At 40.1% G+C, this 60,948-nt stretch overlaps 2 protein-coding genes across 5 annotated transcripts; one reads left to right on the forward strand and one right to left on the reverse strand.

The window, feature by feature from the left end:
- Nucleotides 1-51,381: 51,381 nt before the first annotated feature.
- On the reverse strand, nt 51,382-58,910 carry LOC123774380 (glutathione S-transferase 1). 4 transcript variants are annotated; one of them, XM_045768592.2, is made up of 4 exons: nt 58,763-58,910; nt 56,642-56,887; nt 54,834-54,975; nt 51,382-52,053 (listed from the first exon to the last, which is right to left on the reverse strand). In XM_045768592.2, the coding sequence occupies exons 2-4, from the start codon at nt 56,839-56,841 to the stop codon at nt 51,736-51,738; spliced, it is 660 nt and encodes a 219-aa protein (XP_045624548.1). In that variant the 5' UTR covers nt 56,842-56,887; nt 58,763-58,910; the 3' UTR covers nt 51,382-51,735. The 4 variants fall into 4 exon arrangements, with proteins under 4 accessions (XP_045624548.1, XP_069163900.1, XP_069163901.1 ...); XM_069307799.1 differs by having other exon boundaries at nt 58,786-58,875; XM_069307800.1 differs by lacking the exon at nt 58,763-58,910 and adding an exon at nt 58,572-58,689.
- LOC138354118 (mucin-21-like) lies at nt 56,870-58,321 on the forward strand. The gene is made up of 2 exons (XM_069307983.1): nt 56,870-56,874; nt 57,721-58,321. Exons 1-2 carry the CDS (start codon nt 56,870-56,872, stop codon nt 58,319-58,321), a joined length of 606 nt encoding a protein of 201 aa, XP_069164084.1.
- Nucleotides 58,911-60,948: the final 2,038 nt, after the last annotated feature.

Here is a 60,948-nt window from a genome sequence, read left to right on the forward strand (position 1 = left end):
GAGAGAGTCCTGCCTGAATAAGGATGTTGCATGTCCACTAGAGAGATTCCTGCCTGGATCATGATGCCAGATGTCCACTATAAGGAATTTGCCCTCATTATTTTAATCATATTGGATATCTCAGGATGATAGACATCCTACAATATAATCAGGGTGTAGATTACCCGCGGAAGAATCCGGCGGCTGTAACAAGTAAATAGGAGTCCCACTGAGGCACAACATACCAGAATTATATCAAAGGAAAGCAGATATCCATAGATGCAATGCCTTCTATAATATTCAGAGTGCAGGATATCAACAGCTCTCAGATATGCTTTCATTGTTGTCAGGATCAAGGATATCCAAAAGAATAATTGAGTCTCCCTCTAGTGGATATATAACATCCTAATTCAGGCAGGACTCTCTCCAGTGGACATCCAACATCCTGTTTCAGGCAGGACTCTCCAGTGGACGTCCAACATCCTGATTCAAGTAGGACTCTCTCCAGTGGACGTCCAATATCCTGATTCAACCAGGACTTTCCCCAGTGGACATCTAACAGCCTGATTCTGTCAGGACTTTCTTCAGTGGATATTGAAATCCTGATTCAGGCAGGACTCTCCTGTGGATATCCAACATCCTGGTTCAGGCAGGCCTTGCTGTAGTGGATATCCAACATCCTGGTTGAGGCAGGACTCACTCTAGTAGATATCCAACATTCTGATGACATTGTAGACAGAGAAATTTTCTACACAGTGATTGTAGGTTGTTATAGGCTTGAAGATATGAAAAAAGTATCTACATAAATGAGGAAGAAATAAATTCATAATTTTTTAATATCCATTTATTATTAGACTCATTATAATTATTATTACTTGCTCATCAACTCATTTTTCTTAATAATATGTTGATAAAACATGATGATATGTTTGATATTTGAATTGGCTGTATCTCGGTAAATATATGTGTAAAAGGCTTAATTTTGCAAATTAGCAAAGAAAGAGTTAACAGAAAGAAACGTCCAGAGGTGCGGTAATTCTAATGGTAGCATTTTGAAAACGATTCTATGGCTGGTTTTGATTTTGAGTTTTGTGAAAAATGACGATTTCGCCGAGGTGGCGATTTTTCCGTGGCAGCTCCGCTTTGCGCCATCTTGACGGCCACACAGCTCAGCGGTCAGTTAAATCAGTAAATAATTGTCAAAAGATGGCGCAAAGCAGAGCTGCCACGGAAAAATCGCCACCTCGGCGAAATCGTCATTTTTCACAAAACTCAAAATCAAAACCAGCCATAGAATCGTTTTCAAAATGCTACCATTAGAATTACCGCACCTCTGGACGTTTCTTTCTGTTAACTCTTTCTTTGCTAATTTGCAAAATTAAGCCTTTTACACATATATTTACCGAGATACAGCCAGTTCAAATATCAAACATATCATCATGTTTTCTCAACATATTATTAAGCAAAATGAGTTGATGTGCAAGTAATAATAATTATAATGAACCTAATAATAAATGGATATTAAAAAATTATGAATTTCTTTCTTCGTCATTTATGTAGATACTTTTTTATATCTTCAAGCCTATAACAGCCTACAATCAATGTGTAGAAAATTTCTCTGTCTACAATGTCATCAGGATGTTGGATATCCACTAGAGTGAGTCCTGCTTCAACTAGGATGTTGGATATTCAAAAGAGAGTCCTGACAGAATCGGGATGTTGGATATCCACTGGAGAGAGTCCTGGTTGAATCTGGATATTCGATATCCACTGGAGAGAGTCCTGCCTGAATCAGGTTGTTGGACGTCCACTAAAGAGAGTTCTGCCTGAAACAGGATGTTGGATGTCCACTGAAGAGAGTCCTGCCAGAATCAGGATGTTGGATATCCACTGGAGAGAGAGTCCTGGTTGAATATGGATGTTGGATATCAACTGGAGAGAGTTCTGCCTCAATCAGGATGCTGAATCTCCACTGGAATTAAAGAGTCCTGCCAGAATCAGGATGTTTAATGTTCACTGAAGAGAGTCCTGCCTGAATCAGGATGTTGGATGTCCAGTGGAGAGAGTCCTGCCTGAATAAGGATGTTGCATGTCCACTAGAGAGATTCCTGCCTGGATCATGATGCCAGATGTCCACTATAAGGAATTTGCCCTCATTATTTTAATCATATTGGATATCTCAGGATGATAGACATCCTACAATATAATCAGGGTGTAGATTACCCGCGGAGGAATCCGGCGGCTGTAACAAGTAAATAGGAGTCCCACTGAGGCACAACATACCAGAATTATATCAAAGGAAAGCAGATATCCATAGATGCAATGCCTTCTATAATATTCAGAGTGCAGGATATCAACAGCTCTCAGATATGCTTTCATTGTTGTCAGGATCAAGGATATCCAAAAGAATAATTGAGTCTCCCTCTAGTGGATATATAACATCCTAATTCAGGCAGGACTCTCTCCAGTGGACATCCAACATCCTGTTTCAGGCAGGACTCTCCAGTGGACGTCCAACATCCTGATTCAAGTAGGACTCTCTCCAGTGGACGTCCAATATCCTGATTCAACCAGGACTTTCCCCAGTGGACATCTAACAGCCTGATTCTGTCAGGACTTTCTTCAGTGGATATTGAAAATCCTGATTCAGGCAGGACTCTCCTGTGGATATCCAACATCCTGGTTCAGGCAGGCCTTGCTGTAGTGGATATCCAACATCCTGGTTGAGGCAGGACTCACTCTAGTAGATATCCAACATTCTGATGACATTGTAGACAGAGAAATTTTCTACACAGTGATTGTAGGTTGTTATAGGCTTGAAGATATGAAAAAAGTATCTACATAAATGAGGAAGAAATAAATTCATAATTTTTTAATATCCATTTATTATTAGGCTCATTATAATTATTATTACTTGCTCATCAACTCATTTTTCTTAATAATATGTTGATAAAACATGATGATATGTTTGATATTTGAATTGGCTGTATCTCGGTAAATATATGTGTAAAAGGCTTAATTTTGCAAATTAGCAAAGAAAGAGTTAACAGAAAGAAACGTCCAGAGGTGCGGTAATTCTAATGGTAGCATTTTGAAAACGATTCTATGGCTGGTTTTGATTTTGAGTTTTGTGAAAAATGACGATTTCGCCGAGGTGGCGATTTTTCCGTGGCAGCTCCGCTTTGCGCCATCTTGACGGCCACACAGCTCAGCGGTCAGTTAAATCAGTAAATAATTGTCAAAAGATGGCGCAAAGCAGAGCTGCCACGGAAAAATCGCCACCTCGGCGAAATCGTCATTTTTCACAAAACTCAAAATCAAAACCAGCCATAGAATCGTTTTCAAAATGCTACCATTAGAATTACCGCACCTCTGGACGTTTCTTTCTGTTAACTCTTTCTTTGCTAATTTGCAAAATTAAGCCTTTTACACATATATTTACCGAGATACAGCCAGTTCAAATATCAAACATATCATCATGTTTTCTCAACATATTATTAAGCAAAATGAGTTGATGTGCAAGTAATAATAATTATAATGAACCTAATAATAAATGGATATTAAAAAATTATGAATTTCTTTCTTCGTCATTTATGTAGATACTTTTTTATATCTTCAAGCCTATAACAGCCTACAATCACTGTGTAGAAAATTTCTCTGTCTACAATGTCATCAGGATGTTGGATATCCACTAGAGTGAGTCCTGCTTCAACCAGGATGTTGGATATTCAAAAGAGAGTCCTGACAGAATCGGGATGTTGGATATCCACTGGAGAGAGTCCTGGTTGAATCTGGATATTTGATATCCACTGGAGAGAGTCCTGCCTGAATCAGGTTGTTGGACGTCCACTAAAGAGAGTTCTGCCTGAAACAGGATGTTGGATGTCCACTGAAGAGAGTCCTGCCAGAATCAGGATGTTGGATATCCACTGGAGAGAGAGTCCTGGTTGAATATGGATGTTGGATATCAACTGGAGAGAGTTCTGCCTCAATCAGGATGCTGAATCTCCACTGGAATTAAAGAGTCCTGCCAGAATCAGGATGTTTAATGTTCACTGAAGAGAGTCCTGCCTGAATCAGGATGTTGGATGTCCAGTGGAGAGAGTCCTGCCTGAATAAGGATGTTGCATGTCCACTAGAGAGATTCCTGCCTGGATCATGATGCCAGATGTCCACTATAAGGAATTTGCCCTCATTATTTTAATCATATTGGATATCTCAGGATGATAGACATCCTACAATATAATCAGGGTGTAGATTACCCGCGGAGGAATCCGGCGGCTGTAACAAGTAAATAGGAGTCCCACTGAGGCACAACATACCAGAATTATATCAAAGGAAAGCAGATATCCATAGATGCAATGCCTTCTATAATATTCAGAGTGCAGGATATCAACAGCTCTCAGATATGCTTTCATTGTTGTCAGGATCAAGGATATCCAAAAGAATAATTGAGTCTCCCTCTAGTGGATATATAACATCCTAATTCAGGCAGGACTCTCTCCAGTGGACATCCAACATCCTGTTTCAGGCAGGACTCTCCAGTGGACGTCCAACATCCTGATTCAAGTAGGACTCTCTCCAGTGGACGTCCAATATCCTGATTCAACCAGGACTTTCCCCAGTGGACATCTAACAGCCTGATTCTGTCAGGACTTTCTTCAGTGGATATTGAAAATCCTGATTCAGGCAGGACTCTCCTGTGGATATCCAACATCCTGGTTCAGGCAGGCCTTGCTGTAGTGGATATCCAACATCCTGGTTGAGGCAGGACTCACTCTAGTAGATATCCAACATTCTGATGACATTGTAGACAGAGAAATTTTCTACACAGTGATTGTAGGTTGTTATAGGCTTGAAGATATGAAAAAAGTATCTACATAAATGAGGAAGAAATAAATTCATAATTTTTTAATATCCATTTATTATTAGGCTCATTATAATTATTATTACTTGCTCATCAACTCATTTTTCTTAATAATATGTTGATAAAACATGATGATATGTTTGATATTTGAATTGGCTGTATCTCGGTAAATATATGTGTAAAAGGCTTAATTTTGCAAATTAGCAAAGAAAGAGTTAACAGAAAGAAACGTCCAGAGGTGCGGTAATTCTAATGGTAGCATTTTGAAAACGATTCTATGGCTGGTTTTGATTTTGAGTTTTGTGAAAAATGACGATTTCGCCGAGGTGGCGATTTTTCCGTGGCAGCTCCGCTTTGCGCCATCTTGACGGCCACACAGCTCAGCGGTCAGTTAAATCAGTAAATAATTGTCAAAAGATGGCGCAAAGCAGAGCTGCCACGGAAAAATCGCCACCTCGGCGAAATCGTCATTTTTCACAAAACTCAAAATCAAAACCAGCCATAGAATCGTTTTCAAAATGCTACCATTAGAATTACCGCACCTCTGGACGTTTCTTTCTGTTAACTCTTTCTTTGCTAATTTGCAAAATTAAGCCTTTTACACATATATTTACCGAGATACAGCCAGTTCAAATATCAAACATATCATCATGTTTTCTCAACATATTATTAAGCAAAATGAGTTGATGTGCAAGTAATAATAATTATAATGAACCTAATAATAAATGGATATTAAAAAATTATGAATTTCTTTCTTCGTCATTTATGTAGATACTTTTTTATATCTTCAAGCCTATAACAGCCTACAATCACTGTGTAGAAAATTTCTCTGTCTACAATGTCATCAGGATGTTGGATATCCACTAGAGTGAGTCCTGCTTCAACTAGGATGTTGGATATTCAAAAGAGAGTCCTGACAGAATCGGGATGTTGGATATCCACTGGAGAGAGTCCTGGTTGAATCTGGATATTCGATATCCACTGGAGAGAGTCCTGCCTGAATCAGGTTGTTGGACGTCCACTAAAGAGAGTTCTGCCTGAAACAGGATGTTGGATGTCCACTGAAGAGAGTCCTGCCAGAATCAGGATGTTGGATATCCACTGGAGAGAGAGTCCTGGTTGAATATGGATGTTGGATATCAACTGGAGAGAGTTCTGCCTCAATCAGGATGCTGAATCTCCACTGGAATTAAAGAGTCCTGCCAGAATCAGGATGTTTAATGTTCACTGAAGAGAGTCCTGCCTGAATCAGGATGTTGGATGTCCAGTGGAGAGAGTCCTGCCTGAATAAGGATGTTGCATGTCCACTAGAGAGATTCCTGCCTGGATCATGATGCCAGATGTCCACTATAAGGAATTTGCCCTCATTATTTTAATCATATTGGATATCTCAGGATGATAGACATCCTACAATATAATCAGGGTGTAGATTACCTGCGGAGGAATCCGGCGGCTGTAACAAGTAAATAGGAGTCCCACTGAGGCACAACATACCAGAATTATATCAAAGGAAAGCAGATATCCATAGATGCAATGCCTTCTATAATATTCAGAGTGCAGGATATCAACAGCTCTCAGATATGCTTTCATTGTTGTCAGGATCAAGGATATCCAAAAGAATAATTGAGTCTCCCTCTAGTGGATATATAACATCCTAATTCAGGCAGGACTCTCTCCAGTGGACATCCAACATCCTGTTTCAGGCAGGACTCTCCAGTGGACGTCCAACATCCTGATTCAAGTAGGACTCTCTCCAGTGGACGTCCAATATCCTGATTCAACCAGGACTTTCCCCAGTGGACATCTAACAGCCTGATTCTGTCAGGACTTTCTTCAGTGGATATTGAAAATCCTGATTCAGGCAGGACTCTCCTGTGGATATCCAACATCCTGGTTCAGGCAGGCCTTGCTGTAGTGGATATCCAACATCCTGGTTGAGGCAGGACTCACTCTAGTAGATATCCAACATTCTGATGACATTGTAGACAGAGAAATTTTCTACACAGTGATTGTAGGTTGTTATAGGCTTGAAGATATGAAAAAAGTATCTACATAAATGAGGAAGAAATAAATTCATAATTTTTTAATATCCATTTATTATTAGGCTCATTATAATTATTATTACTTGCTCATCAACTCATTTTTCTTAATAATATGTTGATAAAACATGATGATATGTTTGATATTTGAATTGGCTGTATCTCGGTAAATATATGTGTAAAAGGCTTAATTTTGCAAATTAGCAAAGAAAGAGTTAAGAGAAAGAAACGTCCAGAGGTGCGGTAATTCTAATGGTAGCATTTTGAAAACGATTCTATGGCTGGTTTTGATTTTGAGTTTTGTGAAAAATGACGATTTCGCCGAGGTGGCGATTTTTCCGTGGCAGCTCCGCTTTGCGCCATCTTGACGGCCACACAGCTCAGCGGTCAGTTAAATCAGTAAATAATTGTCAAAAGATGGCGCAAAGCAGAGCTGCCACGGAAAAATCGCCACCTCGGCGAAATCGTCATTTTTCACAAAACTCAAAATCAAAACCAGCCATAGAATCGTTTTCAAAATGCTACCATTAGAATTACCGCACCTCTGGACGTTTCTTTCTGTTAACTCTTTCTTTGCTAATTTGCAAAATTAAGCCTTTTACACATATATTTACCGAGATACAGCCAGTTCAAATATCAAACATATCATCATGTTTTCTCAACATATTATTAAGCAAAATGAGTTGATGTGCAAGTAATAATAATTATAATGAACCTAATAATAAATGGATATTAAAAAATTATGAATTTCTTTCTTCGTCATTTATGTAGATACTTTTTTATATCTTCAAGCCTATAACAGCCTACAATCACTGTGTAGAAAATTTCTCTGTCTACAATGTCATCAGGATGTTGGATATCCACTAGAGTGAGTCCTGCTTCAACTAGGATGTTGGATATTCAAAAGAGAGTCCTGACAGAATCGGGATGTTGGATATCCACTGGAGAGAGTCCTGGTTGAATCTGGATATTCGATATCCACTGGAGAGAGTCCTGCCTGAATCAGGTTGTTGGACGTCCACTAAAGAGAGTTCTGCCTGAAACAGGATGTTGGATGTCCACTGAAGAGAGTCCTGCCAGAATCAGGATGTTGGATATCCACTGGAGAGAGAGTCCTGGTTGAATATGGATGTTGGATATCAACTGGAGAGAGTTCTGCCTCAATCAGGATGCTGAATCTCCACTGGAATTAAAGAGTCCTGCCAGAATCAGGATGTTTAATGTTCACTGAAGAGAGTCCTGCCTGAATCAGGATGTTGGATGTCCAGTGGAGAGAGTCCTGCCTGAATAAGGATGTTGCATGTCCACTAGAGAGATTCCTGCCTGGATCATGATGCCAGATGTCCACTATGAGGAATTTGCCCTCATTATTTTAATCATATTGGATATCTCAGGATGATAGACATCCTACAATATAATCAGGGTGTAGATTACCCGCGGAGGAATCCGGCGGCTGTAACAAGTAAATAGGAGTCCCACTGAGGCACAACATACCAGAATTATATCAAAGGAAAGCAGATATCCATAGATGCAATGCCTTCTATAATATTCAGAGTGCAGGATATCAACAGCTCTCAGATATGCTTTCATTGTTGTCAGGATCAAGGATATCCAAAAGAATAATTGAGTCTCCCTCTAGTGGATATATAACATCCTAATTCAGGCAGGACTCTCTCCAGTGGACATCCAACATCCTGTTTCAGGCAGGACTCTCCAGTGGACGTCCAACATCCTGATTCAAGTAGGACTCTCTCCAGTGGACGTCCAATATCCTGATTCAACCAGGACTTTCCCCAGTGGACATCTAACAGCCTGATTCTGTCAGGACTTTCTTCAGTGGATATTGAAAATCCTGATTCAGGCAGGACTCTCCTGTGGATATCCAACATCCTGGTTCAGGCAGGCCTTGCTGTAGTGGATATCCAACATCCTGGTTGAGGCAGGACTCACTCTAGTAGATATCCAACATTCTGATGACATTGTAGACAGAGAAATTTTCTACACAGTGATTGTAGGTTGTTATAGGCTTGAAGATATGAAAAAAGTATCTACATAAATGAGGAAGAAATAAATTCATAATTTTTTAATATCCATTTATTATTAGGCTCATTATAATTATTATTACTTGCTCATCAACTCATTTTTCTTAATAATATGTTGATAAAACATGATGATATGTTTGATATTTGAATTGGCTGTATCTCGGTAAATATATGTGTAAAAGGCTTAATTTTGCAAATTAGCAAAGAAAGAGTTAACAGAAAGAAACGTCCAGAGGTGCGGTAATTCTAATGGTAGCATTTTGAAAACGATTCTATGGCTGGTTTTGATTTTGAGTTTTGTGAAAAATGACGATTTCGCCGAGGTGGCGATTTTTCCGTGGCAGCTCCGCTTTGCGCCATCTTGACGGCCACACAGCTCAGCGGTCAGTTAAATCAGTAAATAATTGTCAAAAGATGGCGCAAAGCAGAGCTGCCACGGAAAAATCGCCACCTCGGCGAAATCGTCATTTTTCACAAAACTCAAAATCAAAACCAGCCATAGAATCGTTTTCAAAATGCTACCATTAGAATTACCGCACCTCTGGACGTTTCTTTCTGTTAACTCTTTCTTTGCTAATTTGCAAAATTAAGCCTTTTACACATATATTTACCGAGATACAGCCAGTTCAAATATCAAACATATCATCATGTTTTCTCAACATATTATTAAGCAAAATGAGTTGATGTGCAAGTAATAATAATTATAATGAACCTAATAATAAATGGATATTAAAAAATTATGAATTTCTTTCTTCGTCATTTATGTAGATACTTTTTTATATCTTCAAGCCTATAACAGCCTACAATCACTGTGTAGAAAATTTCTCTGTCTACAATGTCATCAGGATGTTGGATATCCACTAGAGTGAGTCCTGCTTCAACTAGGATGTTGGATATTCAAAAGAGAGTCCTGACAGAATCGGGATGTTGGATATCCACTGGAGAGAGTCCTGGTTGAATCTGGATATTCGATATCCACTGGAGAGAGTCCTGCCTGAATCAGGTTGTTGGACGTCCACTAAAGAGAGTTCTGCCTGAAACAGGATGTTGGATGTCCACTGAAGAGAGTCCTGCCAGAATCAGGATGTTGGATATCCACTGGAGAGAGAGTCCTGGTTGAATATGGATGTTGGATATCAACTGGAGAGAGTTCTGCCTCAATCAGGATGCTGAATCTCCACTGGAATTAAAGAGTCCTGCCAGAATCAGGATGTTTAATGTTCACTGAAGAGAGTCCTGCCTGAATCAGGATGTTGGATGTCCAGTGGAGAGAGTCCTGCCTGAATAAGGATGTTGCATGTCCACTAGAGAGATTCCTGCCTGGATCATGATGCCAGATGTCCACTATAAGGAATTTGCCCTCATTATTTTAATCATATTGGATATCTCAGGATGATAGACATCCTACAATATAATCAGGGTGTAGATTACCCGCGGAGGAATCCGGCGGCTGTAACAAGTAAATAGGAGTCCCACTGAGGCACAACATACCAGAATTATATCAAAGGAAAGCAGATATCCATAGATGCAATGCCTTCTATAATATTCAGAGTGCAGGATATCAACAGCTCTCAGATATGCTTTCATTGTTGTCAGGATCAAGGATATCCAAAAGAATAATTGAGTCTCCCTCTAGTGGATATATAACATCCTAATTCAGGCAGGACTCTCTCCAGTGGACATCCAACATCCTGTTTCAGGCAGGACTCTCCAGTGGACGTCCAACATCCTGATTCAAGTAGGACTCTCTCCAGTGGACGTCCAATATCCTGATTCAACCAGGACTTTCCCCAGTGGACATCTAACAGCCTGATTCTGTCAGGACTTTCTTCAGTGGATATTGAAAATCCTGATTCAGGCAGGACTCTCCTGTGGATATCCAACATCCTGGTTCAGGCAGGCCTTGCTGTAGTGGATATCCAACATCCTGGTTGAGGCAGGACTCACTCTAGTAGATATCCAACATTCTGATGGCATTGTAGACAGAAATTTTCTACACAGTGATTGTAGGTTGTTATAGGCTTGAAGATATGAAAAAAGTATCTACATAAATGAGGAAGAAATAAATTCATAATTTTTTAATATCCATTTATTATTAGGCTCATTATAATTATTATTACTTGCTCATCAACTCATTTTTCTTAATAATATGTTGATAAAACATGATGATATGTTTGATATTTGAATTGGCTGTATCTCGGTAAATATATGTGTAAAAGGCTTAATTTTGCAAATTAGCAAAGAAAGAGTTAACAGAAAGAAACGTCCAGAGGTGCGGTAATTCTAATGGTAGCATTTTGAAAACGATTCTATGGCTGGTTTTGATTTTGAGTTTTGTGAAAAATGACGATTTCGCCGAGGTGGCGATTTTTCCGTGGCAGCTCCGCTTTGCGCCATCTTGACGGCCACACAGCTCAGCGGTCAGTTAAATCAGTAAATAATTGTCAAAAGATGGCGCAAAGCAGAGCTGCCACGGAAAAATCGCCACCTCGGCGAAATCGTCATTTTTCACAAAACTCAAAATCAAAACCAGCCATAGAATCGTTTTCAAAATGCTACCATTAGAATTACCGCACCTCTGGACGTTTCTTTCTGTTAACTCTTTCTTTGCTAATTTGCAAAATTAAGCCTTTTACACATATATTTACCGAGATACAGCCAGTTCAAATATCAAACATATCATCATGTTTTCTCAACATATTATTAAGCAAAATGAGTTGATGTGCAAGTAATAATAATTATAATGAACCTAATAATAAATGGATATTAAAAAATTATGAATTTCTTTCTTCGTCATTTATGTAGATACTTTTTTATATCTTCAAGCCTATAACAGCCTACAATCACTGTGTAGAAAATTTCTCTGTCTACAATGTCATCAGGATGTTGGATATCCACTAGAGTGAGTCCTGCTTCAACTAGGATGTTGGATATTCAAAAGAGAGTCCTGACAGAATCGGGATGTTGGATATCCACTGGAGAGAGTCCTGGTTGAATCTGGATATTCGATATCCACTGGAGAGAGTCCTGCCTGAATCAGGTTGTTGGACGTCCACTAAAGAGAGTTCTGCCTGAAACAGGATGTTGGATGTCCACTGAAGAGAGTCCTGCCAGAATCAGGATGTTGGATATCCACTGGAGAGAGAGTCCTGGTTGAATATGGATGTTGGATATCAACTGGAGAGAGTTCTGCCTCAATCAGGATGCTGAATCTCCACTGGAATTAAAGAGTCCTGCCAGAATCAGGATGTTTAATGTTCACTGAAGAGAGTCCTGCCTGAATCAGGATGTTGGATGTCCAGTGGAGAGAGTCCTGCCTGAATAAGGATGTTGCATGTCCACTAGAGAGATTCCTGCCTGGATCATGATGCCAGATGTCCACTATAAGGAATTTGCCCTCATTATTTTAATCATATTGGATATCTCAGGATGATAGACATCCTACAATATAATCAGGGTGTAGATTACCCGCGGAGGAATCCGGCGGCTGTAACAAGTAAATAGGAGTCCCACTGAGGCACAACATACCAGAATTATATCAAAGGAAAGCAGATATCCATAGATGCAATGCCTTCTATAATATTCAGAGTGCAGGATATCAACAGCTCTCAGATATGCTTTCATTGTTGTCAGGATCAAGGATATCCAAAAGAATAATTGAGTCTCCCTCTAGTGGATATATAACATCCTAATTCAGGCAGGACTCTCTCCAGTGGACATCCAACATCCTGTTTCAGGCAGGACTCTCCAGTGGACGTCCAACATCCTGATTCAAGTAGGACTCTCTCCAGTGGACGTCCAATATCCTGATTCAACCAGGACTTTCCCCAGTGGACATCTAACAGCCTGATTCTGTCAGGACTTTCTTCAGTGGATATTGAAAATCCTGATTCAGGCAGGACTCTCCTGTGGATATCCAACATCCTGGTTCAGGCAGGCCTTGCTGTAGTGGATATCCAACATCCTGGTTGAGGCAGGACTCACTCTAGTAGATATCCAACATTCTGATGGCATTGTAGACAGAGAAATTTTCTACACAGTGATTGTAGGTTGTTATAGGCTTGAAGATATGAAAAAAGTATCTACATAAATGAGGAAGAAATAAATTCATAATTTTTTAATATCCATTTATTATTAGGCTCATTATAATTATTATTACTTGCTCATCAACTCATTTTTCTTAATAATATGTTGATAAAACATGATGATATGTTTGATATTTGAATTGGCTGTATCTCGGTAAATATATGTGTAAAAGGCTTAATTTTGCAAATTAGCAAAGAAAGAGTTAACAGAAAGAAACGTCCAGAGGTGCGGTAATTCTAATGGTAGCATTTTGAAAACGATTCTATGGCTGGTTTTGATTTTGAGTTTTGTGAAAAATGACGATTTCGCCGAGGTGGCGATTTTTCCGTGGCAGCTCCGCTTTGCGCCATCTTGACGGCCACACAGCTCAGCGGTCAGTTAAATCAGTAAATAATTGTCAAAAGATGGCGCAAAGCAGAGCTGCCACGGAAAAATCGCCACCTCGGCGAAATCGTCATTTTTCACAAAACTCAAAATCAAAACCAGCCATAGAATCGTTTTCAAAATGCTACCATTAGAATTACCGCACCTCTGGACGTTTCTTTCTGTTAACTCTTTCTTTGCTAATTTGCAAAATTAAGCCTTTTACACATATATTTACCGAGATACAGCCAGTTCAAATATCAAACATATCATCATGTTTTCTCAACATATTATTAAGCAAAATGAGTTGATGTGCAAGTAATAATAATTATAATGAACCTAATAATAAATGGATATTAAAAAATTATGAATTTCTTTCTTCGTCATTTATGTAGATACTTTTTTATATCTTCAAGCCTATAACAGCCTACAATCACTGTGTAGAAAATTTCTCTGTCTACAATGTCATCAGGATGTTGGATATCCACTAGAGTGAGTCCTGCTTCAACCAGGATGTTGGATATTCAAAAGAGAGTCCTGACAGAATCGGGATGTTGGATATCCACTGGAGAGAGTCCTGGTTGAATCTGGATATTTGATATCCACTGGAGAGAGTCCTGCCTGAATCAGGTTGTTGGACGTCCACTAAAGAGAGTTCTGCCTGAAACAGGATGTTGGATGTCCACTGAAGAGAGTCCTGCCAGAATCAGGATGTTGGATATCCACTGGAGAGAGAGTCCTGGTTGAATATGGATGTTGGATATCAACTGGAGAGAGTTCTGCCTCAATCAGGATGCTGAATCTCCACTGGAATTAAAGAGTCCTGCCAGAATCAGGATGTTTAATGTTCACTGAAGAGAGTCCTGCCTGAATCGGGATGTTGGATGTCCAGTGGAGAGAGTCCTGCCTGAATAAGGATGTTGCATGTCCACTAGAGAGATTCCTGCCTGGATCATGATGCCAGATGTCCACTATAAGGAATTTGCCCTCATTATTTTAATCATATTGGATATCTCAGGATGATAGACATCCTACAATATAATCAGGGTGTAGATTACCCGCGGAAGAATCCGGCGGCTGTAACAAGTAAATAGGAGTCCCACTGAGGCACAACATACCAGAATTATATCAAAGGAAAGCAGATATCCATAGATGCAATGCCTTCTATAATATTCAGAGTGCAGGATATCAACAGCTCTCAGATATGCTTTCATTGTTGTCAGGATCAAGGATATCCAAAAGAATAATTGAGTCTCCCTCTAGTGGATATATAACATCCTAATTCAGGCAGGACTCTCTCCAGTGGACATCCAACATCCTGTTTCAGGCAGGACTCTCCAGTGGACGTCCAACATCCTGATTCAAGTAGGACTCTCTCCAGTGGACGTCCAATATCCTGATTCAACCAGGACTTTCCCCAGTGGACATCTAACAGCCTGATTCTGTCAGGACTTTCTTCAGTGGATATTGAAAATCCTGATTCAGGCAGGACTCTCCTGTGGATATCCAACATCCTGGTTCAGCCAGGCCTTGCTGTAGTGGATATCCAACATCCTGGTTGAGGCAGGACTCACTCTAGTAGATATCCAACATTCTGATGGCATTGTAGACAGAGAAATTTTCTACACAGTGATTGTAGGTTGTTATAGGCTTGAAGATATGAAAAAAGTATCTACATAAATGAGGAAGAAATAAATTCATAATTTTTTAATATCCATTTATTATTAGGCTCATTATAATTATTATTACTTGCTCATCAACTCATTTTTCTTAATAATATGTTGATAAAACATGATGATATGTTTGATATTTGAATTGGCTGTATCTCGGTAAATATATGTGTAAAAGGCTTAATTTTGCAAATTAGCAAAGAAAGAGTTAACAGAAAGAAACGTCCAGAGGTGCGGTAATTCTAATGGTAGCATTTTGAAAACGATTCTATGGCTGGTTTTGATTTTGAGTTTTGTGAAAAATGACGATTTCGCCGAGGTGGCGATTTTTCCGTGGCAGCTCCGCTTTGCGCCATCTTGACGGCCACACAGCTCAGCGGTCAGTTAAATCAGTAAATAATTGTCAAAAGATGGCGCAAAGCAGAGCTGCCACGGAAAAATCGCCACCTCGGCGAAATCGTCATTTTTCACAAAACTCAAAATCAAAACCAGCCATAGAATCGTTTTCAAAATGCTACCATTAGAATTACCGCACCTCTGGACGTTTCTTTCTGTTAACTCTTTCTTTGCTAATTTGCAAAATTAAGCCTTTTACACATATATTTACCGAGATACAGCCAGTTCAAATATCAAACATATCATCATGTTTTCTCAACATATTATTAAGCAAAATGAGTTGATGTGCAAGTAATAATAATTATAATGAACCTAATAATAAATGGATATTAAAAAATTATGAATTTCTTTCTTCGTCATTTATGTAGATACTTTTTTATATCTTCAAGCCTATAACAGCCAACAATCACTGTGTAGAAAATTTCTCTGTCTACAATGTCATCAGGATGTTGGATATCCACTAGAGTGAGTCCTGCTTCAACTAGGATGTTGGATATTCAAAAGAGAGTCCTGACAGAATCGGGATGTTGGATATCCACTGGAGAGAGTCCTGGTTGAATCTGGATATTCGATATCCACTGGAGAGAGTCCTGCCTGAATCAGGTTGTTGGACGTCCACTAAAGAGAGTTCTGCCTGAAACAGGATGTTGGATGTCCACTGAAGAGAGTCCTGCCAGAATCAGGATGTTGGATATCCACTGGAGAGAGAGTCCTGGTTGAATATGGATGTTGGATATCAACTGGAGAGAGTTCTGCCTCAATCAGGATGCTGAATCTCCACTGGAATTAAAGAGTCCTGCCAGAATCAGGATGTTTAATGTTCACTGAAGAGAGTCCTGCCTGAATCAGGATGTTGGATGTCCAGTGGAGAGAGTCCTGCCTGAATAAGGATGTTGCATGTCCACTAGAGAGATTCCTGCCTGGATCATGATGCCAGATGTCCACTATGAGGAATTTGCCCTCATTATTTTAATCATATTGGATATCTCAGGATGATAGACATCCTACAATATAATCAGGGTGTAGATTACCCGCGGAGGAATCCGGCGGCTGTAACAAGTAAATAGGAGTCCCACTGAGGCACAACATACCAGAATTATATCAAAGGAAAGCAGATATCCATAGATGCAATACCTTCTACAATATTCAGAGTGCAGGATATCAACAGCTCTCAGATATGCTTTCATTGTCGTCAGGATCAAGGATATCCAAAAGAATAATTGAGTCTCCCTCTAGTGGATATATAACATCCTAATTCAGGCAGGACTCTCTCCAGTGGACATCCAACATCCTGTTTCAGGCAGGACTCTCTCCAGTGGACGTCCAACATCCTGATTCAAGTAGGACTCTCTCCAGTGGACGTCCAACTTCCTGATTCAGGCAGGACTCTCTCCAGTGGATATGGAATATCCTGATTCAACCAGGACTTTCCCCAGTGGATATCCAACAGCCTGATTCTGTCAGGACTTTCTTCAGTGGATACTGAAAATCCTGATTCAGGCAGGACTCTCCAGTGGATATCCAACATCCTAATTCAGGCAGGACTTACTCTAGTGGATATCCAACATCCTGATGACATTGTAGACAGAAATTTTCTACACAGTGATTGTAGGCTGTTGTAGGCTTGAAGATATGAAAAAAGTATCTACATAAATGACGAAGAAATAAATTCATAATTTTTTAATATCCATTTATTATTAGGCTCATTATAATTATTATTACTTGCTCATCAACTCATTTTTCTTAATAATATGTTGAGAAAACATGATGATATGTTTGATATTTGAATTGGCTGTATCTCGGTAAATATATGTGTAAAAGGCTTAATTTTGCAAATTAGCAAAGAAAGAGTTAACAGAAAGAAACGTCCAGCGATGCGGTAATTCTAATGGTAGCATTTTGAAAACGATTCTATGGCTGGTTTTGATTTTGAGTTTTGCGAAAAATGACGATTTCGCCGAGGTGGCGATTTTTCCGTGGCAGTTCCGCTTTGCGCCATCTTGACGGCCACACAGCTCAGCGGTCAGTTAAATCAGTAAATAATTGTCAAAAGATGGCGCAAAGCGGAGCTGCTACGGAAAAATCGCCACCTCGGCGAAATCGTCATTTTTCGCAAAACTCAAAATCAAAACCAGCCATAGAATCGTTTTCAAAATGCTACCATTAGAATTACCGCACCTCTGGACGTTTCTTTCTGTTAACTCTTTCTTTGCTAATTTGCAAAATTAAGCCTTTTACACATATATTTACCGAGATACAGCCAATTCAAATATCCAACATATCATCATGTTTTCTCAACATATTATTAAGACAAATGAGTTGATGAGCATGTATTAATAATTATAATGAGCCTAATAATAAATGGATATTAAAAAATTATGAATTTATTTCTTCGTCATTTATGTAGATACTTTTTTTATATCTTCAAGCCTATAACAGCCTACAATCACTGTAGAAAATTTCTGTCTACATTGTCATTAGGATGTTGGATATCCACTGGAGAGAGTCCTGTCTGAATCAGGATGTTGGATGTCCAGTGGAGAGAGTCCTGCCTGAATCTGGATGGTGGATGTCCACTGGAGAGAGTCCTGCCTGAATCAGGATGTTGGATATCCACTGTAGAGAGTCCTGCCTGAATCAGGATGTTGGATATCCACTGTAGAGAGAGTCCTGGTTGAATATGGATGTTGGATATCAACTGGAGAGAGTTCTGCCTCAATTAGGATGTTGAATCTCCACTGGAGACAGTCCTGCCAGAATCAGGATATTTAATGTCCACTGGAGAGAGTCCTGCCTTGATCATGATGCTAGATGTCCACTATGAGGAATTTGCCCTCATTATTTTAATCATATTGGATATCTCAGGATGATGGACATCCTACAATATAATCAGGATGTAGAATACCCGCGGAGGAATCCGGCGACTGTAACGAGTATATAGGAGTCCCACTGAGGCACAACATACCATAATTATATCAAAGGAAAGCAGATATCCATAGATGCGATGCCTTCTACAATATTCAGAGTGCAGGATATCAACAGCTCTCAGATATGCTTTCATTGTCGTCAGGATCAAGGATATCCAAAAGAATAATTGAGGCTCCCTCTAGTGGATATCTAACATCCTAATTCAGGCAGGACTCTCTCCAGTGGACATCCAACATCCTGTTTCAGGCAGGACTCTCTCCAGTGGACGTCCAACATCCTGATTCAAGTAGGACTCTCTCCAGTGGACGTCCAACTTCTTGATTCAGGCAGGACTCTCTCCAGTGGATATGGAATATCCTGATTCAACCAGGACTTTCCTCAGTGGATATCCAACAGCCTGATTCTGTCAGGACTTTCTTCATTGGATATTGAAAATCCTGATTCAGGCAGGACTCTCCAGTGGATATCCAACATCCTGATTCAGGCAGGACTTACTCTAGTGGATATCCAACATCCTGATGTCATTGTAGACAGAGAAATTTTCTACACAGTGATTGTAGGCTGTTATAGGCTTGAAGATATGAAAAAAGTGTCTACATAAATGACGAAGAAATAAATTCATAATTTTTTAATATCCATTTATTATTAGGCTCATTATAATTATTAATACTTGCTCATCAACTCATTTTTCTTAATAATATGTTGAGAAAACATGATGATATGTTTGATATTTGAATTGGCTGTATCTCGGTAAATATATGTGTAAAAGGCTTAATTTTGCAAATTAGCAAAGAAAGAGTTAACAGAAAAAAACGTCCAGAGGTGCGGTAATTCTAATGGTAGCATTTTGAAAACGATTCTATGGCTGGTTTTGATTTTGAGTTTTGTGAAAAATGACGATTTCGCCGAGGTGGCGATTTTTCCGTGGCAGCTCCGCTTTGCGCCATCTTGACGGCCACACAGCTCAGCGGTCAGTTAAATCAGTAAATAATTGTCAAAAGATGGCGCAAAGCAGAGCTGCCACGGAAAAATCGCCACCTCGGCGAAATCGTCATTTTTCACAAAACTCAAAATCAAAACCAGCCATAGAATCGTTTTCAAAATGCTACCATTAGAATTACCGCACCTCTGGACGTTTCTTTCTGTTAACTCTTTCTTTGCTAATTTGCAAAATTAAGCCTTTTACACATATATTTACCGAGATACAGCCAGTTCAAATATCAAACATATCATCATGTTTTCTCAACATATTATTAAGCAAAATGAGTTGATGTGCAAGTAATAATAATTATAATGAACCTAATAATAAATGGATATTAAAAAATTATGAATTTCTTTCTTCGTCATTTATGTAGATACTTTTTTATATCTTCAAGCCTATAACAGCCAACAATCACTGTGTAGAAAATTTCTCTGTCTACAATGTCATCAGGATGTTGGATATCCACTAGAGTGAGTCCTGCTTCAACTAGGATGTTGGATATTCAAAAGAGAGTCCTGACAGAATCGGGATGTTGGATATCCACTGGAGAGAGTCCTGGTTGAATCTGGATATTCGATATCCACTGGAGAGAGTCCTGCCTGAATCAGGTTGTTGGACGTCCACTAAAGAGAGTTCTGCCTGAAACAGGATGTTGGATGTCCACTGAAGAGAGTCCTGCCAGAATCAGGATGTTGGATATCCACTGGAGAGAGAGTCCTGGTTGAATATGGATGTTGGATATCAACTGGAGAGAGTTCTGCCTCAATCAGGATGCTGAATCTCCACTGGAATTAAAGAGTCCTGCCAGAATCAGGATGTTTAATGTTCACTGAAGAGAGTCCTGCCTGAATCAGGATGTTGGATGTCCAGTGGAGAGAGTCCTGCCTGAATAAGGATGTTGCATGTCCACTAGAGAGATTCCTGCCTGGATCATGATGCCAGATGTCCACTATAAGGAATTTGCCCTCATTATTTTAATCATATTGGATATCTCAGGATGATAGACATCCTACAATATAATCAGGGTGTAGATTACCCGCGGAGGAATCCGGCGGCTGTAACAAGTAAATAGGAGTCCCACTGAGGCACAACATACCAGAATTATATCAAAGGAAAGCAGATATCCATAGATGCAATGCCTTCTATAATATTCAGAGTGCAGGATATCAACAGCTCTCAGATATGCTTTCATTGTTGTCAGGATCAAGGATATCCAAAAGAATAATTGAGTCTCCCTCTAGTGGATATATAACATCCTAATTCAGGCAGGACTCTCTCCAGTGGACATCCAACATCCTGTTTCAGGCAGGACTCTCCAGTGGACGTCCAACATCCTGATTCAAGTAGGACTCTCTCCAGTGGACGTCCAATATCCTGATTCAACCAGGACTTTCCCCAGTGGACATCTAACAGCCTGATTCTGTCAGGACTTTCTTCAGTGGATATTGAAAATCCTGATTCAGGCAGGACTCTCCTGTGGATATCCAACATCCTGGTTCAGGCAGGCCTTGCTGTAGTGGATATCCAACATCCTGGTTGAGGCAGGACTCACTCTAGTAGATATCCAACATTCTGATGGCATTGTAGACAGAGAAATTTTCTACACAGTGATTGTAGGTTGTTATAGGCTTGAAGATATGAAAAAAGTATCTACATAAATGAGGAAGAAATAAATTCATAATTTTTTAATATCCATTTATTATTAGGCTCATTATAATTATTATTACTTGCTCATCAACTCATTTTTCTTAATAATATGTTGATAAAACATGATGATATGTTTGATATTTGAATTGGCTGTATCTCGGTAAATATATGTGTAAAAGGCTTAATTTTGCAAATTAGCAAAGAAAGAGTTAACAGAAAGAAACGTCCAGAGGTGCGGTAATTCTAATGGTAGCATTTTGAAAACGATTCTATGGCTGGTTTTGATTTTGAGTTTTGTGAAAAATGACGATTTCGCCGAGGTGGCGATTTTTCCGTGGCAGCTCCGCTTTGCGCCATCTTGACGGCCACACAGCTCAGCGGTCAGTTAAATCAGTAAATAATTGTCAAAAGATGGCGCAAAGCAGAGCTGCCACGGAAAAATCGCCACCTCGGCGAAATCGTCATTTTTCACAAAACTCAAAATCAAAACCAGCCATAGAATCGTTTTCAAAATGCTACCATTAGAATTACCGCACCTCTGGACGTTTCTTTCTGTTAACTCTTTCTTTGCTAATTTGCAAAATTAAGCCTTTTACACATATATTTACCGAGATACAGCCAGTTCAAATATCAAACATATCATCATGTTTTCTCAACATATTATTAAGCAAAATGAGTTGATGTGCAAGTAATAATAATTATAATGAACCTAATAATAAATGGATATTAAAAAATTATGAATTTCTTTCTTCGTCATTTATGTAGATACTTTTTTATATCTTCAAGCCTATAACAGCCTACAATCACTGTGTAGAAAATTTCTCTGTCTACAATGTCATCAGGATGTTGGATATCCACTAGAGTGAGTCCTGCTTCAACCAGGATGTTGGATATTCAAAAGAGAGTCCTGACAGAATCGGGATGTTGGATATCCACTGGAGAGAGTCCTGGTTGAATCTGGATATTTGATATCCACTGGAGAGAGTCCTGCCTGAATCAGGTTGTTGGACGTCCACTAAAGAGAGTTCTGCCTGAAACAGGATGTTGGATGTCCACTGAAGAGAGTCCTGCCAGAATCAGGATGTTGGATATCCACTGGAGAGAGAGTCCTGGTTGAATATGGATGTTGGATATCAACTGGAGAGAGTTCTGCCTCAATCAGGATGCTGAATCTCCACTGGAATTAAAGAGTCCTGCCAGAATCAGGATGTTTAATGTTCACTGAAGAGAGTCCTGCCTGAATCGGGATGTTGGATGTCCAGTGGAGAGAGTCCTGCCTGAATAAGGATGTTGCATGTCCACTAGAGAGATTCCTGCCTGGATCATGATGCCAGATGTCCACTATAAGGAATTTGCCCTCATTATTTTAATCATATTGGATATCTCAGGATGATAGACATCCTACAATATAATCAGGGTGTAGATTACCCGCGGAAGAATCCGGCGGCTGTAACAAGTAAATAGGAGTCCCACTGAGGCACAACATACCAGAATTATATCAAAGGAAAGCAGATATCCATAGATGCAATGCCTTCTATAATATTCAGAGTGCAGGATATCAACAGCTCTCAGATATGCTTTCATTGTTGTCAGGATCAAGGATATCCAAAAGAATAATTGAGTCTCCCTCTAGTGGATATATAACATCCTAATTCAGGCAGGACTCTCTCCAGTGGACATCCAACATCCTGTTTCAGGCAGGACTCTCCAGTGGACGTCCAACATCCTGATTCAAGTAGGACTCTCTCCAGTGGACGTCCAATATCCTGATTCAACCAGGACTTTCCCCAGTGGACATCTAACAGCCTGATTCTGTCAGGACTTTCTTCAGTGGATATTGAAAATCCTGATTCAGGCAGGACTCTCCTGTGGATATCCAACATCCTGGTTCAGGCAGGCCTTGCTGTAGTGGATATCCAACATCCTGGTTGAGGCAGGACTCACTCTAGTAGATATCCAACATTCTGATGACATTGTAGACAGAGAAATTTTCTACACAGTGATTGTAGGTTGTTATAGGCTTGAAGATATGAAAAAAGTATCTACATAAATGAGGAAGAAATAAATTCATAATTTTTTAATATCCATTTATTATTAGACTCATTATAATTATTATTACTTGCTCATCAACTCATTTTTCTTAATAATATGTTGATAAAACATGATGATATGTTTGATATTTGAATTGGCTGTATCTCGGTAAATATATGTGTAAAAGGCTTAATTTTGCAAATTAGCAAAGAAAGAGTTAAGAGAAAGAAACGTCCAGAGGTGCGGTAATTCTAATGGTAGCATTTTGAAAACGATTCTATGGCTGGTTTTGATTTTGAGTTTTGTGAAAAATGACGATTTCGCCGAGGTGGCGATTTTTCCGTGGCAGCTCCGCTTTGCGCCATCTTGACGGCCACACAGCTCAGCGGTCAGTTAAATCAGTAAATAATTGTCAAAAGATGGCGCAAAGCAGAGCTGCCACGGAAAAATCGCCACCTCGGCGAAATCGTCATTTTTCACAAAACTCAAAATCAAAACCAGCCATAGAATCGTTTTCAAAATGCTACCATTAGAATTACCGCACCTCTGGACGTTTCTTTCTGTTAACTCTTTCTTTGCTAATTTGCAAAATTAAGCCTTTTACACATATATTTACCGAGATACAGCCAGTTCAAATATCAAACATATCATCATGTTTTCTCAACATATTATTAAGCAAAATGAGTTGATGTGCAAGTAATAATAATTATAATGAACCTAATAATAAATGGATATTAAAAAATTATGAATTTCTTTCTTCGTCATTTATGTAGATACTTTTTTATATCTTCAAGCCTATAACAGCCTACAATCACTGTGTAGAAAATTTCTCTGTCTACAATGTCATCAGGATGTTGGATATCCACTAGAGTGAGTCCTGCTTCAACCAGGATGTTGGATATTCAAAAGAGAGTCCTGACAGAATCGGGATGTTGGATATCCACTGGAGAGAGTCCTGGTTGAATCTGGATATTTGATATCCACTGGAGAGAGTCCTGCCTGAATCAGGTTGTTGGACGTCCACTAAAGAGAGTTCTGCCTGAAACAGGATGTTGGATGTCCACTGAAGAGAGTCCTGCCAGAATCAGGATGTTGGATATCCACTGGAGAGAGAGTCCTGGTTGAATATGGATGTTGGATATCAACTGGAGAGAGTTCTGCCTCAATCAGGATGCTGAATCTCCACTGGAATTAAAGAGTCCTGCCAGAATCAGGATGTTTAATGTTCACTGAAGAGAGTCCTGCCTGAATCGGGATGTTGGATGTCCAGTGGAGAGAGTCCTGCCTGAATAAGGATGTTGCATGTCCACTAGAGAGATTCCTGCCTGGATCATGATGCCAGATGTCCACTATAAGGAATTTGCCCTCATTATTTTAATCATATTGGATATCTCAGGATGATAGACATCCTACAATATAATCAGGGTGTAGATTACCCGCGGAGGAATCCGGCGGCTGTAACAAGTAAATAGGAGTCCCACTGAGGCACAACATACCAGAATTATATCAAAGGAAAGCAGATATCCATAGATGCAATGCCTTCTATAATATTCAGAGTGCAGGATATCAACAGCTCTCAGATATGCTTTCATTGTTGTCAGGATCAAGGATATCCAAAAGAATAATTGAGTCTCCCTCTAGTGGATATATAACATCCTAATTCAGGCAGGACTCTCTCCAGTGGACATCCAACATCCTGTTTCAGGCAGGACTCTCCAGTGGACGTCCAACATCCTGATTCAAGTAGGACTCTCTCCAGTGGACGTCCAATATCCTGATTCAACCAGGACTTTCCCCAGTGGACATCTAACAGCCTGATTCTGTCAGGACTTTCTTCAGTGGATATTGAAAATCCTGATTCAGGCAGGACTCTCCTGTGGATATCCAACATCCTGGTTCAGGCAGGCCTTGCTGTAGTGGATATCCAACATCCTGGTTGAGGCAGGACTCACTCTAGTAGATATCCAACATTCTGATGACATTGTAGACAGAGAAATTTTCTACACAGTGATTGTAGGTTGTTATAGGCTTGAAGATATGAAAAAAGTATCTACATAAATGAGGAAGAAATAAATTCATAATTTTTTAATATCCATTTATTATTAGACTCATTATAATTATTATTACTTGCTCATCAACTCATTTTTCTTAATAATATGTTGATAAAACATGATGATATGTTTGATATTTGAATTGGCTGTATCTCGGTAAATATATGTGTAAAAGGCTTAATTTTGCAAATTAGCAAAGAAAGAGTTAACAGAAAGAAACGTCCAGAGGTGCGGTAATTCTAATGGTAGCATTTTGAAAACGATTCTATGGCTGGTTTTGATTTTGAGTTTTGTGAAAAATGACGATTTCGCCGAGGTGGCGATTTTTCCGTGGCAGCTCCGCTTTGCGCCATCTTGACGGCCACACAGCTCAGCGGTCAGTTAAATCAGTAAATAATTGTCAAAAGATGGCGCAAAGCAGAGCTGCCACGGAAAAATCGCCACCTCGGCGAAATCGTCATTTTTCACAAAACTCAAAATCAAAACCAGCCATAGAATCGTTTTCAAAATGCTACCATTAGAATTACCGCACCTCTGGACGTTTCTTTCTGTTAACTCTTTCTTTGCTAATTTGCAAAATTAAGCCTTTTACACATATATTTACCGAGATACAGCCAGTTCAAATATCAAACATATCATCATGTTTTCTCAACATATTATTAAGCAAAATGAGTTGATGTGCAAGTAATAATAATTATAATGAACCTAATAATAAATGGATATTAAAAAATTATGAATTTCTTTCTTCGTCATTTATGTAGATACTTTTTTATATCTTCAAGCCTATAACAGCCTACAATCACTGTGTAGAAAATTTCTCTGTCTACAATGTCATCAGGATGTTGGATATCCACTAGAGTGAGTCCTGCTTCAACCAGGATGTTGGATATTCAAAAGAGAGTCCTGACAGAATCGGGATGTTGGATATCCACTGGAGAGAGTCCTGGTTGAATCTGGATATTTGATATCCACTGGAGAGAGTCCTGCCTGAATCAGGTTGTTGGACGTCCACTAAAGAGAGTTCTGCCTGAAACAGGATGTTGGATGTCCACTGAAGAGAGTCCTGCCAGAATCAGGATGTTGGATATCCACTGGAGAGAGAGTCCTGGTTGAATATGGATGTTGGATATCAACTGGAGAGAGTTCTGCCTCAATCAGGATGCTGAATCTCCACTGGAATTAAAGAGTCCTGCCAGAATCAGGATGTTTAATGTTCACTGAAGAGAGTCCTGCCTGAATCGGGATGTTGGATGTCCAGTGGAGAGAGTCCTGCCTGAATAAGGATGTTGCATGTCCACTAGAGAGATTCCTGCCTGGATCATGATGCCAGATGTCCACTATAAGGAATTTGCCCTCATTATTTTAATCATATTGGATATCTCAGGATGATAGACATCCTACAATATAATCAGGGTGTAGATTACCCGCGGAAGAATCCGGCGGCTGTAACAAGTAAATAGGAGTCCCACTGAGGCACAACATACCAGAATTATATCAAAGGAAAGCAGATATCCATAGATGCAATGCCTTCTATAATATTCAGAGTGCAGGATATCAACAGCTCTCAGATATGCTTTCATTGTTGTCAGGATCAAGGATATCCAAAAGAATAATTGAGTCTCCCTCTAGTGGATATATAACATCCTAATTCAGGCAGGACTCTCTCCAGTGGACATCCAACATCCTGTTTCAGGCAGGACTCTCCAGTGGACGTCCAACATCCTGATTCAAGTAGGACTCTCTCCAGTGGACGTCCAATATCCTGATTCAACCAGGACTTTCCCCAGTGGACATCTAACAGCCTGATTCTGTCAGGACTTTCTTCAGTGGATATTGAAAATCCTGATTCAGGCAGGACTCTCCTGTGGATATCCAACATCCTGGTTCAGGCAGGCCTTGCTGTAGTGGATATCCAACATCCTGGTTGAGGCAGGACTCACTCTAGTAGATATCCAACATTCTGATGACATTGTAGACAGAGAAATTTTCTACACAGTGATTGTAGGTTGTTATAGGCTTGAAGATATGAAAAAAGTATCTACATAAATGAGGAAGAAATAAATTCATAATTTTTTAATATCCATTTATTATTAGACTCATTATAATTATTATTACTTGCTCATCAACTCATTTTTCTTAATAATATGTTGATAAAACATGATGATATGTTTGATATTTGAATTGGCTGTATCTCGGTAAATATATGTGTAAAAGGCTTAATTTTGCAAATTAGCAAAGAAAGAGTTAACAGAAAGAAACGTCCAGAGGTGCGGTAATTCTAATGGTAGCATTTTGAAAACGATTCTATGGCTGGTTTTGATTTTGAGTTTTGTGAAAAATGACGATTTCGCCGAGGTGGCGATTTTTCCGTGGCAGCTCCGCTTTGCGCCATCTTGACGGCCACACAGCTCAGCGGTCAGTTAAATCAGTAAATAATTGTCAAAAGATGGCGCAAAGCAGAGCTGCCACGGAAAAATCGCCACCTCGGCGAAATCGTCATTTTTCACAAAACTCAAAATCAAAACCAGCCATAGAATCGTTTTCAAAATGCTACCATTAGAATTACCGCACCTCTGGACGTTTCTTTCTGTTAACTCTTTCTTTGCTAATTTGCAAAATTAAGCCTTTTACACATATATTTACCGAGATACAGCCAGTTCAAATATCAAACATATCATCATGTTTTCTCAACATATTATTAAGCAAAATGAGTTGATGTGCAAGTAATAATAATTATAATGAACCTAAAAATAAATGGATATTAAAAAATTATGAATTTCTTTCTTCGTCATTTATGTAGATACTTTTTTATATCTTCAAGCCTATAACAGCCTACAATCACTGTGTAGAAAATTTCTCTGTCTACAATGTCATCAGGATGTTGGATATCCACTAGAGTGAGTCCTGCTTCAACTAGGATGTTGGATATTCAAAAGAGAGTCCTGACAGAATCGGGATGTTGGATATCCACTGGAGAGAGTCCTGGTTGAATCTGGATATTCGATATCCACTGGAGAGAGTCCTGCCTGAATCAGGTTGTTGGACGTCCACTAAAGAGAGTTCTGCCTGAAACAGGATGTTGGATGTCCACTGAAGAGAGTCCTGCCAGAATCAGGATGTTGGATATCCACTGGAGAGAGAGTCCTGGTTGAATATGGATGTTGGATATCAACTGGAGAGAGTTCTGCCTCAATCAGGATGCTGAATCTCCACTGGAATTAAAGAGTCCTGCCAGAATCAGGATGTTTAATGTTCACTGAAGAGAGTCCTGCCTGAATCAGGATGTTGGATGTCCAGTGGAGAGAGTCCTGCCTGAATAAGGATGTTGCATGTCCACTAGAGAGATTCCTGCCTGGATCATGATGCCAGATGTCCACTATGAGGAATTTGCCCTCATTATTTTAATCATATTGGATATCTCAGGATGATAGACATCCTACAATATAATCAGGGTGTAGATTACCCGCGGAGGAATCCGGCGGCTGTAACAAGTAAATAGGAGTCCCACTGAGGCACAACATACCAGAATTATATCAAAGGAAAGCAGATATCCATAGATGCAATACCTTCTACAATATTCAGAGTGCAGGATATCAACAGCTCTCAGATATGCTTTCATTGTCGTCAGGATCAAGGATATCCAAAAGAATAATTGAGTCTCCCTCTAGTGGATATATAACATCCTAATTCAGGCAGGACTCTCTCCAGTGGACATCCAACATCCTGTTTCAGGCAGGACTCTCTCCAGTGGACGTCCAACATCCTGATTCAAGTAGGACTCTCTCCAGTGGACGTCCAACTTCCTGATTCAGGCAGGACTCTCTCCAGTGGATATGGAATATCCTGATTCAACCAGGACTTTCCCCAGTGGATATCCAACAGCCTGATTCTGTCAGGACTTTCTTCAGTGGATACTGAAAATCCTGATTCAGGCAGGACTCTCCAGTGGATATCCAACATCCTAATTCAGGCAGGACTTACTCTAGTGGATATCCAACATCCTGATGACATTGTAGACAGAAATTTTCTACACAGTGATTGTAGGCTGTTGTAGGCTTGAAGATATGAAAAAAGTATCTACATAAATGACGAAGAAATAAATTCATAATTTTTTAATATCCATTTATTATTAGGCTCATTATAATTATTATTACTTGCTCATCAACTCATTTTTCTTAATAATATGTTGAGAAAACATGATGATATGTTTGATATTTGAATTGGCTGTATCTCGGTAAATATATGTGTAAAAGGCTTAATTTTGCAAATTAGCAAAGAAAGAGTTAACAGAAAGAAACGTCCAGCGATGCGGTAATTCTAATGGTAGCATTTTGAAAACGATTCTATGGCTGGTTTTGATTTTGAGTTTTGCGAAAAATGACGATTTCGCCGAGGTGGCGATTTTTCCGTGGCAGTTCCGCTTTGCGCCATCTTGACGGCCACACAGCTCAGCGGTCAGTTAAATCAGTAAATAATTGTCAAAAGATGGCGCAAAGCGGAGCTGCTACGGAAAAATCGCCACCTCGGCGAAATCGTCATTTTTCGCAAAACTCAAAATCAAAACCAGCCATAGAATCGTTTTCAAAATGCTACCATTAGAATTACCGCACCTCTGGACGTTTCTTTCTGTTAACTCTTTCTTTGCTAATTTGCAAAATTAAGCCTTTTACACATATATTTACCGAGATACAGCCAATTCAAATATCAAACATATCATCATGTTTTATCAACATACTATTAAGAAAAATGAGTTGATGAGCAAGTAATAATAATTATAATGAGCCTAATAATAAATGGATATTAAAAAATTATGAATTTCTTTCTTCGTCATTTATGTAGATACTTTTTTATATCTTCAAGCCTATAACAGCCTACAATCACTGTGTAGAAAATTTCTCTGTCTACAATGTCATCAGGATGTTGGATATCCACTAGAGTGAGTCCTGCTTCAACCAGGATGTTGGATATTCAAAAGAGAGTCCTGACAGAATCGGGATGTTGGATATCCACTGGAGAGAGTCCTGGTTGAATCTGGATATTTGATATCCACTGGAGAGAGTCCTGCCTGAATCAGGTTGTTGGACGTCCACTAAAGAGAGTTCTGCCTGAAACAGGATGTTGGATGTCCACTGAAGAGAGTCCTGCCAGAATCAGGATGTTGGATATCCACTGGAGAGAGAGTTCTGGTTGAATATGGATGTTGGATATCAACTGGAGAGAGTTCTGCCTCAATCAGGATGCTGAATCTCCACTGGAATTAAAGAGTCCTGCCAGAATCAGGATGTTTAATGTTCACTGAAGAGAGTCCTGCCTGAATCGGGATGTTGGATGTCCAGTGGAGAGAGTCCTGCCTGAATAAGGATGTTGCATGTCCACTAGAGAGATTCCTGCCTGGATCATGATGCCAGATGTCCACTATAAGGAATTTGCCCTCATTATTTTAATCATATTGGATATCTCAGGATGATAGACATCCTACAATATAATCAGGGTGTAGATTACCCGCGGAAGAATCCGGCGGCTGTAACAAGTAAATAGGAGTCCCACTGAGGCACAACATACCAGAATTATATCAAAGGAAAGCAGATATCCATAGATGCAATGCCTTCTATAATATTCAGAGTGCAGGATATCAACAGCTCTCAGATATGCTTTCATTGTTGTCAGGATCAAGGATATCCAAAAGAATAATTGAGTCTCCCTCTAGTGGATATATAACATCCTAATTCAGGCAGGACTCTCTCCAGTGGACATCCAACATCCTGTTTCAGGCAGGACTCTCCAGTGGACGTCCAACATCCTGATTCAAGTAGGACTCTCTCCAGTGGACGTCCAATATCCTGATTCAACCAGGACTTTCCCCAGTGGACATCTAACAGCCTGATTCTGTCAGGACTTTCTTCAGTGGATATTGAAAATCCTGATTCAGGCAGGACTCTCCTGTGGATATCCAACATCCTGGTTCAGGCAGGCCTTGCTGTAGTGGATATCCAACATCCTGGTTGAGGCAGGACTCACTCTAGTAGATATCCAACATTCTGATGACATTGTAGACAGAGAAATTTTCTACACAGTGATTGTAGGTTGTTATAGGCTTGAAGATATGAAAAAAGTATCTACATAAATGAGGAAGAAATAAATTCATAATTTTTTAATATCCATTTATTATTAGACTCATTATAATTATTATTACTTGCTCATCAACTCATTTTTCTTAATAATATGTTGATAAAACATGATGATATGTTTGATATTTGAATTAGCTGTATCTCGGTAAATATATGTGTAAAAGGCTTAATTTTGCAAATTAGCAAAGAAAGAGTTAACAGAAAGAAACGTCCAGAGGTGCGGTAATTCTAATGGTAGCATTTTGAAAACGATTCTATGGCTGGTTTTGATTTTGAGTTTTGTGAAAAATGACGATTTCGCCGAGGTGGCGATTTTTCCGTGGCAGCTCCGCTTTGCGCCATCTTGACGGCCACACAGCTCAGCGGTCAGTTAAATCAGTAAATAATTGTCAAAAGATGGCGCAAAGCAGAGCTGCCACGGAAAAATCGCCACCTCGGCGAAATCGTCATTTTTCACAAAACTCAAAATCAAAACCAGCCATAGAATCGTTTTCAAAATGCTACCATTAGAATTACCGCACCTCTGGACGTTTCTTTCTGTTAACTCTTTCTTTGCTAATTTGCAAAATTAAGCCTTTTACACATATATTTACCGAGATACAGCCAGTTCAAATATCAAACATATCATCATGTTTTCTCAACATATTATTAAGCAAAATGAGTTGATGTGCAAGTAATAATAATTATAATGAACCTAATAATAAATGGATATTAAAAAATTATGAATTTCTTTCTTCGTCATTTATGTAGATACTTTTTTATATCTTCAAGCCTATAACAGCCTACAATCACTGTGTAGAAAATTTCTCTGTCTACAATGTCATCAGGATGTTGGATATCCACTAGAGTGAGTCCTGCTTCAACTAGGATGTTGGATATTCAAAAGAGAGTCCTGACAGAATCGGGATGTTGGATATCCACTGGAGAGAGTCCTGGTTGAATCTGGATATTCGATATCCACTGGAGAGAGTCCTGCCTGAATCAGGTTGTTGGACGTCCACTAAAGAGAGTTCTGCCTGAAACAGGATGTTGGATGTCCACTGAAGAGAGTCCTGCCAGAATCAGGATGTTGGATATCCACTGGAGAGAGAGTCCTGGTTGAATATGGATGTTGGATATCAACTGGAGAGAGTTCTGCCTCAATCAGGATGCTGAATCTCCACTGGAATTAAAGAGTCCTGCCAGAATCAGGATGTTTAATGTTCACTGAAGAGAGTCCTGCCTGAATCAGGATGTTGGATGTCCAGTGGAGAGAGTCCTGCCTGAATAAGGATGTTGCATGTCCACTAGAGAGATTCCTGCCTGGATCATGATGCCAGATGTCCACTATAAGGAATTTGCCCTCATTATTTTAATCATATTGGATATCTCAGGATGATAGACATCCTACAATATAATCAGGGTGTAGATTACCCGCGGAGGAATCCGGCGGCTGTAACAAGTAAATAGGAGTCCCACTGAGGCACAACATACCAGAATTATATCAAAGGAAAGCAGATATCCATAGATGCAATGCCTTCTATAATATTCAGAGTGCAGGATATCAACAGCTCTCAGATATGCTTTCATTGTTGTCAGGATCAAGGATATCCAAAAGAATAATTGAGTCTCCCTCTAGTGGATATATAACATCCTAATTCAGGCAGGACTCTCTCCAGTGGACATCCAACATCCTGTTTCAGGCAGGACTCTCCAGTGGACGTCCAACATCCTGATTCAAGTAGGACTCTCTCCAGTGGACGTCCAATATCCTGATTCAACCAGGACTTTCCCCAGTGGACATCTAACAGCCTGATTCTGTCAGGACTTTCTTCAGTGGATATTGAAAATCCTGATTCAGGCAGGACTCTCCTGTGGATATCCAACATCCTGGTTCAGGCAGGCCTTGCTGTAGTGGATATCCAACATCCTGGTTGAGGCAGGACTCACTCTAGTAGATATCCAACATTCTGATGACATTGTAGACAGAGAAATTTTCTACACAGTGATTGTAGGTTGTTATAGGCTTGAAGATATGAAAAAAGTATCTACATAAATGAGGAAGAAATAAATTCATAATTTTTTAATATCCATTTATTATTAGGCTCATTATAATTATTATTACTTGCTCATCAACTCATTTTTCTTAATAATATGTTGATAAAACATGATGATATGTTTGATATTTGAATTGGCTGTATCTCGGTAAATATATGTGTAAAAGGCTTAATTTTGCAAATTAGCAAAGAAAGAGTTAACAGAAAGAAACGTCCAGAGGTGCGGTAATTCTAATGGTAGCATTTTGAAAACGATTCTATGGCTGGTTTTGATTTTGAGTTTTGTGAAAAATGACGATTTCGCCGAGGTGGCGATTTTTCCGTGGCAGCTCCGCTTTGCGCCATCTTGACGGCCACACAGCTCAGCGGTCAGTTAAATCAGTAAATAATTGTCAAAAGATGGCGCAAAGCAGAGCTGCCACGGAAAAATCGCCACCTCGGCGAAATCGTCATTTTTCACAAAACTCAAAATCAAAACCAGCCATAGAATCGTTTTCAAAATGCTACCATTAGAATTACCGCACCTCTGGACGTTTCTTTCTGTTAACTCTTTCTTTGCTAATTTGCAAAATTAAGCCTTTTACACATATATTTACCGAGATACAGCCAGTTCAAATATCAAACATATCATCATGTTTTCTCAACATATTATTAAGCAAAATGAGTTGATGTGCAAGTAATAATAATTATAATGAACCTAATAATAAATGGATATTAAAAAATTATGAATTTCTTTCTTCGTCATTTATGTAGATACTTTTTTATATCTTCAAGCCTATAACAGCCTACAATCACTGTGTAGAAAATTTCTCTGTCTACAATGTCATCAGGATGTTGGATATCCACTAGAGTGAGTCCTGCTTCAACTAGGATGTTGGATATTCAAAAGAGAGTCCTGACAGAATCGGGATGTTGGATATCCACTGGAGAGAGTCCTGGTTGAATCTGGATATTCGATATCCACTGGAGAGAGTCCTGCCTGAATCAGGTTGTTGGACGTCCACTAAAGAGAGTTCTGCCTGAAACAGGATGTTGGATGTCCACTGAAGAGAGTCCTGCCAGAATCAGGATGTTGGATATCCACTGGAGAGAGAGTCCTGGTTGAATATGGATGTTGGATATCAACTGGAGAGAGTTCTGCCTCAATCAGGATGCTGAATCTCCACTGGAATTAAAGAGTCCTGCCAGAATCAGGATGTTTAATGTTCACTGAAGAGAGTCCTGCCTGAATCAGGATGTTGGATGTCCAGTGGAGAGAGTCCTGCCTGAATAAGGATGTTGCATGTCCACTAGAGAGATTCCTGCCTGGATCATGATGCCAGATGTCCACTATAAGGAATTTGCCCTCATTATTTTAATCATATTGGATATTTCAGGATGATGGACATCCTACAATATAATCAGGGTGTAGATTACCCGCGGAGGAATCCGGCGGCTGTAACAAGTAAATAGGACTCCCACTGAGGCACAACATACCAGAATTATATCAAAGGAAAGCAGATATCCATAGATGCAATGCCTTCTATAATATTCAGAGTGCAGGATATCAACAGCTCTCAGATATGCTTTCATTGTTGTCAGGATCAAGGATATCCAAAAGAATAATTGAGTCTCCCTCTAGTGGATATATAACATCCTAATTCAGGCAGGACTCTCTCCAGTGGACATCCAACATCCTGTTTCAGGCAGGACTCTCTCCAGTGGACGTCCAACATCCTGATTCAAGTAGGACTCTCTCCAGTGGACGTCCAACTTCCTGATTCAGGCAGGACTCTCTCCAGTGGATATGGAATATCCTGATTCAACCAGGACTTTCCCCAGTGGATATCCAACAGCCTGATTCTGTCAGGACTTTCTTCAGTGGATACTGAAAATCCTGATTCAGGCAGGACTCTCCAGTGGATATCCAACATCCTAATTCAGGCAGGACTTACTCTAGTGGATATCCAACATCCTGATGACATTGTAGACAGAAATTTTCTACACAGTGATTGTAGGCTGTTGTAGGCTTGAAGATATGAAAAAAGTATCTACATAAATGACGAAGAAATAAATTCATAATTTTTTAATATCCATTTATTATTAGGCTCATTATAATTATTATTACTTGCTCATCAACTCATTTTTCTTAATAATATGTTGAGAAAACATGATGATATGTTTGATATTTGAATTGGCTGTATCTCGGTAAATATATGTGTAAAAGGCTTAATTTTGCAAATTAGCAAAGAAAGAGTTAACAGAAAGAAACGTCCAGAGGTGCGGTAATTCTAATGGTAGCATTTTGAAAACGATTCTATGGCTGGTTTTGATTTTGAGTTTTGTGAAAAATGACGATTTCGCCGAGGTGGCGATTTTTCCGTGGCAGCTCCGCTTTGCGCCATCTTGACGGCCACACAGCTCAGCGGTCAGTTAAATCAGTAAATAATTGTCAAAAGATGGCGCAAAGCAGAGCTGCCACGGAAAAATCGCCACCTCGGCGAAATCGTCATTTTTCACAAAACTCAAAATCAAAACCAGCCATAGAATCGTTTTCAAAATGCTACCATTAGAATTACCGCACCTCTGGACGTTTCTTTCTGTTAACTCTTTCTTTGCTAATTTGCAAAATTAAGCCTTTTACACATATATTTACCGAGATACAGCCAGTTCAAATATCAAACATATCATCATGTTTTCTCAACATATTATTAAGCAAAATGAGTTGATGTGCAAGTAATAATAATTATAATGAACCTAATAATAAATGGATATTAAAAAATTATGAATTTCTTTCTTCGTCATTTATGTAGATACTTTTTTATATCTTCAAGCCTATAACAGCCTACAATCACTGTGTAGAAAATTTCTCTGTCTACAATGTCATCAGGATGTTGGATATCCACTAGAGTGAGTCCTGCTTCAACTAGGATGTTGGATATTCAAAAGAGAGTCCTGACAGAATCGGGATGTTGGATATCCACTGGAGAGAGTCCTGGTTGAATCTGGATATTCGATATCCACTGGAGAGAGTCCTGCCTGAATCAGGTTGTTGGACGTCCACTAAAGAGAGTTCTGCCTGAAACAGGATGTTGGATGTCCACTGAAGAGAGTCCTGCCAGAATCAGGATGTTGGATATCCACTGGAGAGAGAGTCCTGGTTGAATATGGATGTTGGATATCAACTGGAGAGAGTTCTGCCTCAATCAGGATGCTGAATCTCCACTGGAATTAAAGAGTCCTGCCAGAATCAGGATGTTTAATGTTCACTGAAGAGAGTCCTGCCTGAATCAGGATGTTGGATGTCCAGTGGAGAGAGTCCTGCCTGAATAAGGATGTTGCATGTCCACTAGAGAGATTCCTGCCTGGATCATGATGCCAGATGTCCACTATAAGGAATTTGCCCTCATTATTTTAATCATATTGGATATTTCAGGATGATGGACATCCTACAATATAATCAGGGTGTAGATTACCCGCGGAGGAATCCGGCGGCTGTAACAAGTAAATAGGACTCCCACTGAGGCACAACATACCAGAATTATATCAAAGGAAAGCAGATATCCATAGATGCAATGCCTTCTATAATATTCAGAGTGCAGGATATCAACAGCTCTCAGATATGCTTTCATTGTTGTCAGGATCAAGGATATCCAAAAGAATAATTGAGTCTCCCTCTAGTGGATATATAACATCCTAATTCAGGCAGGACTCTCTCCAGTGGACATCCAACATCCTGTTTCAGGCAGGACTCTCTCCAGTGGACGTCCAACATCCTGATTCAAGTAGGACTCTCTCCAGTGGACGTCCAACTTCCTGATTCAGGCAGGACTCTCTCCAGTGGATATGGAATATCCTGATTCAACCAGGACTTTCCCCAGTGGATATCCAACAGCCTGATTCTGTCAGGACTTTCTTCAGTGGATACTGAAAATCCTGATTCAGGCAGGACTCTCCAGTGGATATCCAACATCCTAATTCAGGCAGGACTTACTCTAGTGGATATCCAACATCCTGATGACATTGTAGACAGAAATTTTCTACACAGTGATTGTAGGCTGTTGTAGGCTTGAAGATATGAAAAAAGTATCTACATAAATGACGAAGAAATAAATTCATAATTTTTTAATATCCATTTATTATTAGGCTCATTATAATTATTATTACTTGCTCATCAACTCATTTTTCTTAATAATATGTTGAGAAAACATGATGATATGTTTGATATTTGAATTGGCTGTATCTCGGTAAATATATGTGTAAAAGGCTTAATTTTGCAAATTAGCAAAGAAAGAGTTAACAGAAAGAAACGTCCAGAGGTGCGGTAATTCTAATGGTAGCATTTTGAAAACGATTCTATGGCTGGTTTTGATTTTGAGTTTTGTGAAAAATGACGATTTCGCCGAGGTGGCGATTTTTCCGTGGCAGCTCCGCTTTGCGCCATCTTGACGGCCACACAGCTCAGCGGTCAGTTAAATCAGTAAATAATTGTCAAAAGATGGCGCAAAGCAGAGCTGCCACGGAAAAATCGCCACCTCGGCGAAATCGTCATTTTTCACAAAACTCAAAATCAAAACCAGCCATAGAATCGTTTTCAAAATGCTACCATTAGAATTACCGCACCTCTGGACGTTTCTTTCTGTTAACTCTTTCTTTGCTAATTTGCAAAATTAAGCCTTTTACACATATATTTACCGAGATACAGCCAGTTCAAATATCAAACATATCATCATGTTTTCTCAACATATTATTAAGCAAAATGAGTTGATGTGCAAGTAATAATAATTATAATGAACCTAATAATAAATGGATATTAAAAAATTATGAATTTCTTTCTTCGTCATTTATGTAGATACTTTTTTATATCTTCAAGCCTATAACAGCCTACAATCACTGTGTAGAAAATTTCTCTGTCTACAATGTCATCAGGATGTTGGATATCCACTAGAGTGAGTCCTGCTTCAACTAGGATGTTGGATATTCAAAAGAGAGTCCTGACAGAATCGGGATGTTGGATATCCACTGGAGAGAGTCCTGGTTGAATCTGGATATTCGATATCCACTGGAGAGAGTCCTGCCTGAATCAGGTTGTTGGACGTCCACTAAAGAGAGTTCTGCCTGAAACAGGATGTTGGATGTCCACTGAAGAGAGTCCTGCCAGAATCAGGATGTTGGATATCCACTGGAGAGAGAGTCCTGGTTGAATATGGATGTTGGATATCAACTGGAGAGAGTTCTGCCTCAATCAGGATGCTGAATCTCCACTGGAATTAAAGAGTCCTGCCAGAATCAGGATGTTTAATGTTCACTGAAGAGAGTCCTGCCTGAATCAGGATGTTGGATGTCCACTAGAGAGATTCCTGCCTGGATCATGATGCCAGATGTCCACTATGAGGAATTTGCCCTCATTATTTTAATCATATTGGATATCTCAGGATGATAGACATCCTACAATATAATCAGGGTGTAGATTACCCGCGGAGGAATCCGGCGGCTGTAACAAGTAAATAGGAGTCCCACTGAGGCACAACATACCATAATTATATCAAAGGAAAGCAGATATCCATAGATGCAATACCTTCTACAATATTCAGAGTGCAGGATATCAACAGCTCTCAGATATGCTTTCATTGTCGTCAGGATCAAGGATATCCAAAAGAATAATTGAGTCTCCCTCTAGTGGATATATAACATCCTAATTCAGGCAGGACTCTCTCCAGTGGACATCCAACATCCTGTTTCAGGCAGGACTCTCTCCAGTGGACGTCCAACATCCTGATTCAAGTAGGACTCTCTCCAGTGGACGTCCAACTTCCTGATTCAGGCAGGACTCTCTCCAGTGGATATGGAATATCCTGATTCAACCAGGACTTTCCCCAGTGGATATCCAACAGCCTGATTCTGTCAGGACTTTCTTCAGTGGATACTGAAAATCCTGATTCAGGCAGGACTCTCCAGTGGATATCCAACATCCTAATTCAGGCAGGACTTACTCTAGTGGATATCCAACATCCTGATGACATTGTAGACAGAAATTTTCTACACAGTGATTGTAGGCTGTTGTAGGCTTGAAGATATGAAAAAAGTATCTACATAAATGACGAAGAAATAAATTCATAATTTTTTAATATCCATTTATTATTAGGCTCATTATAATTATTATTACTTGCTCATCAACTCATTTTTCTTAATAATATGTTGAGAAAACATGATGATATGTTTGATATTTGAATTGGCTGTATCTCGGTAAATATATGTGTAAAAGGCTTAATTTTGCAAATTAGCAAAGAAAGAGTTAACAGAAAGAAACGTCCAGCGATGCGGTAATTCTAATGGTAGCATTTTGAAAACGATTCTATGGCTGGTTTTGATTTTGAGTTTTGCGAAAAATGACGATTTCGCCGAGGTGGCGATTTTTCCGTGGCAGTTCCGCTTTGCGCCATCTTGACGGCCACACAGCTCAGCGGTCAGTTAAATCAGTAAATAATTGTCAAAAGATGGCGCAAAGCGGAGCTGCTACGGAAAAATCGCCACCTCGGCGAAATCGTCATTTTTCGCAAAACTCAAAATCAAAACCAGCCATAGAATCGTTTTCAAAATGCTACCATTAGAATTACCGCACCTCTGGACGTTTCTTTCTGTTAACTCTTTCTTTGCTAATTTGCAAAATTAAGCCTTTTACACATATATTTACCGAGATACAGCCAATTCAAATATCCAACATATCATCATGTTTTCTCAACATATTATTAAGACAAATGAGTTGATGAGCATGTATTAATAATTATAATGAGCCTAATAATAAATGGATATTAAAAAATTATGAATTTATTTCTTCGTCATTTATGTAGATACTTTTTTTATATCTTCAAGCCTATAACAGCCTACAATCACTGTAGAAAATTTCTGTCTACATTGTCATTAGGATGTTGGATATCCACTGGAGAGAGTCCTGTCTGAATCAGGATGTTGAATGTCCAGTGGAGAGAGTCCTGCCTGAATCTGGATGGTGGATGTCCACTGGAGAGAGTCCTGCCTGAATCAGGATGTTGGATATCCACTGTAGAGAGTCCTGCCTGAATCAGGATGTTGGATATCCACTGTAGAGAGAGTCCTGGTTGAATATGGATGTTGGATATCAACTGGAGAGAGTTCTGCCTCAATTAGGATGTTGAATCTCCACTGGAGACAGTCCTGCCAGAATCAGGATATTTAATGTCCACTGGAGAGAGTCCTGCCTTGATCATGATGCTAGATGTCCACTATGAGGAATTTGCCCTCATTATTTTAATCATATTGGATATCTCAGGATGATGGACATCCTACAATATAATCAGGATGTAGAATACCCGCGGAGGAATCCGGCGACTGTAACGAGTATATAGGAGTCCCACTGAGGCACAACATACCATAATTATATCAAAGGAAAGCAGATATCCATAGATGCGATGCCTTCTACAATATTCAGAGTGCAGGATATCAACAGCTCTCAGATATGCTTTCATTGTCGTCAGGATCAAGGATATCCAAAAGAATAATTGAGGCTCCCTCTAGTGGATATCTAACATCCTAATTCAGGCAGGACTCTCCAGTGGACATCCAACATCCTGTTTCAGGCAGGACTCTCTCCAGTGGACGTCCAACTTCTTGATTCAGGCAGGACTCTCTCCAGTGGATATGGAATATCCTGATTCAACCAGGACTTTCCCCAGTGGATATCCAACAGCCTGATTCTGCCAGGACTTTCTTCATTGGATATTGAAAATCCTGATTCAGGCAGGACTCTCCAGTGGATATCCAACATCCTGATTCAGGCAGGACTTACTCTAGTGGATATCCAACATCCTGATGTCATTGTAGACAGAGAAATTTTCTACACAGTGATTGTAGGCTGTTATAGGCTTGAAGATATGAAAAAAGTGTCTACATAAATGACGAAGAAATAAATTCATAATTTTTTAATATCCATTTATTATTAGGCTCATTATAATTATTAATACTTGCTCATCAACTCATTTTTCTTAATAATATGTTGAGAAAACATGATGATATGTTTGGTATTTGAATTGGCTGTATCTCGGTAAATATATGTGTAAAAGGCTTAATTTTACAAATTAGCAAAGAAAGAGTTAACAGAAAGAAACGTCCAGCGATGCGGTAATTCTAATGGTAGCATTTTGAAAACGATTTTATGGCTGGTTTTGATTTTGAGTTTTGCGAAAAATGACGATTTCGCCGAGGTGGCGATTTTTCCGCGGCAGCTCCGCTTTGCGCCATCTTGATGTCCACACAGCTCAGCGGTCAGTTAAATCAGTAAATAATTGTCAAAAGATGGCGCAAAGCGGAGCAATTCACAATCGTGAATTGAAAAGGCAGGACAATGTATGTTATGGGCTGCTGTTGGCTAGCTGATAGTACAATTTTCTGCCAACAGATGGCATCAGATGTATGTTATGGGCTGCTGTTGGCCAGCTGATAGTACAATTTTCTGCCAACAGATGGCAGCAGATGTATGTTATGGGCTGCTGTTGGCCAGCTTATAGTACAATTTTCTGCCAACAGATGGCATCAGATGTATGTTATGGGCTGCTATTGGCCAGCCTATAGTACAATTTTCGGCCAACAGATGGCAGCAGATGTATGTTATGGGCTGCTATTGGCCAGTTGATAGTACAATTTTCTGCCAACAGATGTATGTTATGGGCTGCTATTGGCCAGCTGATAGTACCATTTTCTGTCAACAGATGGCAGCAGATGTATGTTATGGGCTGCTATTGGCCAGCCTATAGTACAATTTTCGGCCAACAGATGGCAGCAGATGTATGTTATGGGTAGCTGATAGTACCATTTTCTGCCAACAGATGGCATCAGATGTATCTTATATGCCGATTTTGGCCTGTTTTTAACTGTGTTATTTTGTACAGATAAATGGATATCACCTGATTAATTACTTCCGAATTCGTCTTAAACTTTGATATACAAATGTTGCGACGATTTTTAGTATCATTCCTCCAAATTTTTAATATCCTTTTACTCGTTCTCATCCTTCGGCTCCTTATCCCAGAGTTGTGCTTCACCTGCCTTCGTTACAACGCGTCAGACTCACACACAGGGCAGGAAATATTAGCCCAACACCGCCCAAAAATAAAACAAATCAATAATTTAAATTTTATTTACAATTCCAATTTTTATTTATTTACGCACAAGATTGGTACTGTAGGGCAAACATTATAAATATATTTATAAGAATCTCGGTAGTACAGTTGGGTTCGTTCTCTACTCACAACCGTGAATTGAAAAGGCAGGACAAACCCCGTTATTCATTCATAAACACAAACTGCCTTCATCAGCAAAGCCCAAATGATCGTAAATCTAACCGCCAAAACCCCTATTTATGAATGAGAAACATTTACACCCGACTCACAACTGGTGACGTTCGAACACTTCTCAAGCTGACGACCTTTGTTCGAATTACACCTCTGTACATGTTTCACTCACGTATTTCATATACAAATAATCGCTTTCAGACAGCCGGTCCTCGCATACAAAGATCCAAGCTCGTTAATCCAGCCGCCAAACCGCCTGTTTATATAAAAATGAAAAGTGGTTCACACGCCATTCAAACCTGATGACGTCCGAACACTTCCGAAACAAGTGCTTCGCTCACGTCCTCTGTTCGAACCACAGTTCTGTGAATGCTTCACCCACGTACTTCAGATACAAATAATCGCCTACAGAACCTAACCTAACCTATGCCGAACTATACATAGAATTATTATGTATAATAATAATTATTTATATACAAGAACAAACCAATTTTAATATACAATTCGTTAAAAATAATGAATGCGTCTTGGGTGACGGCCGCTGTTATATACCTGCTTGTAACCTGTTACTCGAGCCTGGCCTTATGACGGATTGGGACAGAAATATTTGGGCATGCATCCTATTACCTAATGCCTCTGTTCACCTAGCAGTAAATGAATGCCTGTCCCCGACCAAACAAATTATATCTATACTTTAAAAGAGAACGTCTGTCAGTCTGTCCCTAGATAGAGACGAGAGGCTCGACGAGGCTCGTGTGTGGATGATGTATGGATGGCGGGCTCCTCTCTCTCACCAGCACTTCTCATTATATTCCCCGCTTGTTGTCTCTCTCTCCGGCCTCTTGGGGGGAGGAAAGAAATACAATTTGTTAAAAATAATAACAATAATTAAGAGTAATTAGTAGTAGGCATCCATCAGTCTCAGGAGACTATGGAGTTGGGCTCTGGTTGTCGGTCTGGAGTGGCCTCTCCAGGGCGCTAAGCCAGGGTAGGTTGATATGGAGGAGAAGCTGTTACCCATGCAGCAGGTCCCTTTAATAATTATAATACAAATAATATGCAACAGTGACTTGTTTGACGGTGAAAAATTAAGTTGGCAAATATTTCAACATAAGGAAGGGTGTACTGATCATAATGGACATTAGCTAGGACGAACAGTATATAAAGAACAGTAATTACAGTGAACAGAACATGATGAACTGTAGTTAGGACATATATAGATGACAATATTACAAACTACATCATCTAATTTACAGATGACACAGATGATCTATGGTGAGGTGAGAAGAAAGCGACACTGAGGCCGTACAAAAGAAAATATAAACCCCACAAATGTGTGATGCCCCCGCTCCTGTGCCAGGTAAGTCCACTACGGGTTCGCCATAGCCCGTGCTACTTGGAATTTTTTGTTCCCAGTAGCTGAATCTATAACAACAACAACAACCCACAAATGGTCAGACGACTGGGAAATGTTTTCAGTAATGGACAAGTGCAAGACCTTGCATGTGGGGCATAAAGTGCACATCACAACTCATTACCCAGCAACACTACCATACAGTACAGCAAACTGATGGAGGTAAGTACCCCAGAACACCATAACTTGTGTTCATCATCTCTTGTACACCATAACTTGTGGTCAACACCTCTGGAAGACCCTAACATATGTTCAACACTCACAGTTCACTCACCACCACACATCATACCACATGAACAAGATGAACAATAGCCAGCGGTAACTCACCCTCACAGTTCTTCTCATCGTTGCCAGTGACACAGTTGGACACACCGTCGCACACATGACCCTCCGGGATACACACACCCATGTCGCACTGGAAGTAGCCGACGGGACACGTCTCCTGCTTCTCTGTAAGGTGATGACAGGGTCAAGGGGGTGTTGAGCGCATGTTAGGGTGTAGAAGATGATGTACAGACGGTGTTGAACAGAGTACACAGACGGTGTTGAACAGAGTACACAGACGGTGTTGAACAGAGTACACAGACGGTGTTGAACAGAGTACACAGACGGTGTTGAACAGAGTACACAGACGGTGTTGAACAAGCAGGACAGAGACTCACGTAGGGGACAGTTGTCCTCGTCGACACCAGTGACACAGTTGAACACACCGTCACAGAGGAGGTTTTCAGGGATGCAGATGCCGTTGGCACACTCGAAGTACCCATCAAAACATGCCCCGCTCAGCACCGCTCCTCCTGCAGTAGTACCTCACAAGACTTTAATAACACCCAACTTCGGTGTGAGTTGCCCGTCCCACCTCTTGGGTGGCTTAATCTTCATCAATCAATTGGTGTGAGTGTCCGTGAGTGTGTGAGTGTACGTGGATGCCCAAGGATATACCCTTGGGAGTGTCTGGCCAAGGTTGTGGCTGTTTCGGATGTCTCGCCGTGAGGGAATCTAAGACTACAGATGGCCCGTTCTCTCAGATGTAATTTATGTCCAGCCAGGATGGAGAAGTACAAGAACTCTCGGAACCTGCTACAGGTAAACTACAGGTGGCCATGGAAGAGGAACGAGGTGAGAAATTAACGAGGCAAAGCTATTCGCGGTTTCTTCCAAAATTTGCCAGAATGTTTGACCCTGGTTTTTATGTCTGTGGATTATATTACACGTGATCTCACTCATCAGCTTTATGAGACGTGTAGCATATTTTTGTTGGGAGCTGATGGTCGTGGTTGATGTACCATGTTGCCATACCATGTTGACATACCATGTTGACATACCTTGTACCTCACTCACAGTAAGTATACCTCACAAATACCCTAAGTGAGGGACATAAAAGTATTTGATTTTTTTATAATATGACGACTGTTTAAGATATTTTCTAGTTGTATATTGTATGTGGGATGATGTCTGCTCTCAATGTATAAGCCTACGGGTCGAATTCTCACATCGAAAACATTGGGAAATCTCTGAGGGTCATATGGGTATTTAGTTTTCAACCTACGTTCCCTTGTTCGTTTACTGCCCAGTCCAAATAGTCGGTGCATTGTTTCTCCCGTCTTTTTCCCATGATAATTTTGTATGTGGTGATCAAATCTACCTGGATTATTTTCTCGTAACCCTATACCTCTCAGGTCTAGGGAGATATGTAGTATCTCCTCTAAGGAGTTAAGGACTTGAAGTTGGTTACATATAATAATACTCGTGTAATATATGTGGTACACGAGATCATAAATGATTCCACATTTACATTTCTAGAGACATTTTTGTGACAATGAGACCTGTGTAAGCTGTGGTGAGGAAGCCTGACCTGCCGTGGAGCTGGAGGCAAGGAGAAGCAGGACCATCAGGAGAGGGAGAGACATGTTAAGGTGTGTGGCGAGCCTTACACACGAGAGACCAACTAATGCCCCAAGATATGGAACCTGTTCACGCCCTGCCTCCCGTTTATATATGTGTGTGTGTGTGTGTTTGAGCCCAGGTGCTTCTTCCCACACATCAACACTCTTGGATTGTCGGAAAGCCTTTGACACAGTACCGCATAAGAGGCTGGTACATAACCTGGAGAGGCAGGCAGGTGTAGCTGGTAAGGTGCTCCAGTGGATAAGGGAGTACCTAAGCAATAGGAAGCAGAGAGTTACGGTGAGGGGTGAGATCTCCGATTGGCGTGGTCACCAGTGGAGTCCTACAGGGCTCTGTACTCGGTCCTATCTTGTTTCTGATATATGTAAATGATCTCCCGGAGGGTATAGACTCATTTCTCTCAATGTTTGCGGACGATGCCAAAATTATGAGAAGGATTACGACAGAGGAGAACAGCTTGAGGCTTCAAAAAGACCTAGACAAGCTGAAGGAATGGTGGAACAAATGGTTGTTGGAGCGGCGCTAAGGCTGGTCGTCTCTTTACCGACAAATGCAAGTGGTTGACATCTGAAGAGGAAGATGATAAACGATTTTGTTTATCTCCTGATTTTCTGGCACGTTTAACATGGTTTATGGCATCGTTGGGGAACACTGATTCACATCCCTGTTGTGATACACTCTACTGAAGCAGATAACCCACCATACTTGGGGAACACTGATTCACATCCCTGTTGTGATACACTCTACTGAAGCAGATAACCCACCATACTTGGGGAACACTGATTCACATCCCTGTTGTGATACACTCTACTGAAGCAGATAACCCACCATACACCATAATGTCTCCTGTCTTGCCCATGTACTGATTCGTTTCACCAGAGACGGGCAGCATTTATTAGGTTTATATAGAGATTCCTCCAAGGTCGAACTGAACCCCCCCCCCCCCCCCGCCACTCCACAACAGTTACCTAACTCTCGGGTGCTTATTTACAGCTAGGTGAATAGTTGCATCAGGTAAAAGGAAAGGTGCCCAAAATTGCAACCATTTGTGTCCCACCCGAGATTCTAACCCGGGATTCCCGACAGTAAATCAAGAACGCACCCAACAGTCCTAAGAGACAAAGTATATCATGTTCTCACCATAATGTTCTATTATTATGAGATTTACCTAAGTTTACCTGAAGACCATCACCTCTAGTGGTCTTGACGGAGACAGGAAGCCGGCAGCTTGTCAAAGGTCCCCCCCATTACTCCCGAGGTTTATTCCAACTGAAATTTGAACTGCATTAATACTTTGATAGTTACGGCTTCGGCAGGTAGGCGGTTCTGTGGGTTTTTAACCCTATGGATGAAAAAGCATCTCGTTTTCTGCCCTACTTTGTGGCTTGTTGAGCATGACGCTGTTGTTCCTTCTAAGTTACATTGAACTTTTGAGAGAAATTATCTCGATTAACATCTTCCATTTTTGTAAATACTTAAAAGGTGAATGATTGTGTGTTATCAGTTTGTTTTTTGTTTTATTGCATGGTTATTCCTGTTTACAAAAAACTGATAACACACAATCATTCATCTTTAAATTGTCTATAAAAATGGAAGATGTTAATCCAGACCAGTTTTTTAAAAGGTTCAATGTTATCAGTTGATGGGAAGAATGTAATCTATGATGACAACGTGGTATGCTGTATGCCTCTTATGGCACTTATAGAACCCGACTGATAAATGTGGAACATTTCTGACTGAACAAAGACAGTATTTACAACACAACCGGCCATCCAAAAATGGTAGAACTTAAGACCAACTGCTCGTCTAACGTGCAAGAAAAGGACAGTTGTACACAAACGTAAATAAGTAAGTACTTACTTACGCACCAAGTAACTTCCCGGCTTAGTAAGTAACTTCCCGGCTTAGTAAGTAACTTCCCGGCTTAGTAAGTAATTTCCCGGCTTAGTAAGTAATTTCCCGGCTTGGTGCCTTTTTCTGATAATTATGTTCATCGACTCATTGACTAAGAACAGCGAACAGTTAATATATATTATTTTGTTATTTTGTCGGGGACAGGAAGCCTGCGAATGTATATACTACTTGTATGGCGTCCCCCAAGGCCGAACTACTTACTTACTAACCCCACAACCGTTGTCCAACTCCTGGGTTCCTAGTTACTGCTAGGTGAACAGGTGCATTGGGTGAAGAGAAAAAAACATTTCCAAACTATTTCTGTCCCGCCCGGGATTCGAACCCGGAATTCCGAGTCGAAAACGAACTAAGCTGTACTACCCACACTATGGTAATTCTCTTCTGCTGCGACTGGCCTCTGGCCCGCAGGGTACAACCCGTTCTCCTGGAAAGTACATCGCATTTTTAACGTATAGATCCCCTAAGGCCTACAAAAACTGATGTACTCAAATCATTGTCCATATCTTGCAAACTTGACGTGATGTCCTGTTTTCTGTTCGTGGGTCATCGGGTAGGTTAGGTTCGGACAATTTAGTACACCACTTTAATAACGTTGGGGCTGCTCGGAGGACGGGCTGCTGACTGTAGGTACTAAACCCTTCAGGGTATACAATGCTAAAACAAAAAGTTTTACCTTTCCTTGCGACCAATGCTACGTACTCTCACATAAACCCAATGTACCTTCTTGTATAAATAAATAAAATAAATATATAACCTTACGAGTGCTTTTTCATTTGTCTCTGATATACTATACAAAAAAATGGACAAAATATAATTGATGAACCAAGCAACGCCTAACTTAGCTTTAAATTAAAACCTAATTATGTAATAATAATTTGTACAAGATTAAAATAATGTTTATCACACCTTATGAGAAAAATTAACATGTGGCCATAGAGATTGTTGCTAAGATAACCAAACGCTCCCACACAGTTGATATAGCTTTGTTCTTATACTCGTTTTTATAACACTTTTTATATAAAATTTTATTATATTAATATCGAGACGTGAGTTTATAGATGTATATCACTTTACATTTAATTTTACGTGACACGTCTATCAATGGTAAAGTAGCATTTATTTCAGTGTATATGGCATAGCTTGATAGCATAATCTTATGTAGCAATGGGAACCATAACATAGGGAGCGGGTGTCAGTGTAGAGTATGATGAGGGTGTGGGAGACCCCACCTGACGCACTCCTCTTCATTGTTAATGCTAACTCATTGTACACTCTATACTGCTCCACCTCCTGTTCTTGGTCCTTGTCCTCCTGCTCCACCTGTTCTTGGTCCTTGTCCTCCTGCTCCACCTGTTCTTGGTCCTTGTCCTCCTGCTCCACCTGTTCTTGGTCCTTGTCCTCCACCTCCTGTTCTTGGTCCTTGTCCTCCACCTCCTGTTCTTGGTCCTTGTCCTCCTCCTCCCATTTCTCATTCTGGCTCCTTTTCCTGCTCCTAGCCATCCTCCACCTGCTGTTGCTGCTGCTTCTCCATCCTCCACCTGCTGCTGCTCCCCATCCTCCACCTGTTGCTGCTGCTGCTTCTCCATCCTCCACCTGCTGCTGCTGCTGCTTCTCCATCCTCCACCTGTTGCTGCTGCTGCTTCTCCATCCTCCACCTGCTGCTGCTCCCCATCCTCCACCTGTTGCTGCTGCTGCTGCTGCTTCTCCATCCTCCACCTGTTGCTGCTGCTGCTCCCCATCCTCCACCTGTTGCTGCTGCTGCTTCTCCATCCTCCACCTGCTGCTGCTCCCCATCCTCCACCTGCTGCTGCTGCCCCATCCTCCACCTGCTGCTGCTGCTGCTGCCCCATCCTCCACCTGCTGCTGCTGCTTCTCCATCCTCCACCTGTTGCTGCTGCTGCCCCATCCTCCACCTGCTGCTGCCCCATCCTCCACCTGCTGCTGCTGCTTCTCCATCCGCAGGGCAGCATACTTGGCCCTCTCCTCTTTCTCATCTACATTAATGACCTTCCAAATGCCTCCCAACACCTCAAACCAATTCTATTTGCTGACGACACAACCTTCATTTACTCCAGTCCTGACCCCCTTGCTCTAAATGCCACAGTAAATACTGAGATAAATAAAGTCCATCTTTGGCTAACTGCCAACAAACTCACCCTTAACATTGACAAAACTTTCTATATTCTGTTTGGCAATAAATCCTCTAATCAAATAAATCTCAGAATTAACAATACCCAAATTTGTAACAAATTAGATGGCAAATTCCTTGGCGTTCTCATTGACCATAAGCTGAATTTCCAGGGACACATTCTAAATATATCAAAAAAAGTTTCAAAAACTGTTGGCATTCTTTCTAAGATCAGATATTATGTACCCCGCCATGCCCTGGTGACGCTCTATTACTCCCTCATCTATCCACATCTCAACTATGGTATTTGTGCTTGGGGTTCTACTACCCAAAATCATTTACGTCCTCTAATTACTCAACACAAAGCTACCATTAGGACAATATCCAACTCTGGCCCTAGACATCACTCGGTACCCCTACTCAAATCTCTGAATATGTTAGATATTAAGTCACTGCACATTCTCTCATGTGTATTATACATATATAAAACGCTGAACTGTAATGCCAATCCTGACCTCAAAAGCTTCATAGAAGGTTGTCAACAGAACCCTTGAGCACCACACCAGAAATAAATACAGTTTTGATATTCCAAGAGTATGACTTAATCAAACTAGAAATGCTCTACAAATCAAGGTACCCAGTGTGGAATGACCTTCCCAACCATGTTAAAGACTGTACCTCTCTCAACCAGTTTAAGATAAAAACGAAGCACTACCTAATAAAATCCCTGTAACCCACCTTACCCCCTCTATTGTCAACCCATGTCTGTTTTCTTAAAGAACGCTGTTTGTCGACCTATTTGTATTTGTGCTGCTTTTTCAGCCATGTTTCCCCCTTTTTTATCTTTATTTTTATTTGTTCTCAACACATTTTATTCTTTATACTCATTTAGTATTAAGTATTAGTCATTAATGTTTTTCCTGCCCGAAACGCTTTGCGTAATAGTGGCTTTAGGCATTGTATGTACTAGCTCTATCTATAAATCTATCAATTTATGTAAAATCTCTTGTATGTATGTACCTTACCTGAATAAACATTTTTTTTTATTTTTTTTATTATCCTCCACCTGCTGCTGCTTCTCCATCCTCCACCTGCTGCTTCCCCCATCCTCCACCTGCTGCTGCTGCTGCTGCTTCTCCATCCTCCACCTGTTGCTGCTGCTTCTCCATCCTCCACCTGCTGCTGCTGCTCCCCATCCTCTTCCTACTATTCCCCATCTTCCTGGTGTTTACACTGTTCCTCATCCTTCAGCTATTGCTATTTACAAATTAGCCAAAAAATAGCCGATTAGTCCGGGCTGTGAGGACCTCGACCCCGGGAATCAATGCAAGGTATTGCTGTATACAACTTTGTTCTGATATGTTAAGGCAGAGGGACAGTTTCACAATGAACAGACAAATGAGAAACATTTGTACAGTCAATAGGCTGGTGATGGTTGGAGGTATAGCATCGAGAAACACTAAACAATTATGATATTCCAAGGAAAATTTTACTTTAATAAACATTGATACAACCATATCCTTGTTAGAAGAGCACCACAAGCAAAATTATTTTGACAACTGCAGAGTGAATGCTTCTTGAACACGTGCTTGACTGGCATCCACGAAGGTGATGAATGACAAATATTGCAGTTTCAAAATAGGAAGATTATGTTTTCTGATATTTTCTAAAATTACATGTAAGCATCCCCCAAACTTGGCTATAACAAAGTATAATACTAGAGCAACACAATTACCTACCACAAAAAATATTTAAAAATTAACATTTGTCTTTCTGTATCCCGAGAAGTATACAGTTTACAGAATGTCAGGATTATCAGTCTTACTTCTCAGTAATTTTGGACTTGACAAACTCTCCAAACTTCTCAGCATGTGCCCCATTGAGTTCCTCATACCCATCTATAGTTTCTTTGCATCGCTTAAGCCAAGCATGAAGGTTTGGATAGTCATGGATGATGAACCCCGCTGCTTCATATCCAGAGACATTGCTCACAAGGACGAGGTCAGCAACAGTTATGTGGTCCGTCCCAGCAGCAAACTTCTTGTGGCTCAAGAAGCCATCCAACCAATTCAGTGCCTCGTGGAGGTCATCCACACTCTTTTGGGTTGGCTTCGACAGCTCTCCTGCTTTCAATGGGTTCTAAACAAAGGAAATAAAAACATGTGTGTGAATAAAACAGCATTACTGGGTTGACAAAAAAAAAAGGTACAAAGAACCACTAGAAAGAATAATCACAGGCAGAGTAAATTCATATAATTTTCAAACTAGAATTGATTATTTATAGCATAAAGTATGAGTCTTGTGCTCGACTACCCTCATCTAATTATTATTAATGGTAATTATATATCGAGATGCAAATTAGATATAGTGAATGGTAATACTACGTGACAGTGCAGGCGATGAGTCACAATACCGTGGCTCAAGCATGTTAACCAGACCACAAACTAGAAGGTGAAGGGACGACGACGTTTCTGTCCGTCCTGGACCGTTCTCAAGTCGATTGTGGCTTGTCGTCGTCCCTTCACCTTCTAGTTTGTGGTCTGGTCAACACTACATGACAGTGTATGAGCATGCAAGTGCAGACAATGGAACGTGCAAGCATGTTTAACAGTGTACTCTCCTAGTTGTGCTTGTGGGAGTTAAGCTTTGGCTCTTTGGTCCTGCCTCTTAACTGTCAATCAACTGGTGTACAGATTCTGGGGCCTACTGGGCTTTATCATATTTGAAACTGTGTATGGAATCTGTCTCCACCACACCACTTCCTAATGCATTCCATTTGAGTGTATTCATTTAGCTGTATTCACATAATTGTCCTTGTGGGGATCTAGCTCTGCTCTTTCGGCCCGCCTCTTAACTGTCAATGAACTGTTTCTACTACTATTTTTTTTTTTTACCCCACACCACACTACACACACACCCCAGGAAGCAGCCCGTGACAGCTGACTAACACCCAGGTACCTATTTACTCCTAAGTAACAACAGGGGCATAGGGGTGAAAGAAACTCTGCCCATCATTTCACGCCGGCGCCCAGGACTGAACCCGGAACCACAGGATCACGTGTCCAGCGTGCTGTCTGCTCAGCCACCAGATCCCATTGTGTAATGAAATCAGGTACTTTTTTGTTTTACTTTTGAATAAGGTATAGGTTGAATTTTTTTTTAATTCATTAGAGAGCATGTTCCATAGATGGTCTTTTTATTAATATAGTGTGTTTGAACAGATTTAGTCTGACTCTAGGATTATCAAAGATACTTATTTCTAGTGTGGTGCTCATGGGTTCTATTACTTCTATCAAGCAAGAGTTTCAGATCAGGATTAGCATTTAGGAATAAGATTTTATACATGTAAATAGCAAAAGACTGAATGGAGTACGTGTATGTTTAGCATGTTTAGAGTTTTAAACAAAGGGGCTGTGTGTTGTCTGAAGACAAGAGTTTGTTATGGTTCTGATAGCAGATTTTTGCTGGGTGGTGATGATGGGGTCTGAGGTAATTTGCAGTGGTTGAGCCCCATGCACAAATACTGTATGTTACATAAGGATATCTATTCTCATCTTATTTCATTATAAAATGAGCTTATTTCAGAACAGTTTCTTATTTATGTTATAATTAATAATTCACTGTGTTGGGGGACAGGAAGCCAGAGTGTATTCATACATGTTTGGGTTTTATCGAGGTTACCCCCCTCCCCAAAGGCTGAATTACAGACCCCGCCTATGATGCAACCTCACTCCTAACTAACTGCTGACTAACTCCTAAGTACCTACTCACTGCTAGGTGAACAGAGGCATTAGGTGAAAGGAAATGTGCCCAACTATTCCTGTTCCGCCCGGGATTCGAACCCAGAATTCTCAATTGTGTGTCAAGAACGAACCCGACTCTACTATCAGGACCCTAACTGGGTCATACATTCAGAACCACCATGAAAAAGAAAATGTTATATTTCTTATACATTTACATAATTCTGGAATGTATGGGTAGTTTGGAGTTGCATTATAGGGAGTACACATTCCCCCAATTCTGAGCCCATGTTCTTGAGAGAACTTCAGGCTGGACTACGTATTCTCCAGTGTGCCCCCATTACTATACTAGTAATTACCTAAGTGAAGTTACAGGATGAGAGCTACGCTCGTGGTGTCCTGTCTTCCCTGCACTGTCATATAACGCTTTGAAATTACCAACTATTTTGGCCTCGACCTCCTTCTCGCCTAACTTGTTCCAACTGTCTACCACTCTGTATGTATGACCAACAAGTATGGTTAATATGACCCAACACATATTGATTGTTCTCGTCATGTTAGTGGAGAATGTGCATACACATTCTGTAGAAACAGCAGGACCTTGTTTGCCTAAGGTAGCAGGAGTGTGTTTTAGTTCAAATAAAACAAAACAAATTCAAGTCCTAGCTGGGGACTGATATCAAAGTTCATGAAAAATGAACATTAAAATTAATCAAATCCTATAACATTGAATGTACTTTGTTGATACAGTGTACTAGTATTGTATTTTTTGTATATTTTTTTTAAAACTTGATAATGTTCTAATCTCACATTAGAGGCCAAAAACTGAACTGTCCCATTTTTCATAGCCTGTAAAGACTCTTCACTTTGTCACTAAATTCGTCAACAACTTCCTCTCTAGGGGAGCCGGTCGGCCGAGCAGACAGCACACTGGACTTGTGATTCTGTGGTCCCAGGTTCGATCCCGGGCGCCGGAGAGAAACAATGGGCAGAAGTTTCTTTCATCCTATGCCCCTGTTACCTAGCAGTAAAATAGGTACCTGGGTGTTAGTCAGTTGTCATGGGCTGCTTCCTGGGGGTGGAGGCCTGGTCGAGGACCGGGCCGCGGGGACACTAAAGCCCCGAAATCATCTCAAGATAACCTATACCCTTTAATAACATATACAGTACAGTACTCACAAACAAGATTTTCCAGCGGGTTGCCAGAGTACCAAGATCAAAGTTCAGAATGGCATCCACCTTGGCTCTGGCTTTGGGGTCCTTTGGGTAAAGCGAGTCATCCTTACCATATTGTGAGATGAGGTAGGTGCAGATGGCACGGCTGAAACAAATACATCATTTCTTATCTGTGATGGATATAATTCAATTATATGAAGTTTTTTTTTAATATATAGATTAGAGGAAAGAAGATCTGAAAATTACCATTATATGGTTTATTATTACTATTTACAGTCAGCCCTAGCTGTGTAGACTGTATGAATTCCAAGAAAACCTCGGTGCCTTTAAATTCACCAAAACAGCTAATACAGTACATGTATTGTAATACTGTAATGTATGGGAAAATAAGAATGCAGTCCAAACACTTCTCAAGTCTACTAATTTTCACCACTCAATAAAACACCTTTCTAAAATACTTTACCAAGTCTTGCTGCCACTTCCCAGCCACAAATACTATATCTATCTGAATTTTAAGAAATTGGTATACATCAATGATGTAGAGGAGAGTAGTCATTATTTATTTATTTTATTTATTTATATATACTGTATGCAAGAAGGTACATTGGGTTTATGAAAGTACATAGGATTAATGTCTTTGCATTCTTGTAAACCTACTAACACGCACAGCATTATGGGGAGGTCCTTAATCTAACAGATAATTTTAAGTAGGTAATTTCTATCAAAATTGAACAAATGTTAACAAGTGCAATACATTGTAACAAAATATGACAAAGATTAGTATGTACATTATAGTAAATTTTGAGTATTATCAACAGGTACATTGTAGCATAATTTGAGGATTATTTCAAGGTGTAATGCAGTAAAATATTCATTCAGTACGACAAGCATGATATAAGATGATAGCAATGATTACAGTGGTGAAGTTGTATAGCTTAGGTACATATATTGGGGGATTGGGTAGCACTAGATACAGTATGAGTTTAAGTCACTAGGTAGGAAACTGAGGATGAAATTAGGTACTTTTTGTTTTTATTTATGAATAAGGCAAAAGTTGAACAGCTTTTCAAATCGTTAGGGTGTGAGTTCCATAGACTAGGTCCCTATATCTGCATAGTGTTTACACAGATTATCTTTCGTTTTATGATGGAACCACAAAAAGACACACACACACACATATATATATATGAGACACTATCTCAAAGGGTCTTAAATTGTGGAATTGGAATGACCTTTCTAATGCAATAAAATTTTGCACTTCTCTTAACCAATTTAGAAGATAAAGAAATACCTAATTAACATGTACCAAAAGTTTCACATTTTTTCATACTAAATAAGACAGTTTGTGTTTGCTGTTAATGTGAACAATGCTCTGTACTGATATTATGGTTTCCTCTAAAGCGACACTCTACAAGTATCTAACCATTTAATTATTAATTATCATTTAAAAAACTATTTACTATATTTTTTAATCATTAATACAAGCCAAATTCACAAAAGTATTCAGTACTGTATTACAGTACTATAAAAATTTTAAATTAAAATCGCTCATTATCTTGAGTTATGCCAAAAATGCTACAGTATCAAAATACTGTAACTACCAAACCATTGTAATCTGATCTTGTGTATCTTATAAATAATTTATTATTATTATTATTATTATTACAGTATTTATGCCAGGTATATGTGTATGTTTTCATTACTAAAGTAAAACATACTAAAGCAAAACATACCATTATCAATTACAGTACAGTACAGGGTACTGTATTTATAATACACAAATTGCCTTTAATGATTTTTAGTGATCTCACCTTTCCCAGAGGACGAGGTCACCATCGACCATAGTGGGGATAGTGTGCTGGGGATTGATGGCAACAAACTCGGGCTTCAGGTGATCTCCGGTCATCAAGTTGATCGTTTTGAGGTTGAGTTCCAGTCCGATTGCCCTGGCAGTTAGCAGCACAGAGCGGCAGTAGGGTGACAGGGGCATGTAGTAGAGGTCAACTGGCATTGTGGCACTATTTTTGAGGGTACTCACGATGTAGTAATTATTTTATCTGTAATATAAGAAATAATAATGTTTGTTGCACTGAATTATTTCCATTACAAATAATATTAACAGGAACACAATACTGTATATCACGTAACACATTTATTTATTTATTTATTTATATACAAGAAGGTACATTGGGTTTGTGAGAATACATTGGATAGTACAGTATTTACATTCTTGTAAAGCCACTAGTACGCGCAGCGTTTCGGGCAGGTCCCATTTTGTTTCTTGCCAAGTAACTTCAAATTGATTTAAGGCCTTAGATACCAGAAATGCTAAATAATCAATAATAGCCATATGCCAACACTTAGAGATTTAATATATAATATAGATTTATGTAATCTATGTATTTATTAATTTAAAAATGGGAAAAAATCTGTTGTACTGCAGACCCAAGCCAGGACCTGTTCTACTCAATAGCAGCACAGAGCGGGAGATACTAGATGAACAGAGAAGGTCCCGGTAGTACAGTACTTCGCTAAACTGTACAACCGGAACCCCTGTCGGTACTCACTGCTAGGTGAACACACACATTAGGTGAAAGGAAATGTGCCCAACCATTACTGTCCTGCCCGGGATTCAAACATTTCAATAAGTCCCTATAATAATAATAATAATAATAATAATAATAATAATAATTTATTTGCAAGTATAATGGGTTGTCAAGATTACATAAGAGGTATTTTAACATTCATGCAAAGTCACTAACACACACAGCATTTCAGGCGGGTCCTTAATCATACCTGATAACATATCAGATATGATGAAAGGTACATTGTAGTAAGGTTACTATCTCAGCTCGAGCATTGTGTGCCAAGTTATCAATTGAATTGATAGTCAGCTCAATGCACGCAAGACAGCCAGCAACAGCAATGCACGCAAGACAGCCAGCAACAGCAATGCACGCAAGACAGCCAGCAACAGCAATGCACGCAAGACAGCCAGCAACAGCAATGCACGCAAGACAGCCAGCAACAGCAATGCACGCAAGACAGCCAGCAACAGCAATGCACGCAAGACAGCCAGCAACAGCAATGCACGCAAGACAGCCAGCAACAGCAATGCACGCAAGACAGCCAGCAACAGCAATGCACGCAAGACAGCCAGCAACAGCAATGCACGCAAGACAGCCAGCAACAGCAATGCATGCAAGACAGCCAGCAACAGCAATGCACGCAAGACAGCCAGCAACAGCAATGCACGCAAGACAGCCAGCAACAGCAATGCACGCAAGACAGCCAGCAACAGCAATGCACGCAAGACAGCCAGCAACAGCAATGCATGCACACCAGCCAGCAACAGCAATGCACGCAAGACAGCCAGCAACAGCAATGCACGCAAGACAGCCAGCAACAGCAATGCATGCACACCAGCCAGCAACAGCAATGCACGCGCCAGAGATTGGCAACCATTCAAGAATGCACTAATTTGCACTTGATATTCTAATTGACAAATGTGCTGTTGGTGGCGGCCGTGTGGGTGCATTGCTGACACGTTCGCTATCCGTGCACGGATAGTGTACGTGTCCGTGCATGGCTCGTGTGGGTGACCTCGTGTACGGCCCGTGTGAGTGACCTCGTGCACGGACAGTGTACGTGTCAGCGTGCATGGCCCGTGTGGGTGACCTCGTGCACGGACAGTGTACGTGTCAGCGTGCATGGCTCGTGTGGGTGACCTCGTGCACGGACCGTGTACGTGCCAGCGTGTACGGCCCGTGTGCACGGTGGTGGGTGCCGGCTACCACGGTGGGTGGCGTCCAACTGGACGGTTGGTCACCAACCACCTGACTCCAGCCCACCACCAAGTCCACCTCCACACACACTACCACTAACCACCTTCCACTTGGGTGGAGTACATATATACAATATGCACTACACACCTGGTAAGAAGCACTATGGACACACCTGGTGACAGCGGCAGACAGCGCATATGTGAGAGAATGTACATGTGACCTTCCCGGTCTGGGACTTCTTACGTCTGGCACCCCCGCTCGCCACCAACATGTTTAACACTTTCCATATACAGTTATAATATAATTAATGGTGACAAATGTGTTCTTTATGCCAAATATTTCTTGGTTATTGCTAACGTCTGATTTCTTGTCTGAATGCTTATGATACTGATTTGTTTTTGTTATTTGAATATAACGTAGTTATTCAACATTCTTGTGAAGTTTGAACTGCTTCAGGGGACTGAACTTACCACAATGCATCGTGTTTATCAGTACAGTATAATGTTAAATTTACGTATAATAGCTATGCTTATTCCAAGATTATTCAAAGAGTACGACTTAAACTAGAAATGCTCTACAAATTAAGGGACCCAGAATGGGTAATGATCTTCCCAATCATGTCAAAGGCTGTACCTCTCTCAACCAATTGCTTAATTGCTCTCCCAACCAGTTGCTTAATTTAGAACCTGTACTTGAGGTCGATCTCGAACCCATTGTTGATGTGACTACTTATATTGAATTTTGTAACTAGCTCATCAAGATTGTAACTTGCTTAGCTAAATGAATTGTGGGGTTCAGTCCCTGAGCTCATTAAGTACCTTTGTAACCCTTTCCACTACCGCCCACAAGATGTGTATGGGGTGCATAATAAATGAACTAAACTAAACTCTCTCAACCAGTTGAAAACTAAATACTACCTAGTAAACGCCATGTAACATACCTTACCCCCTAAATGTCAACCCATGTCTTGCTATTTTAAACAGTTTATTTTCTGCCATATTACTCCCCCCCCCACCCTTTTTTTCAGTACAATTTATGCTTTAAGCTCAATTACTATTAAGTTTTAGTCTAAGTTTTTTTTTCCCTCGCCTTGCCCGAAACGCTATGCATATTAGTGGCTTTAAGTATTGTATGTACTAGCTCTATCTTTAAATACCAACATTATATTTGTAACTCATCTTCAATGTATGTACCTTTACCTGAATAAAAAATCTAATCTAATCTAAAAAAAAATTGTGTTTCACATATAACAGAACGCTAGTTTTTGCTGTGCTAATTGACGCTTGTTTGTTGTAGAGAATAAGTCAATAAAACAACTGTGATGTTTGTGTGCTGGATGACCTTGGACAGTGGCGGGGTATAACGGATGTATTATTGTTCTCTCGAGTTGTCACAACGGATGTTTTTATTTATTTATTCATTTATATATATATACTAGAAGATACATTGGGTTTCTGAGAGTAGATAACATTGATGTTTTTACATGTTGGCGACGCCCACTATGCTATACCAACTGCAGGGCGTACTGGCCTGCATGTACCACACACCCTCTATTATCACTATGTCTGCCTGTCACACGTCTTTATGCGTTTCCCAAAAATATTACAACATACCTGTAGGGAGCCCACAAAAGATCAGCATCATGATTGAACCCAGTTAGAGCCCCGCTCCTGTGCCAGGTAAGTCCACTACGGGCTCACCATAGCCCGTGCTACTTATCAATTTTTTGTTCCCAGTAGCTGAATCTAAAACAACAACATGGAACCCATGGAAAAGATTAAGGTAAATGGGGGGAACCTTCAACAAGTCGCCGTTCCGTTAGTCGCTCTTCATATCCCATAACTCGTAATTCTGGGGCGAATCTCGTCTCGAACTTCTAAACTTTTTAAAGTTCCTTTATGTGTTTCTTCTTGTGGGGACTCCATGATGGGACTGCATACTCTAAGACAGAACTCACGTAGCAGTATAAAATACCCTAAATGCCTCCTCACTTACGTTTCTGAATGATGTTCTAACGTTTGCTACCATAGAGTACTCTGTTGTCATAATCCTATTTGTGTGTCTCAGGAGTTAGATTAGATGTTATAGCCACTCCCAGGTCTCTTTCTCGAATTGTCACAGGTAGGCAGTTCCCCTTCATTGTGTACTGTCCCTTTGGTGTCCTATCACCTAATAGGTGATAGGAGACCGCAAGGTGAGTTGTTACAAAATTTTTTTACTCAAATGCCAAAGATCATTTGCCTCTTAATTTAAGTTGTTAATAGTGGTGGGTTGTTGCTTTACCTGTGACTTACTCAGTAGGTATTCTTAGTTGTATGTTGATTTTGGATCTC

This window comes from Procambarus clarkii, chromosome 61 (assembly GCF_040958095.1).
Source record: "Procambarus clarkii isolate CNS0578487 chromosome 61, FALCON_Pclarkii_2.0, whole genome shotgun sequence".
Lineage (NCBI taxonomy): Eukaryota > Metazoa > Arthropoda > Malacostraca > Decapoda > Cambaridae > Procambarus > Procambarus clarkii.

Bases quoted from the DNA above. Each gene is read 5' to 3' on its own strand.
- LOC123774380 (XM_045768592.2), bottom strand. From the start codon at position 56,841: ATGCCAGTTGACCTCTACTACATGCCCCTGTCACCCTACTGCCGCTCT. The intron at 54,976-56,641 runs GTGAGATCACTA...TATTTGTTTCAG, and splicing joins GACCTCGTCCTCTGGGAAAG to CCGTGCCATCTGCACCTACC. The intron at 52,054-54,833 runs GTGAGTACTGTA...TCCTTTGTTTAG, and splicing joins CCCGCTGGAAAATCTTGTTT to AACCCATTGAAAGCAGGAGA.